Below are 72,089 nucleotides of genomic sequence, written 5' to 3' on the forward strand. Positions count from 1 at the left end.
TGATATATTTCGGTACGTCGCTTTAATAGTACATTGCGGTATGCGACGTGCGCGTTAGAATTTTCCTTTATTTTATCGTGTTTGTTTATATAAAATACTTCTAGTTTACAAGTTAATTAAAAAAATGTGTAAAGTATATAAATGATCTTTTAATTATAGGGCATTATTTTGTTAACCTCTTCAACTATTAAAAGTTACAAAATAATCTCTTGATTCATGGGGTGTTGTTTTATCAAGTCTTCGACTATTAAAAGTTACAGAATGATCATCTTACTATCAATATATCCAAATTGGTCCATTTATATTAAAAAAGTAACGGTTGTTTGAACTAAACATTAATCTACTGATTGAGATATAGTGAAATCATATTTTAATAATATCTACTAGTATCACCGTTGCTTTCAAGCACTGACTCAACATCATAATATTTTAAGTGCGAATACATATTTGAAAATTATTCTATTTTATTTTGTGAAATTATAAAAATGTGTAAAAATAAAATGCAAATGTTAGTTCAAACATTAATTCGACCATTAGAATTGATAGCTGAAAATAAATCTATAAATCTAAATGTTACACATGGGTTATCTATTAGCAAGTTAATGCAAAAATAATTATATGAATAGGGACTGATGGAGGTTGGTTTATTAATAAATTTGTTGTTTATATATAAAAATAAATTAAAAGTTTAAGGGAAAAAATGATATTTCAAAATTAATTGTTATAACGAAATTGAAACTTAGAGCGAAGCTGAAACACCCATAAATTAATCTTTAGAAACCGTTAATATAAGTACGTAGATAAAACAAAAACCAAGCTTCACTAAACACAAATTTTTAACTAGAGTTTTTATTTGAAATTTTAGATTTGTGTTGAGTCAATTTTTATAATTTTTTTTGAATTAATCATTGGTATCTGATCTATTGATCGACTAATCCAAATCGGATACTGCAGAGGCGAGGGCGACCATCCCAACCCAGTTTGCTCCATTAGCAAACGCTAGGATTCGAACCCCTGACATTTATAGTAAAATTCATATACTAAAAGAATTAGTAAATGAGGTTTTGGTTGTGTTAACAATGTTGAGTTCTTAAACCCCTAGAGTTTTATCATGGGTATGTTGTGTGGACTTTATTCAAATATATTTTGTTTTTCAGTTATTTATACTTTTTATATATATGATTTTAGTTATACATATTAATTTGGTTGCCGGTTGGGAGGTTGGAGACAGTTAAACACTTCGAGTCTTACCATTTTTAGGAGTAGATATTGCTGGGAAAATTAATTATAAATCTAAAAAATAAATCATAAAATAAACACAAAAGATAGAAAAATGTAAAAGATAAAGATGATAAAGAAGAAGTTGTGGCTTATCCTTTTTGTCAAATATAAATCAGTAACTGATAGATCTTGTTACACTTTAAATCTCTGATGAATTTGCGAATGTTACGTTCAGTTATCGGAATGATTCAATATCTTTTAAATATTACAGTTTTCGTAAAATTTTCAAATTAAAAAAATTTGTTTATACAAAAATCGAAGCTCCTTTATTTTTAAAAGAAAACAAATTTACAAATAAATTTACAAACTTGACTAAAATAAATTTCAATGTTTATATGACCACTTAAGTAATCATTTATTGAACTCTAATGATTCTATTGAGACTCTTCTATTGATATTGATATCCTATTGCGAATAAAGAAATTTATAACACACATAAATAATCTGAACACTTGACTTATAAAATTCAGTAGTATACATTTACTCTATACTAATTTATGAGGTTTATAGTCATAAATGTGCAAGTCAAATATAAACATGTAGACATTAAGTATAAACGTCTATAATCCTTAATTAATTATTAGGGATTATCATAAGTATAAAGAGTACGATATAGTAATATTTAAGATAAAATATATTTTAAGTTGTGTGTGTATATATATATATATATCAAATATTCTTAATTGATTAAAATATTTACAAAATGTTTAAAAATATTTTTAAAGCTTGATCATCATTCTTTATTCGAGCGCGAGCGCTAAAGATGCCTTCATCGAACATGTAAAAGACTTCGTTAGCCAATAATTGTTTGCGGCACCGATTACGATTATCCGTTCAAACTATAGGGGTAAAAGCTGACAACTTATTCATTCTTTACAAGAAAACACCCAACGAAATCTATAAAGCGACATTGTACTTTCTATCATAAATCTCGTGTTAAGTCATTTTATGACATTCTCTCTATCAAGGGAAACAATTCGTTATACCTTCAAAGATAACCTCAAAAAAACTTGCATCCACGTAAAACTTAACATATAGAAGCTGGTAGTTCTCCCCCTATTATAACCATCAAATAACTCGTATCTTTCGGACACGGACTTTTGAGTCAATTATAATGTACATACAAGATTTATGACAGATTCATGTGACTTATCAGAACATAATCTAAGATCTAACAATCAAACTCTCTAGTCTATTAACCTAAAAATAATCACAATAACTCTATGATTGACACATGCATTAAAAATCACTATAAATAACTTAACTAAAACTAAAAGAGGTTGAAACTTTCACCACCTTTATATCACCTACTTCATCTTTCATCCTCCATGATCAATTTTCCTCCCCATAAAAACATTAATCAACTGCTCACAAAATAAATTTGTTTTTAAATAATTATTTTAAGGGTGTATTTTTTTAATGAAAACCATATAAGGTAGATATATTAATTTAAAATTGGGTGGAGAGGGCATGGATGTAGAAGGAGAGAATGGGGTGTTGGAGTTTGAAAAGTGAAAACGTGAGGCGGAATTTTGCAGCAAATTCAGCGTAAAACCAAACCGCCCATAGCAAATCTTACCTCTGAGCTGACTCATTGTCTTCTGTTCTGCTCCAATAAATTCAGTAAATATCCATAACTTTGTTTTGTCGGATCTCCGTTTCCTCCATGTTCAATGTACCTGCTCACCCCAAACCTTCCGCCATAACATTTATGTTATTCAAATTTATCCTAAATCTACACTATAATCATATCCACTTTTAAATGTATGTTTAGAGTTTTTGAAAAGTGGTTTTTAAAAATACGGTAAAAAAAACTTTTAAAAATATAGTTTAAAATTTTTCTGTTTGAGATTGTTGTTAAAAAGTTAATTTGAAAAGATAAAATGTCGATTATAGACTTTATGATATAAATTAAAAATATGGAATTTAAATTAGTAAGGGTAAAATTATAATTTGCTTCCAAACACAACTGAAAATAAATAAAAAAAACTACAAATTCTAGTTTTTACGTAGGTTTAAAACTAACATTTCCACATCAATTTTTTTTTTACCCATTTGCATTGATTTTACGGTTGAAACGATTTTTTTTAATTAAAAATGTTTTTAGAAAGCCACATCAAACAAGGCCTAAGTACATTTGACTGGTAAGTCAAATTGTTTTCCTTTTTATATTTTCTCACATTCCTTTAGGTTATAGATTCTAAACTCACTAAAATCATACTCATTTTTTTATATAATATTCTTCTCACCTTTAGATAAGATTATATTTAAAATTTGTCATATATATATATATATATATATTAAAATTAGAATGACAAAGTGTATATTTGGTTTTTTTTTATTTTGAACTTATAATAATTATAATTAATATATATTAAAATTAGTTAATATAATATAAGCATAATATTATACTCAATATATTTATATGATTTTTATGGTAATCAATCATTATTATACACAAATATACACATTAATAATTGAATATATATATTTTTATAAAATAATTGAATATGTAATTAGAATTATACCAAAGTAAATTTATACAACATTCACTTATGAAATACAACTTAGATCTATAATTATGGATTAAGACTCACCCATCGTTTTCATGCACCAATGACTCAATTGTTTTTCATTTTATGCAAATAAATACAGATGATGACGGTTATTAATAAAACTTATTTTAATTTAAAGTAAGTATATGTGATTATCCATGTCTGGTTATGTGAACTAGAGTTCAAGGATCGTAGTAAACATTTATATTAGATATTAAATTATAAAATTTTAAAGAGATAAAATTAAATTATTAATAATATATAAAAATAATTAATTTATATAAAAATTTAAAATTTGAAATAACGATAGTCCTCCAATCCCTTCAGTTAAGAATAAAAAATTCAGATCCAACTGCATTTTAAAATTTGTATGTATTTATATTACTCGACAATGTTCCTACTTGAATAATGAACACTTTTTATATTAGTGTTTATTTATTATTTAATTAATAGGGACAAAAATAAAATACTGCCAAAAAAGACGTGGAAACGGATGGGATTTAAAAGAGAAAAGGTAAATATTGTGGACTCACTGTCCCCGCACGGTCAAAGCTATTGTTTGACCTCGACCTTATGATTTCTTTAAGAGTAAAGTACATAATTACTATCTAAATTAATTTCTTTGATATTTAAATTTTATATTTTTAAATCACATCTAATATTTAATTTAGGTTTTAATCCTACATTATGTCGCTAAAAATTAATAGAAGTGCTAACTCGATAATTTTTATTTTTTAATGAAGATATGATATTACTTTATACTGACATATTAACATCATCGTTAAACCAAAATCAAACATAAGTTATAGTTTAAAAAAAATAAAGTTTAAGTATTAAAGCAAAATAATAATAATTTAGACACTAAATATGTAATTTACCCTTTTCTTAATCACGTATTATTGATTTAGAAAAGGGAAAAAAATTAAAATATTGTTGAGTGAGAGTCCCTGCACAGTGAAAACTATTGTTTGTCTTTGACATTGATCTTTTAATTTTTTTAATTATATATATATATATATATATATATATATATTATTTTAATGATTAATTAATTTAAATTATTTATTTGTCTAAATTTATTATATAAAATATTTTTATGCATTCAATACTTTTTTGTTTTTATACATACGTCAGAATAAATACTTTAAAATTTGAATGCTAATGTAGTATTTCAACTTTTTTGCGGGCATACTATTTTTTTATTTCGATTCTTAGTAGTGTAATTTTTTTTAATGCAAAAATAAGTATCTAAATAATATTTAAAATTAATTTTTAGTATCTAAAGAATTTTCGTTAAAAATAAACGTTTAATGTTTTGTTCATTACACTTTTAGGTGTATATAGTTAAAAATCGTTAAGTGACATCAGGGGAGGAACTCAAAATTTATTAAACCCGGGTTAAAGTATTTTCTATTTTCCATAAATATATTTTTTTAATTGAGGGCCTAGTAAAATTTTTCTTTATTTTTAATAGTAATTCATATTTAAGAAAATAATTGACAGGATCAAAGGCTCCTCTTAATCCCTATGAAGGTTTGTCAATGAGTAATATGTGTCACATTTATATTTTTTTTATTTTTTAAAATAAAATATTGTTTAAAAACATTTATTTAAAAAATATGAACGTAACACATATTACTGTAGACACACAGTTTTCGTCTATGTTATTTTTATTATATTATATACTATAATTATATAAACACATACTAATTTAATTTTGTTATTTTATTTATAGGACAAGGCTGCCCAAATACCATTACAAGCCCAACAGAAACCAACAAATGGATTACGTGACCCACTTGCAGTGGACCCACGAACTGAACTAGCCCCACGGTATACTCGACCCGATTAGGGTTTATAAAACCCTAACCCCATCTCTCAGCTACGCGTCGTATCACCTTAACGATCAGTCAACCAAACGCCAAAAACCCCTTGTGCCTCACGCCAGCCGCTCGATTGTCGTTCTTCACGCATCAATGCCGGATTTCTCGGCATCCAACAAACACCCACAAAGAATTAGGACTCTAATGCAAATAGGACTCTAGAAATAGCCAAATTTGAGGCTATAAATAAGTGTAATCGGAATCCATTATACACTTAGATTCAAAGAGAGAAATATACGAGCAAATTACAAGCATATTCGGAGCAAATCAAAGCATTCTTTTTGTAATTTTTTTAAGGAAACAAAAGGTTAATGACTCACCATTGTTGATTGTCGGCTTGCATGTAGGGGTTGGGATCGTTTCCCGTCGTTTTCATTAAAAAAAACCAAGAAAAATTTTCAAAGTTTTTCTAGATCTACTTTGCCTCGGGAAGTTTTTAAGAAAACCAACTTAGTTTTCGGGACGAGGACGCTGAGATCTTTCGAAAAAAGTAAAATTTTTTAACTTTTGTCATCGATGACCGGCAGTCGGCGTCGATCGACGACGGCGACACATAACGGACGATTTTTGGGTTCACATTAACCCCACGGCGGCGCTCATCTTTGAAGATGAACAAGAAAAGATGAAGGGGGAAGGGCTGCAGCGAGAGAGAAGAGAGCAAATGAATGAAAATTAAAAAAATTTAACTTTTATAGTTGGCCCGTGCCCGACCCGCGCGTCGACCCGATGGGTCTTCTTGACCCGCGTGTTTCTACACATTAAAGGGTAAACTACACATTTGGTCCCTCGTTCTTCAAAGCCTTTAATTTGACCCCTCTCTTCGATTTAAAATCTCTATTTATTCTTAAATTGATCCTTAAATTTTGCTTTCTTTTCAATTTAGTCCTTTTATTTTTATCTTGATATTATTTCTTGTTTTATTATTTTTTTTTAATTTTTTCTTATTATTTATTACTTTTATTATTTATTTTCTATATTTTGTTTTGTTTATATGCTATTATATATACATATCTTTTATATTGTTATCTATTCTTATTATTATTACTATTATTTTACTATATATTTTACATATATATATATATATATATATATATATATATATATATATATATATATATATATATATATATATATATATATATTTCCCCTATTTCTCTTATTCTTTATTTAATATTTTTTTTACATTTACATATATATATATATATATATATATATATATATATTATATTTTATTATTTCTAGAAGGTATGTATATATATATATATATGGTATTTTTATTTATCGGTTTATTAATATTCTAGTATATGTACATGTATATATTTTGTATTCATTTATGTGTGATATATATTATTATTTTGAATAGTATTTTCTTTATTTTTTTCTATTTTACTTATCTGTGTTTTCATTTTTTTCCTGATTTTCTTTTTCTTTACCTTCATTTTTTATATTTATTTTCTTTACTTTATTTATTTTACTTACTAGTTTATCTTTACTTTATTCTTTTTGACCATTTTATTTTCTTTATTGTTCTTTATTTATGTTTTATTTAACCCGTTTTTTTTACTCTTTTAAGGATGATTTCCAAATCAATCTAAGGTAAGTAACTTGGGTCGTTATTTTTACCTTCTCATTTAAGGTTACAATTTTCTTAACTTAAGACAACTAGAAATTACGTAGTACCGAAAGGGCAGTTCAAGGGTGCTAACCCTTTCTTGACTGTAACCGACTCCCAAATCTGACACATCTTTATAAGATGCAGATCAGGTAAGAAATACGGTATCTGGTCAACTCATTTGTTTTCAAATAAATGATCGGTGGCGACTCCTAATCCATTTTCCTAAGTCGAAGTGCAATTTTGGGCCCAACCGAAAGACGGTTCCGACAGCTTGACGACTCCGCTGAGGACACAGGTAAGCGAGTCAGACTAAGGTAATTTCCAGTTGTCTTTTTAACGAAAAGGGTAAGTTTAAATTTTAAGGTAACATTTTGATCCTTATTGCTTACTTTTGATTATATTTTCAAGTAAATAGTTGTACTAACCATTTTCTAATGATTTCAACCTTCCAAATTTTTCACCTAAGGTTCTATACCTGAGCTCTAAACCCTATTTAAGTGGGGGTAAAAGCGACGCCTTTGTGTGAATTTATTCACCGCATAAACATAAGGGAATGTGTCCTCTCGAGTTTAACTTAGTCCACACAAGCCTGTGATGGGCTTAGGACTAATGGTCTGACAAACCCAAGGGGGCACCGGCAAGGAGAACTCGGGTATCGTTTTTAGAACCTAAATCGGGAGACTGTAGAGAATTAGAGCCTGCCCTGAAACCACATTCCAAAACCTAAGATATTTTTACCCTAACCGTGTTGTTTGCCTTTTTATTTTTACCTTTTTACTTTCATTACTATTTTTCTTATTTTACTAACTCTTTTGCTTTCATGTTTTTTTATCATTCACATCATTCGAAAGAGGTGTTGATCCACTAAAAACATGTTTGTTAGACATAAATAATTCGCATTAATGGACAAAGGGGTTGTAATACAAGAGATGAAGATATAGAGGACAGTCTACAAGGTGACTATGTGTCACATTCAATCCCAAAGACGTGTGGCGCCCACAATTGAAGAGTATATCACTCTGTTGTGTTATAAAGGACTCAGAATGAATCGGGTCTACATCAAGCACAATGAAAGTCTATCTTGAAAGAACTAACTGGAAGAGGTTGCAGGGGCAAGATGAAGGTTACTGATATTGGGAGTCCATTCAAAGGCAACAATGGAAAAATGATAGCTGAAATTGGAGACCATTGCTGACGAATTCAAGAAGCAGACAAATAAACTTTATATAGTTCCTATCAGTTAAGGGCTTTGATGACGTATTCGTTGGGAACATGCTCAACAAAAGATAAATGTCCGAGATGCAGTCATTCGAGACTTCTTGGGCCAGTACAAAAAGTAACTCAATATTTGCACGCTTCATTCAGAGAAGCCGGAGCGGTTTGACAGGTTATTCAATCGGTGGCAGACGAAGGCAGAAGACTAGTCAATATGTTAGAAGCTGTCAGGATATTTTTGTCTCTTAAAAGATAAAACACTTTTGTCCCCAATAAAGATTATTCATAATAACAGACACATTTTTTGGATTAATGCCTCGGATATTTCATGCATCATGCATTTAGACATATTTTGCATTTTGTTATTTTCTTTGCATTCACATTAACTAACGGAAGAATGCTTCAATAAAAGGAATAAATATTGGATACACCACCTCAAGCGTTGGACACATCCCATCCGCATAACACCCGCTTGAAAAAAAGGCGAATGGAGGCCAGAATCATTCAAATCGAAGAGAATATGGCAAAATTGCATAAAGAGCTGGAGGATAAGATGGATCAAAACAGTCAAAGTACCCTGGAGTCCATCAAAAAGAATCAGGAGTCCTTGGTCGATCAAATTATGGCCAAGTTATCGGGTCTCCAACAAGCCAGTATACCAGGGGCAGGTTCATCTGAAAGAGTCACCATACCACCAACCCCACAAGTGGTTGTCTCACCCGGGATCTTACCCGAATTACAAGGGACTCATCTGCTATCAAGAGGAAAGCTATATCTAGTGCAAATATACAAGCTTCCGAAACCAGCACTGAAAATCATCTGGAAGACTATCATATCCCGGATTTTGATGATGAGGATAAGGCAAAGAAGATGGAAAAGAAGATTAGGATGTTAGAAGATCAGATGTAGATGGTCTAAGGGGACCATGATTATTATGGAGTGGACGCAATAGAGTTGAGTCTTGTTCCATATTTGGTGCTTCCACCAAAGTTTAAGGTCCTAGAGTTTGAGAAGTTCGATGGGAACAACTTCCCCTCAGCCCACATCACTATGTTCTGTCGGAAGATGACGAAATATGAGGGAAATGACCAACTCCTGATCCACTGTTTCCAGGAGAGCATGTCCGGTTCAACTATCCGGTGGTACAATCAGCTCAGCCGAACTCATATTAAGACATGGAAAGACTTAGTCAAGTCTTTCTTGGAGCAATACAAGCATATTAACGATATGAGACCAGATCGAGTTATGCTACAAAGCCTGGAGAAAAAGCACAATGAAAGTTTCCGACAATACACACATCGATGGAGGGATTTGGCTGAGCAAGTTCATCCACATTTGAATGAAAAGGAAACCAGAAAGTTGTTTGTAAAAACCCTGAAGACACCCTACTTCGGGCACCTGGTGGCAATCACATCGGGAAGTTTCTCATATCTAGTTATGGTTGGTGAGATGATCGAGCTAGCTATAAAACAAGGAAATATTGAGGGAATAGACTCCAGTGACAAGCCTCACATGAAGAACAAAGAGCGAGAGATCAACAATGCCAATACCTACAACGCTAACAAAGGTGTTAAGATCTCAACCACTGTATTTGTACCATCCGGTACTTCTAAACGAACTTAGAGAGAACCAAGGAATGAAAGGGAATCTTACTTGACTAATCTGGGGATTATACCTCATAATGTCTTCCATAAAAAGACTCGCATCAGTCCAATCCTAATGACATATGAGGAGTTGTTCCCAACGCTAGTTGAGAAGAATCTTGTGACTCCGGTTCAATCCAAACCTAGAGAGGCCCCATATCCTGAAGGCCATGATATTAACACCATATGCAGTTATCATATTGGGAGCTCAGGGTATACCACTGAGAACCGTGGGGAATTGAAATGTAAGGTCCAAGATCTGATCGATTCAGGGGCATTGACTTTCAATGTGTAGTGGGGCATTCAGATTGAGAGTTAGATGGGGCATCCATCAGGAATTTTGTTGTATGTTTAAGCATATCATCTTATTTGAACTTTTTTTTCTTTCTTTCGTACTTCTTATGTATGAAATTTTTTAAGTCACTTGACGTTCAAACATTTTCAATAAAATGTTTTCTTCTGAGGAAATAAGCAAATTTTAATCTTTAATTCCTTGAATATCACCTTAATTAAAGGCTATTTAGTAATTGAGGTTGTAAATCTTTGACAAATGACAAGATTGAATCCTGCAAAACAAAGACCCCTAGATCCTAATTTAAAAGATACACCAGACTACATGCTCTTCTCTTACAAGAACCTAGCTAGTTTTCTCTTCACATGAAGAGTCCATCCAGGGTTTGGCATTCAGTCATGTATTAGGAGTGGATAAAATGGGGCATCTAGTACCTGAAATTGCAAAGCTAATTGGTTTCTACTTCTGTTAATGACGTTCAATGATGACCATGATCTTCTCAGATGGAATGGTCAAATAGGTGAATCTAGTTTAGGTCAGTTGCTTGGGAATTGAACTCTAACGATGAGATTTTCTGACTTTCAAAGACACCTAGACTATAACAGGTTCTTCTTAACAAACTTAAGAAATTAGACTCGTATACCCACATTATGATATTATATATATACAATAAATCTTAAGTTGTCCCTCTAAAGCAATTGGTTAAACGCCCCGGCTTTATGGATAAGATTCAGCTAGCCTGATAAAGGTGATTATAATATATAATAAAGCTTGAGTTGTCCCTCTAGAGCAATTGGTTAAACGCCCCAACTTTATGGATAATATTCAGCTAGCCTGATAAAGGCGATTATAATATATATACAATGATATTGAGTTGTCCCTATAGAGCAATTGGTTAAGTGTCTTGGCTTTATGGATTCAGCTAGCCAGACAATGGCAAATTTAAATAAGGAGTTTTGGTAAAATGGACTAAGGGAGTTAAGGAACACATGTTATAGTCAATTTCATACAAGCACTAAGGAATTTCATTTTTAGATCGATATTTCTGCACTACCTTTGTTAGAGGAGCTTACAAAACTTGAACAAATGGAAGATTTCAGAGAACTGAAACAATAGTGTTCTGAAAGGTCTAACCATTGATTATGCTAGTTGTATAATTTTTTTCGCCTCTGATCAAAATGCCAAATCAAGAAAGAGGGGCATGCCATGATCTTCACGATGACCAAATCGATGAAACAAACCCACCTCTAAACCAACTTTTCGATTTTGATATTTTTCAAAGATTTGCAGCTATCAAAGCTTAAAAGAGAATTTGATTATTATGATATCCAATGAACTCCTGTTTTATGATTTGCTTTAATTGTAAAACCTAGAAGGATGCAATATTTCTCAAAATTAATTTTGATATTTTTCAAAATTTTGAAAATTCAAAGGATGAAAAGCATTTTCAAACAAGATAAGTTCTCTGGAAGCATGTCTTGGAATTTAACAAATATCCCTCCGAAGCTCAAGATTGAAATTGGGGCAAAGGAAGCCATTTTTTGGGGCAAAATTTGATAGGGGAAGGAAAACAAATTGTCTTAGGTTGAGAGTATACCCCGGTGGAAATGAAGACAAACTGAGAGAATAAAGACTGCTCATGCAATTATTCCCTTCACAGATCAACATTCTGTACATCGGATTTAAGCATATTGAAAAATCCAAGATCAAGAATCAGAAATTCAAGATTCCAGCATCAAGAGTCATCGAGACTGACAACCAGAGATTGCGATTTCTCGAAAAACCCTAAAATAACATATATACATTTTAGGCACATATAAAAGCATTGCATCCATAGCATCGCATATGCGCATAATTTTGTAGATTCATGCTTCACATCGAAAGATATTGAACTCGAAAGAAGTGCAATTTACAAGTGTGGATCTTAACTTCACAATGAAAGACGTCCAATTAAAAGCTCAATTTCACAGAAAATGAGGCATCCACGATTTCAACTTCACGAAGAAGAATATCGTGCCCGATGAAGTGATTTAGTGTCACAACAAACATGTCATCCACATATTTGACTTCCTTAAGTCAACGATTAAAGCTTTTGAAAGGATTTCTTTAACATGCATGAACAAGCAGATTATTGATCACCTTCGAGATTGTTTCTCTCGAAACAAGGGGTCGTCTCGCTCAAGACTAATTTACTCAAAACAAAATTTTGTCTCTCTTGAAACATTTTCTCTTAAAACAAATTTTGTCTCTTTTGAGACAGTTTCCCTTGAAACAAAAACTTTGAATCTGTTTTCCTTGAAACAAATTTCGTCTCCCTTGAGATAGTTTCTTTTAGAACAAAGTTTTGGCTCTCTTTAGACAATTTCTCTTAAAACAAAATTTGTCTCTCTTGAGACAATTTCCCTTGAATTAAATTTTGTCTCTCTTGAGACAGTTTCCCTTGAAACAAAATCTATGAATCTGTTTTCATTTAAACAAATTTCGTCTCTCTCGAGACATTTTCTTTTAGAACTAAGTTTTATCTCTTTTGAGACAGTTTCCCTTGAAACAAGTTTTGTCTCTCTTGAGATAGTTTCTCTTGAAACACCAACCTTTGAATACGTTTCTCTTGAGACACAAATGACCTTCGGGATCAACTACGCTCATCTCAAAGGCATATCAGTTGCAGCATAGCTTAAAGTCGAGAAAAGCTATCTGTCAACAAAGAACTGTCGAGTTCGATCTCATTCAGCTTGAGTGCCTATCAACCACTTGGTGAAATCAAAGAATTATTTTCCAGTTGAATTTTCAAACCAAGGTGGACTCAGGCTCATATCATCTTAAGGTGGACTCGACTTCGTAACTAAGGAGCCCTTCACAACTCAACCTCACGACGAGGGAGTCATTTCAGGATTCGATTCAAATTGGAAAATCACTCTCAACATTGTATTTGAACTCTACATTGTATTTCAACTCTACAACAGAGGATATTCGATGGGGATTGACCCCTATATGGATGGTGTTTGATATATTCATGTTAGACGAAAAATGTGTCTTTTAATCTTTGCCCTACACCCGTTACACGACTATGGGCAAAGAGGGGCAGTTGTAGACATACATTTTTCGTCTATGTTATTTTTATTATATTATATACTATAATTATATAAACACATACTAATTTATCTTTTTTATTTTATTTACAGGACAAGGCTGCCCAAATACCATTACAAGCCCAACAAAAACCAACAAATAGAATATGTGACCCACTTGTAGTGGACCTGCGAATTGAACTGGTCCCATGGCCTGAATGCTCGACCCGGTTAGGGTTTTTGAAACCCTAACCCCATTTCTAAACTGCACGTCACATCACCTCAACGATTGGTCAACCAAACACCGAAGACCCCTTGTGCCTCATGTCAGCCGCTCGGTTACCGTTCTTCACGCATCAACACCAGATTTCTCGGCATCCAACAAACACCCACAAAGCATTAGGACTCTAATGTAAATAGGACTCTAGAAATAGCCAAATTTGAGGCTATAAATAAGTGTAATCGGAATCCATTGTACATTACAATTCACAGAGAGAAATATACGAGCAAATTACATGCATATTCAGAGTAAATCAAAGCATTTTTTTGTAAATTTTTTAAGGAAACAAAAGGTAAATGACCCACCATTGTTGATTATCGTCTTGCATGTAGGGGTTGGGCTCGTTTCCCGTCGTTTTTATTAAAAAAAACCAAGAAAAATTTTCAAAGTTTTTTCTAGATCTATTTTGCCTCGGGAAGTTTTTAAGAAAACCAACTTTGTTTTCAGAACGAGGACGCTAAGATCTTTCGAAAAAAGCAATTTTTTTTAACTTTTGCCACCGATGACCAGTGGTGGCGAGGCGACGCACGACGGTCGATTTTTGGGTTCACATAAACCCCTCGACGGCGCTCATCTTTGAAGATGAACAAATGAGAGGAAAAGATGAAGGGGGAGGGCCGCAGCGAGAGAGAAAAGATCAAATGAATGAAAATTAAAATAAAAATTAACTTTTATATTTGGCCCGCGCCCGATCTGCTCGACCCACGTGTTGACCCGATGGGTCTTCTTGACCCGCGTGTTTCTGCACATTAAAGGATAAACTACACATTTGGTCCTCGTTCTTTAAAGCCTTTAATCTAACCCCTCTCTTTGATTTAAAATATGAATTTATTCTTAAATTGATCTTTAAATTTTGCTTTCTTTTCAATTTAGTCCTTTTATTTTTATCTTGATAATTTCTTTTTTTATTTTTTTTATTTTTTTCTTATTATTTATTACTTTTATTATTTATTTTCTTTTTTTTTTGTTTTGTTTATATGCTATTATATATACATATCTTTTTATAAGGTTATCTATTCTTATTCTTATTACTATTATTTTACTATTATTATTTTCTTACATATACCCATATATATATATATATATATATATATATATATATATATATATCCCCTATTTTCTCTTATTCTTTATTTAATATAGTTTTTTACATTTACATATATATATTTTTTATATTTTATTATTTCTAGAAGGTATGTGTATGTATATATATATATATATATATGGTATTTTTATTTATAGGTTTATTAATATTCTAATATATGTACATGTATATATTTTGTATTCATTTATGTGTGATATATATTATTATTTTGACTAATATTTTCTTTATTTTTTCTATTTTACTTATCTTTGTTTTCATTTTTTTTCCTGATTTTCTTTTTCTTTATTTTATTTTATTTTCTTTACTTTATTTATTTTACTTACTAGTTTATCTTTACTTTATTCTTTTTGACCTTTTTGTTTATTTTTTTAATTTTTTTTATCTAACCCGTTTTTTTTACTCTTTTAAGGATGATTTTCAATCTAAGGTAAGTAATTTGGATCGTTATTTTTACTTTCTCATTTAAAGTTACAATTTTCTTAACTTAAAAATTAGATGACTCTATTCCCATATGTAATGGGGTGAGGGGGAGATAAAGTAGTAGGTTGCTCCTAACGGGACGAGGGGGAGGTAAGGTAGTAGGTTGCCCACAACGGGTTGAGAGCAGCTTCCGTGGATGAGCTCCGACAATTTTCTTAACTTAAGACATTTGAAAATTACGTAGTACTGAAAGGGCAGTTCAAGGGTACTAACCCTTCCTTGACTGTAACCGACTCTCGAATCCGACACATCTTTGTAAGATGCAGATCAGGTAAGAAATAAGGTATCCGGTTAGCCCATTTGTTTTCAAATAAATGATCGGTGACGACTTCTACTCCATTTTCCTAAGTCGAAGCCCAATCCAACCGAAAGACGGTTCTGACAATTATCTAACAATTTTTTTTAACAGTAGACACATAAAATATAACAAAAAATAATAATAAAACTTACTTTTTAACGAAAATTTTATAAACACAAATAAAAATAACTTTAAGCCTAGATTAGATATTTATTTTTATATTAAAAATAATTTTTTTAAAAGATAAAGGAACCGGGGTTTGTGTTAATTGTTGCCAACGCAGGGACAACATACCGTCCTGCACGATCAACAATTTGGTGAATTATATTCATTTAGATGATGATGTATTTAGATAAATTATATTATTTAATTCAAAAATAAAATCAATATTTAATCCCTTGTCATCAGGACCCTATATTATTTTATAAACAAATATCTTTACATGAACTATTCAAAAAAATAATAGTACAGGATACCAATAAGTTTTAAAAAATTCATTAGATTTTTAAATTATGCTTTCATTTTTGTCATATTCGACCTAATAAGTATTCTCGGTTAGAATAAACTGTATATTTTATTTGATCATCGCCGACAGTTACCATCAATCCTTTTTAAAAGGGTACCTTATTCAAACTCCTAACTACCCATTTGTTGAATTTTTTCTTCTTCTTTTTAACAGAAAACAAGGCAGGCTTGTCTAAAGATGTAATCAGAAATAAATATTAATGTTATTATTTTATAACATGTTTGTTATTTAATTGATATTTTCTAAATAAATTAATTTTAGAAATTTTATTGTAGCATATTTACTTTTAAATTATATTAATTTGATTATATACCGGAATAAACAAGAGTTGCATTCTATTTTATTTCTTATTTGGATAATTAATTATTTATTATTCTAATTAAAATAAAAAGCTTATAGAGTAATTAGATAATGGCGAGTAGAAGTATTCAAGGATTGTGTTATCTGTCTATTTGAATGCTAAAGTGAAAAAAAATATTATTCTTTAAATGATCAGAATTTAGACTGTCATGTTTATAGAATACATTATTTGGAAAAGATGTTATATTATAGTTTAAAAAAAAAACTATTTGATCATCTAAGCAAGACTAATTTCGTTGAGTCAAGCACAACTTTCACTTAACACATAAATATTATTTAAACATTAAATTATAATTTATTCGAGTCGCGTGAATAAGACATTTTAGAATTAATTCCATATCATTAATATTGATAAATTATTTTTATATAAAATTAATACCGATATAAAAAATTATTTTATATTTCCCGAAAGGTTAAAAAAATTAACTGACCATATTTCCACATGTAATAGGGTGAGGGGAGGTATGATAGTAGGCTGCCCCCAATGCCAGGTTGAGAGCAGCTTCCGTGAAAAACCTCCGACAGTCATAATTATGAATTGCCTACCATGAGACTCGATCCCACGACCACAAAATTAAAAACATTGCACTCTACCAACTAATTTAAAATTTCCCAAAGGTTAAACTACTACTTAAAATATACTATAGAATTGACCCCAAAAAATCTGCAAAACCCATACAAATAAAACAAGATCGATTAGCGATACTTTCAAGATTGAGTTGATTACTTGATTAGGACTAATTTAAATGAAATGGAAATAGAAATAAAAACAACATAAAATTTAGACATGATTGCCCCACAACAGATAAAAAGGGCACTTATGTCCCATTTTCAGCAGTCCAAGGTAATGAAACTATCCTTGTTATGTCAACCTCTGGACCGTATAATGGTCAATCAAAACAACAAATCCAGGAAAACATCCTTTCATTATAGAAAGGGTAAATTATTTGTTTAGTATCTAAACTATTAATTTTAATTTATTTTTGTATCTAAATTATTATTTTTTTCAAAATCGTATTTAATGTTTTTTAAAATTATTCTATTCAAAACATCGTATTAAAAAAAGTTAACAAACAATAATATTTATATTTCTTTTTTACTCTTATATATCTCAATCTCATACATCTAATAGAGCAAATTAGACAAATCTATCGATCATGTTTGATTAAATAAGTCTTTTATTGTAGATGGGAAAGTTTGCTTTAGACCTTTAAATCTTTAAAGATGATATGTTGGGACATAATTTAGACTTAAGAATTGATCTATGAGGGAGTGCCATTTGGGCTTGGTTTGTTGTCTATCAGGTTATCATTTGTTTGTTGTTTTCTTATGTTTAATGAATAGTTTGTTTGATAAAAAAAAGTAAAAAACCGGATTGGGTATTTCCGTGATTTTATCAACAAACGAGGGTCACTTTAGATATACCCAATCAAACGGGAAAATAATAAAAAAAGAAAGTAAAAAACCGGCCATTTGCTTACATTGCCTGGAAAGACCTTGACTCCTGCCACGTCATCATCCAATCCATTATCTCCACGTCACCATCACAAATAAATACTCAAAAATTAAAAAAAACATAACATAACACATCCAACGGTTCAACCCCTCGTCATCCTACATCCAACGCTCAGGATTTCACGTTCTAGATCCTTCCGCCCGCTCTTGCATCAAATGAGAAAAATGAGGAAAAAAATGTAGAGTAATATAACTAGGGTTAGTTAATTAACTCCGGTAAGGGCAAAAACCGAGTTAAAGAGCGACTCTTCGAACGGTAGACCGAGCTGAAAGAGAAAGAGAAAGAAAAAGAAAAAAAACAGAGAGAGAGAGAGTGAAGGAAGCTTTAGACAACCGAGTCAACTCGGACGATTCCTTCCCTCCTTTTACACTTCCCCCTGGTTCGTTCCCTTTGTCCAACTCAGTTTTTTTCTTTTTCATCGAATTCAAATTGACATTTCATTTTTACTTCAGATTTCGGAAATCGGTAAGTTATTTTTCTTAAATTTGTAGGTTTTAAACCGGCCTTAGTTTAAGATTTACTAGTGGGGAAGTTATTTTTCTTAAATTTGTAGGTTTTAAACCGGCCTTAGTTTAAGATTTACTAGTGGGTATTAAGTAAAATGAAACATTGAAGATCAATGCCTAGGGATTTATCCATATTATGTTTTGTCTCTTGAATTAATTGAAAATCTTAAAGTTTCTTTAGACGTTTCTTCTTTAATTTACCGTGGAAGTTTCTTGGATCAGTTGTTGATATGGATGTGTTTTAAGCTAGTATTCATAGCTTGTTACTTGTATTTAGGGGATTCCTTTATATCGAAGGAATGCATTTATTTTACTCTGTTTTTGGATTTGTGATTCTGTTTACTTTTGATTTATGAGTGCATTAATTACGGTAACGGCTACTTTACTTAGCTAAATCTACCCATTTAGAGAATATTTGAGCATATATAGTGAGAGTAATTCTTTGATTTGTTTAATCAAAATCAGGGTTTTGATTCATATCTTGTTTTATAGGTTGGTTTGGGTTTTCCAATGCTAAAGATGGCGCATTCAGTGTAGTGTAGGGATTAGATCTTCATTTCGGTCTGCCCATTCTGTTGACTGGGTGTTCTTTTTTAGTTGTTCGGGTTGGGATTTTCGGTTTTGGTTTTATTTATTGATTGTTGTGGGTACATTGAAGTTGTTTTTGGTCCATTTCTGATTGGCTTTGGAGTTTGGGTCTTCTCGAAGGGGAAGAAGCTCCCATCTATTGTCAACTCTGCCTCCAGCTACCCGGAAAGCTGTGATCAATTTCTCTTGAACTTTCATGTCTTGTAAGTTGGACAGTCCTGTTCAAACTCAAATGGCAGTGGCAGTTTTCAACAGTCCTCTTAGAGGGGAATATCCTAGGGACAATATGATGGAAGGGAAACAACCTACTAGGAGGAGACGGGTTTTCGTTCAAACTGAGACTGGTTGTGTCTTGGGCATGGAGTTAGATCGCAGTGACAATGCTCATACAGTTAAGAGAAGGTTGCAGGTTGCCCTCAATTTTCCCACAGAGCAAAGCTCGCTGACTTTCGGGGATATGGAGTTGAAGAACGATCTTAGTTCTGTTAGAAATGATTCTCCACTTCTCCTGACACGAAGCTCTTTCCATAGAAGCTCCTCAACTCCTTGTCTTTCACCTACGGGAAAGGATCTTCAGCAGAGAGATAGAAGTGGTCCTATTGAAATACTGGGACATTCCGATAGTTTTAATGTTTTGAAAGTTGTGGTTAAGGACATTATTAAGGCAATTAAGATGGGTGTTGATCCACTTCCTGTTCATAGTGGTCTGGGAGGTGCCTACTACTTTAGGAATCCTAGAGGTGAGAGTGTCGCAATTGTGAAGCCAACAGATGAAGAACCTTTTGCACCAAACAATCCGAAAGGCTTTGTTGGGAAAGCCCTTGGACAACCAGGTTTAAAACGGTCGGTTCGGGTAGGTGAGACAGGTTTCAGAGAAGTTGTGGCTTACCTGTTGGACTATGATCATTTTGCGAATGTGCCACCGACAGCACTGGTAAAGATTACTCACTCAGTCTTCAATGTCAATGATGGCATGAATGGAAATAAGCTTCTCAAGAAGAATCTGGTTAGCAAGATTGCATCTTTCCAACAGTTTATTTCACATGATTTTGATGCTAGTGATCATGGAACCTCAAGCTTTCCCGTTTCTGCTGTGCATCGCATAGGGATTCTTGACATACGAATATTCAACACAGACAGACATGCAGGAAACCTTTTAGTACGGAAGCTTGATGGAATTGGTAGGTTTGGTCAGGTAGAACTCATTCCTATTGATCACGGCCTTTGCTTGCCGGAAACTTTGGAGGATCCATACTTTGAGTGGATTCATTGGCCTCAGGCTTCAAAGCCTTTCTCTGAGGATGAACTTGAGTATATAGAGAAGCTTGATCCTATTAAAGATTGTGAGATGCTGAGAACAGAACTTCCCATGATACGGGAAGCTTGCCTACGTGTTCTTGTACTCTGCACAATTTTCCTCAAGGAAGCTGCGGCATTTGGTCTCTGTCTTGCTGAGATTGGTGAGATGATGAGTAGAGAATTTCGGGCTGGAGAGGAGGAACCTAGTGAGGTAGAGGTTGTTTGTCTCGAGGCAAGAAGGCTGATAGTAGAGAGGGAGCTGTCATCTCCCAAGTCCGATGCAGGTGATGCAGAGTTCCAGTTTGATATCGACTCTGAGGAACCAGAAACTGACTTCACCCCTAATAAGGCTAATGATGATTTTATGACCAGAACATCAATCCAATTTGGAAATGGATTTGTAAGTAACCATCGTTTTCCACTTTCAAAGCTGGAGGAATGCTTTGAGGAAGATGATGAAAGTGAAGAAGTTGAGCAGGATGGTTATTCTCCTTTCATAGCTCTTGAAAGGATCACATCTGTTTCAAAAATTTCAATGTCACTCAAAGATACATGCTTAGGCGACAAGAGCCAGAAATATTCCAAATTTTCTGGAACAAAACAAGAAAACGGCTATATTACTAGCTCATCTGGGCATAGGAGTGCAAATGAGCAACTTCCTGCAAGTGTGAGCTTTGTGAAGCTAGCTGACATGGATGAAGAGGAATGGACCTTCTTCCTGGAGAAGTTCCAGGAGTTGCTCCACCCAGCATTCAGCAAACGAAGATCCGTTACCATGGGTCAGAAGCAGATACAGAGGCTTGGTACATCGTGCCAGTTTTGAGATTGAGTTGGTAGTATATCGTTCCACGTTAAGTTGACCAAAGAAGTAATAAGGCATTGTAGGTTTGTTGGGATTTGAGATGAGAGTATTATTAGGATAGTTTGAGTACCCTTGGAATATTGTAGGATGAATCCCCCTCCCTGTAAATATTCTTTGGCTTCAGCGAAGTGGAGAGCTGAGGTTAGTAGAATTTGTTGTATTTCTTCCTTAAGCTTTTAGCTTTTATTCGTTCTTCCCCCCCCCCCCCCTTTACTTTTCACATGAACTTTGTTAGATGAATAATTTGTATATTGAAAGCTAAAAAAGAAAAAAAGAAAGAATATTTATAAGAGAATATTTATGTAAATTTGGGATATTTAAGAATATTTATGTAAATTTGGGATATTTAATCTTGGTGTTATGAAATCTTGCTCTTGTTTGTTTATGAAGTAAAAGCAGTATATCGGCCTTGCCTTCATGGAAAACATAAGTAGTTCAGTGTAGTTGGTGGGGAAAAAATTCAGGCGAGTGGGGGTTTTACATGCAGGTCAACATCACCAAATAAGTGACGATCATCATGCCTACAAACCAGAGTTTATCTGATATACTGACATTCAGGTTTTGATGAAGTAATCTTAGCTACCTACCAGGTACGCCTTTACAACTAAGATTATAATGCAGCAGCAGCTTAATTTGACCATAAAGTTATCCATCAAGTTACCATATATATATATATATATATATATATAATGATAAAGGGTATATTAAAACCCCGCAGTGGAGGGTTTATCTGGTTTTGCGATTTAACATTGATCGTAGGTGAAGATAAAATGATGAATCTGGTGCTGAGGGGTAGGAAAAAAGTGGGGCCTTTGTCGTCCTTGAACCAAATGATGGTTACAGACAATTGATGAAAGATCAAGTTTAGGGACATGTGTAAAGGAGGAAAAAGGGGGGGGGGGGTTTCCCCAATTATCCCTGTTCGAGTTGGTTCCATATCACTTTTCTCACCATCTTTTTGAATTTCTGTTTCCCCCACCAGGCAAACCAACTCAAATCATTCTTTAAAATCTTATTTGTCCCAATGGGACATGTATCCCATTTGATAGATCTTCCGGTTCAAGTCTCTTATCAAAATGTGTTTTGAGTTGGGGTGTCAGTTTTAAAACAAAACAATATTTATGAACTGGGGTTTCAATAGGTGAAGTAATTCAATCATGAAGATGAATCGAAGGACCAAATTGAGTCTAAATGGTTGTTTAAGATGGCATGAGTAAGAATGGAGGAGGAAGATGGGGGGGGGGGGTTAATGATGAGTTAAAATCAAGAAGTTGACGCACTAACAAATTTTTTGGAGATGAAGAGAAGAAAGCAACATCATATCAGCATGCAATGCAACTCCCACTTACATAAGTTTCTTCATCCCATCGTTTTTTCAAACATTCCACAAATTCCAAATTCTATTCTACCTACTCTTCTTTTCTTACTCTTATTACGGATACTACTTTAGATATTTGTAAATATTTATTTCATTTTTATCTATTTAAATTCAGTGTTAAAAATTATTATTCGTTATAAATTCGAAGAGCACGTAAATAATTTATCAAAAAAAAAAAAGGACGTGAATAGACATCTCTGAATATCAATTATCTGAATTTTATGTTATGTATAAAATGAATTTTTCGAACTCATATATGAATTCAATTTTGAATTACAAAATAAAAAATGAGTTTTTTAGGAGATCCAAACCTAGATCATTTCAAATTTTAGTGATTTCGTGTATTTGTCTTATGATTTAAAATTTATAACTTAATTTATTTTGTGAATTTATGAATTTAACCTAATAATGTTTAATTAGAATCTTGATAAAAATAATAAAATAGTTTTCAGATAAATAAAAGAAATTATATTTTTACATAAATTTATTGATTGAAAGTAGAATAATTTTAAAATTACTGATCTACTGTCATTCCCATATAACGTATATGATTTGATGTTGTAAAGCACAAGGTTCTTAATCTTGAGGTCGTGGGATCGAGTCCCACGGAGGACATTTCATAATTCGAAGATCTTCTACGGAAGCTGCTCTCAACCTGGTGTTGAGGACAGCCTACTATCTTACGTCTCCTTTACCCCATTACATATGAGAACAAGGGACAACCAAATTTGATGTTGTAAAGAGCTTCGAACGCAAGACTAGCACCGTGAACAATTAACTCATTGATCCATCTTGGCAATTGTGGCCCAAACAAATGTCAATAATGATATATATGCTCCATGTATATATGCTTTTAGTGACGAGGGTAAGTGATTTTTCTTTTGAATTTTAAAATTTTGATTAGTGCCTACGTAGTATAAATATTATTAAAAAAAAATCATGCCATAGCATAATATTAATAAAAACAAGCCATACCGTCATAACATTTATTTAATAGTCGAGTGATTCGAAAGTTTAGTAATTAAATTGAAAAAAATTAAATTTTAATGACCAAAATAAAAGTAAAAATAAAGTTGAGTGATAAAATTTATAAATTACTCGTATCATCTAATCACCAAGACAATGAAAGTGCATCATTTCTTAAGAATAGTCTACATGTGAATTAAGTGAGTTAAACTGCATCATTTTGTATTGGTGTTTTTGCTGTTATGGTGTGGGTTTGTATTTAGAGTAAATGATTGTTGATGCCTTGAACTTCTTTGTCCACTGCTGTCTGATTTCAATATTGATTGCGAAGCATTGAATGAGTTCAACTATAGTCGGTTATGTAGATCGGGAGATGCGTTGGATGTGACTGCTACGAATGTGGTTTTTGCTTGACTATGGTAAGGCTTAGTTGTTTGTTTTTCGTTTTTGAGTTTGTTGTATTGTATTAGGCAATGTGACTATGTCGTGTGTTTATGGTGTTTTGGGACATAATTTGGTGTTTGTTATTATCTTTTTTCTTCTTTAATGCATCGATAGGCATATTTAACTTTTGGTCAATATCATTTCTTAAATAAAATGAAAATTTGAAGTAATATATAAGATGCAGAGTGCAGGATCTTTATATTCCATGGAGGAAATCTCAATCCCCCATTAGTCTACCAGGCATTATTATAACAATCCAAGGCTTCTATTTCTCTTTATATACAAAACAAATGCTTATACACCAAGAGTTTAGCTTGTGTTTCAGTAAACAGCAAAAAGAAACATATATATATATATGTATAAAACGAGAACCAATTAGGGTTAGTAGGGAAATCATACAAGTTAAATGTGCCTCCAAGGTCTTTCAGCAAGGGCTACACATTCATTATATCTGAAACAATCGACCAGATGATCGATCGTCAATCCGGCTGCTTGCATGAACGAATACACGATCACCGGCCCCACAAGCCTGAATCCATGCTTCAGCAAGTCCTTGCTTATGGCTTCGGCTTTCGGAGTTCTTAGGGGAACATTTCTGGGGTACTTGTATCTGTTGATGGTTGGCTTGTAACTCACGTAACCCCACATGAAACTGCTGAATGATCCATATTCCCTCACAATCTGTATATATTTTCATGCTTAAATTCATCAACTTTTTTACGGAGAAAACGATGCAGTTTGACGGTAAGGAAGGAGTCGCGGATGCCAGAAAACCGGGATAAATTCAATAAGGAAGGACTTACCTTGAGTATGCATTTGGCATTGTCGATTATGCACCTTACTCTATTCTCTGCTAACATGATTGCTTTGTTGGATGATATCTCGTTGATTTCTTTATCCCCCATTTTAGCAACAATTTCAGGATCAAAACCCAAGAAGGCTTCTCTGTATGATTAACAAAAAATTCCCAGAATCAGATTATATATATATACACACATATATATATATATATATATATATATATATATATATATATATATGTATGTATGTATTTGTAGATTGAAGAACATGCTGCACCTGTAAAGATCCCTTCTTTTTAAAATCTCTGTCCAATTATAATCCATCAGCATACCAGACAAAGCAAGCAGTTCGAACAATTGGCTGTTTGATTGATTAATTCGGATGAAACAACATTAGTAGAATAGAATTAGATGTCCGAATTTAAGGAATTAGAATCAAGGATGGACTGAGGGTTGAGAGAGGTCATCTGTCTTAAAATTTTTAATATCATATATATATATATATATATATATATATATATATATATATATATATATATATATATATATATAATATGTTTTCGTCCTTAAAATTATATAAATTTATCTTATAACATAAAATATTAAGTTCCCTCCTTAAAAACTTACTTGTCATCGTAGATAGGAACTCCCCATTGCCCATCGTGAAATGATATGTAAACCTTATCTGTATGAAAAAGCATTTGTTAATAATTTATGTTTTTTTGTTCATATTTACACAATAAATAAGAATAAAAGAAGATGGCAAACGACAGGCCATCCAACACATTAATTATGAAACGTAAATAGAATATAAATGGTTGGTTCGTTGTCTAAAGGAAGACAATGATTCAAGATCTGCCATCAAACTTTCATAATCAATCACCATTGTTAGAATATTATTTCATTCTCTTAACCCGAAAAATGATATATAGTTACAAATATTAAGATTCAAACTCCACGAGTTGAGTAATGTAAACCCGAGTTCGAGATAACATACCACTGTTCTTTGTGACCCAATGGCACCTTCTCAATTCACCGTTACCAGAATCCTGATACTGTTTTTGTTGTTGCTGCTGCTGATGATGAACACTTTTGACAACCATGGGGAACTCTCTTCTCTCACGATGAGGAGAAATCAAGCTAAGTGCCAATGAAATCTTTTGTTCCAAGGGAGTGCTGGACTGATCTGTGAGAGACGAATCGTTCGAGTTCTGCGACAAAGATAATGATAACGACGACAATGATAGAGATGAAGAACTTCTTTGTAACCCAATCGGGTAGATTTTCTTCAGATGTTTGGATAAACCACTTTGAGTCGATGATTTCTCCTTCTCTTTGCAACATCTGTTCTCTAAAACATGTCTCCTCACATTTGTTTTGGACATGTTTGAGAAAATCATGGAATTCTATGTTGTTTCACTTTGATGTCGGTAGATGGATAGTTTGGGGTTTTAAGAGTTTGATAAAGCATTAGGGTTTTATATATTGTGTTGAGAGGGAATGTAATGGCTGCCTTCCATACCTAAGTTGGTGAAATGTAAATTTCATATGCATTAAGTTTTCTTTGCTTCTTTGTTTGTAAGCAAAACAAATGACCACATATATTTTTATTTATTTTATAATAATGATCTAGAAACGGAATCCATCAAACAATCTCATTGATTAAAGGGTTATTGTTTTTTTTTATAAATTTTAAATTCGAACAACTGTATTTTCAGAGTATATGTGAGTTGAGAATAACTAAGAAAAAATTCGAATAAATATTTCATTATAATTACCTTAAACTATTAAAAAAGATAAATTATAAATATTAAAATGTAAATTTAAAATACAAAATACAAAATACAAAATACAAAATATTAAATATTGAATATATTTTATGTTTTGGTAATAAAACTGTTTATGAATAATGTTGAAAGTTGTTGATTACTTGATTAGACCTCTAAGCTAAACAGATTATTAAGTTAATGATATTGCATGCCTAATTCTTGTCCCTATGGAAGTCAAACAGCTGTTTTAAATGTCCGTATGTGTCTGGTAACCCCTACTCTTGTGGTCCAAAATTTTAGTATTTGGATTTTTCATTGATTTGTTAGATTGCTCGTTACTATTGCGGAATATAATGACGAATGATGTTTTAATATTTATATGTTCTTATATTATTCCTTCATTTGTTTTTGAGAGATTAACTACTAAAAATAATTCAGTTTTTTTCGTACAAATGATATCATATTCTATATGACGAATAATTGTTTTCATATAAAATATTGAAAGTGGAAGTGGTATTAGGTGAGATGACAATAACATGGTGATCTGAAAACAACGGGTGAATTTCGAATGAATTAATTAGGGTTGCAGTGTTTTTTTCGCAGTAGCGGATGAATTCTTAACATGCACTCCTTCAGGGGTTTTGAGGCAAACCTCTGGTCTGTATAGACAAAGATCTCTCATCCATATGTCATTCTCCTTTATACTATGCCCACCAAAATTCTAAAGTTCTATTGATTTAATATGTCAATTATAACACGAACCAATCAATATCAAAAATTAAAGATTATTTCTTAAGATCTCGGGTTTAAGCATCATTTATGTCAAAATGTCTGAGCGTTCAATATCAAATGATTGAATCTATTTGAACATATACTATCTTATATTTAATTCATATTAAAAATATACATCTCAACTAAAAAACAAGTTTCATGGAATATGTTTCAGTTACAATATTCAGTTAGAGAAATATATTACCATATCATTCTTCTAGTTTTCTCTTCGCCTTGAACTTCAGAAGCTGGCAGAGCCCCAAGAACTGTCGCATAGTATCGAACATTGAGGGAAGAATATGTTTGGTGAGAATATCAGCAACCTACTCAATAGCTGGAACATAATTGACAACAATTTGACCTGCCAAGACTTTCTCTCCCACAAAGTGTTAGTCAATCTCCACATGCTTAATCTTAGCATGGTGAGTGGGATTAACTGCCATCGAGACAGTGGAGGCGTTATCACATCATACAACAGAAACTCCAGGAAGTTGAACCCTAATTTCTTTCAACAAGTGTTTAACCCAAGTAAGTTCTGACACAACATTGACATGGTTGTGATACTTGGCCTCTGAAGTGGATCTGCACACAACTTGTTTCTTTGAACTCCAAGCTACCAGATTCAAGCCCACAGATATGCAATATCCCGTCGTAGAGCTACGATTTTCCACAGAAGATGCCCAATCAACATTAGTATAACACACCAAGTCAAAGACTCCAATATTTCTCAGAACTAATCCATGAGACAAGAGTACCGCTGAGACACCTTAGAACGCTCTTAATTGTCTTCCAGTGAACATAATGAGGTTGATTCATATACTGAATAGCCTTGTTAACAGCGTATGCAATATCTAGCCTTGTAAGACAAACATATTGAAGTCCTCCAATTATGCTTCGATAAAGATAAACATCAACCATTTCCTGTCCATCATCAGCTCGAAGTTTTGGAGAAACAGTCATGGGCGTAGGAGTAGAAGTTGCTTGTCCTACACCAGCTTTTAGAAGATCAACATTGTACTTCTTATGACATAAGTGTAAACCAGATGTACTCTGATGAACTTCCCTGCCAAGAAAGAGACCATGCTCCTCCAAATCTTTGAGAGAGAGCTCAACGCTAATCTAATGCACCACCTCATCTACAACTGTTGATATGTTTCCAGTGATTATGATATTGTCAACATTAACCATTAGCAAAACACTACTATCATTGTAGTGTCTAATTAACGACAAAGAATATGCTTTGGCTGTCACAAATTTCATTTAATTAACCAAAAAGCTTTGAAATTCTTAAACCAGACTCTTGATGTCTGACGTAGCCCATAAAGAGCTTTCTTAAGCTTGCAGACTAACTTCTCTCCCATAAGACTTGAGCATTCAAACCCATGTGGTTGTCTCATATAGACTTCTTCACTAAGATCCCTACAATCTGACGAATGCACCAGTTTTTAAGCACAACAACAACAAACACAATTCGAATTGTTACAGCACGACCAATCGGACAAAAGGTCTCATAGAAGTCACTACCAACTTGCTGAGAGAAACCATTAGAAACTAGGCGAGCCTCAAGTCTTTTAACAGTACCATCAGGCTTACGTTTAACCTTGAAAAGCCACTTGCACTCCACAAGTCTTCGATTAGATGGAAAGGGATGTAATTCCCAGGTTTGATTCATTTGAAGAGTTTAATACTCTTCATGCAAAGCTCGACTCCAACCAGGGTACTTTAAAGCTTTGAAAACATCAACAAGTTCATCATAGTTCTCGACTTCGGCGATAAACCCCTTTGGCTTAAACACCCCAACTAGACTTCTTGTAACAATTGGATGAGCAGTATGAGCACCAGGCGGAGAGGGGGAATGAGTGACATGAGTGGAAGAGGGTGGAGAGGATGATGTAGTATGTAATGATGGAGATGGAGGAATAGAGTGAGATGGTAATAGTGAAGGTGAATGTAATGAAGATGTGAGAAGTGGTGATACAATGGATTGAGAAAGAGAGTGAGGAGAGTGTAATGGTGAAGCTGATGGTAGTGGAGATGAAGTGGATGACTGTTGTAAAGGTGAACTGACACGAGATGGATGATTGACCTAATTTAAAGAATTGACAATATTTAAAGGACAGACGCGAATTGAGGGTTTTTTACCCCACTGACACCGTTTATTTTTATTTTTACTTTTCTAACACCGTTCGACCAATATTTCCAAAACTAGCACCCTTTCTGCTGAGTTGGCAAAGGCGCGTCCCGGGGCGCGCTTACCCGTGTTTTCGCTGAGTTGGATGCCACGTGTGAAAGGCGCGTCCCGGGGACGCGCCTTTGCCATATCAGCAGACACGTGTGGAAGGCGCATCCCCGGGGACGCGCCTTCCATTAAATGTCATTAATGCCCCCATCCGTTTTTCCTAACTACCCCTCCTCCCCTATATAAACCCCCTCAAACCTCACTCATTCTTCACACCAAAATCATATTCTCCTCTCTATATAACTCAAATTCTCCAACTATTTGAGTTTTAAATTTGTTATTAGTGGTAAGAAATTTATTTTTATGTTAGTATTTTTTTAAATAGTTATTATTTTTTTATATTAATATTTTATGTAAATATTATTTTATTAAAATAATATTTATATAATTATATTATTAGAATATTAATTTTTTTGCTAATTATATTGTTTGTCTACAGTTATAATGGAAAACGAAATGCTGTTGCGATTGGATAATGATCATATCTCCAGACATTTTAGCGATATGGTAATATTTTTATAATTAATGTTAATATTTAAATTTATTTTATTTTAAAGTTATTATGAATTTATTATTAATTTTTACTTTTTATAATATATTATTATTTAGGATGCTGATCGTATTTTAGAAACTTTTATTAAAAATCCACGTATATACCGACACCGGAACGTATTTTGCCATATTTGGCTTCTGCTGGGTTCGGGTATATTGCAACAATTATAGGCGGTTGCAAACTCGAACCTGTCCTAATTTCTGCACTGATTGAGAGGTGGAGGCCAGACACACACTTTTCACCTTCCATGTGGAGAGGCAACAATTACGTTGGAGGATGTCTCTATGCATCTGGGCTTCCCGTCGACGGAAATAGATGTGTGGTATGGCGGATGGTGATTGGCAATCAATGTGCATTGATTATCTTGGAGCTGCTCCGCCAGAGTTTAATGGAGGTAGAATAGCTTTATCTTGGTTGAAAGCTAATTTTGAGGTTTTAATGAAAATGCTTCAGAGGATCAAGCAAAGGCATGTGCTCGGGCATATATTCTACGAATAATTGGAGGAATATTGATGCCGACAAATCTCGCAACCAGGTGCATTGTATGTGGTTGCGGCATCTGATCGATTTTGATGAAGCTGGAAGATATAGTTGGGTGCTGCAGTTTTGGCATTTCTCTTTAGAGAAATGTGTCGGGCGACGAATTATAAGAAAAACTGCTATCGGTGGATGTCTTCTGCTTCTACAATCATGGGCGTGGTTCCGCATGCCTTTCTTATGCCCGATCGTGAATGAACCATACGTATTCCCCTTATTGTTGAGGTAATTTTCGAACTAAATTTTGATTTAAATTTTTCAATTAAATAGGTGATATTTAGTTTATATTATATTTCATAGGTGGTCGATGAAAAGAAAGGACCATAAAAGTATACCTACTGGGTTAGAGGAAATTCGTTTACTTATTGATACGAAAGCTGGGTCTGAGGTATGTTTTTAATTTGTTTAATTATTAATATTTTAATTTAAAATGTTAGATATAATTAGAATATTTATTTATTTGAATTGTATATTTATATTTCAGTTTCAGTGGATACCTTATGCGAGCGATGAAGTGAAAGCTTGCACCCACCCCACCTTAGAGGGTCATTAGAGGTATGGATATCGGTTATACCTCTTATATGTTATGCTATTATTGAGTGGCATCCAGTTGATCGCGTGCTCCGTCAGTATGGTTGTACGCAATATATTCCTGGAGCTCCTAGAAATTTAGACGACGTGCATAACATAGATAGACGGGGAAAGAAAGATGTTAACTGGGTGGTGAGACACAGAGATTGGATTGCGCTTTGGGAGAACCGATATACACTGTTGGCCCTCGACAATATTACGCTGAAACTGGTCATATGGTTACGGATAACTATATGGACTGGTTTAATGAAAATGGGAAGCCGTTTCTACTTTCGGCGGAAGCACGAGGGGTTAACATTCCTAGGCGCCGAGAAAGACGTCAACCGTCTCAATATCATCGTCCCCGACGCGTGGACGGAGAGAAGGCGCTACCGGTTCTGCATCAGTCCCACCACAACATCCTTATTCGTCGATGCCGCAGGGGTACATGCCCAACCCTCCACTTCATATGCCAAGCCCACCAGTTTATATGCCATCTCCGCAGGGTTACATTCCGAGCCCGCAGGGTTACATTCCTAGCCCGCCAGGTTACATGCCTAGCCCGCCAGGTTACTAGCCCGCAGGGTTTTATACCATATGGAGGTGCATATACGACTATGTTTAATGATCCAGCATATGCTTCATATGCATCTTATTTGGCTGGTGGTGCTTCTCCGCAGACACCTCAATCTTCATCTGGATCACATACATCGATGCCAATGTTTCCACAGTTTCCACAGTTCCCGGGGAGCGTGGGATTGTTACTAGCACTCCTCCAGGGTCGTTATTTTATACAGGCCCTTCAGCCCCTTCAGCGTCATCTGCACCAAATGAAGAAAATGCTGCTGATGATGATAGTGAAGATGAGGAGACTGAAGAACAAGTTCCACGAAGAAATCCTCCACGAAATAGGCAACCACCGCCATGTGGAACTCATTCGAGACGACGACATCGGTGATCCAGTTATTTAATGTTATTTAAATAATTAAATTTCAGAATTTATGTAATTTGGTTATGTTATTTAAATGTTTCATGGTTGTTACATACATATTTTTTATGTTATTTTTTATTCACATTTAACATTAAATGTTTGATAAATGTTTTTAAAATACAAATATATTATTCGAAATTTAAAATAAAAATAAAAATAATATTATTCAAATTTAAATTTAAAATATAAATTATAGTATTCGAAATTTAACATTAAATTTCAACTTAATATTCCAATTGTATTCGAAATTAAAAGTTATATTCCAATTATAGTTCACAATACTTAAATTGAAATTAAAGGACTCCATACATATGATTTTATCATTAACATATATATTAAAAGTATACATTAAAATCAACTTATGTTGAGTTCATCGATCGACGTAATCAACCAAGAGGGGGGTGAATTGGCAATTTATTCAATGTCACATTTCAATGCTCATTCCATACAATTTCAATGTCACAATCAACTTATCACTTCACATTTATTCAATTTATCAATAACATTTTATCTAATTTATTCAAACTTCACATAACGTTTTAATTTAAGTTATTCTTAACTTGTTGAACATTCAAAAGAAGTTAAATTTAAGTTATTCCCCGAGGGACATGAGTGACATAATAGGGCAATGATAATATTCTCTGACGAAATAATGGAAGGCGCGTCCCGGAAACGCGCCTTCACGTGAATAGTGAATAATAGGTACTGATATATCTAGTGTCCCCGAGGGACATGAATGACATAATAGGGCAATGATATTCTCTGACGAAATAATGGAAGGCGCGCCCCCGGGAACGCGCCTTCACGTGAATAGTGAAATAGTAGGTACTGATATATCTAGTGTCCCCGAGGGACATGAATGACATAATAGGGCAATGATAATATTCTCTGACGAAATAATGGAAGGCGCGCCCCGGGAACGCGCCTTCACGTGAATAGTGAAATAGTAGGTACTGATATATCTAGTGTCCCCGAGGGACATGAATGACATAATAGGGCAATGATAATATTCTCTGACGAAATAATGGAAGGCGCGCCCCGGGAACGCGCCTTCACGTGAATAGTGAAATAATAGGTACTGATATATCTAGTGTCCCCGAGGGACATGAATGACATAATAGGGCAATGATAATATTCTCTGACGAAATAATGGAAGGCGCGCCCCCGGGAACGCGCCTTCACGTGAATAGTGAAATAATGTACTGATATCTAGTGTCCCCGAGGGACATGAATGACATAATAGGGCAATGATAATATTCTCTGACGAAATAATGGAAGGCGCGCCCCGTGAACGCGCCTTCACGTGAATAGTGAACCGATTATAGAAACTATTATATGCAACGTATTATAAACTTTCAAAACAAACTTCAGTTCACAATCTTTCAAATTCTCAAATTCCCAAACTCTAAATTCTCAAATTCTGAAAATGAGTCGTCTTTCTGCTGTTGTTTTGTATGATGGAGAAATTAAGGAAGCTGAAGAGGGGGTTGTTTTTGAGTCAGATCATATCCCCTTAACCTTGAAGAGAAACATCACAATTGAGGAGTTAATCACAAAAATTTCGTTAAAGATTCGTGTAGCAGGCCAGAGAAGACTATCTTCACTTCAATACAGATTTCCTACTGAACTTTTTCCGCTCACGTATACATCATTTCAGCTTTCAAACGATGATGATGTTTCTATGATGGTTGATGCTCATATGGGGAGTTCACAATCTCTTATTGAAATGTATGCCACTTTTATTGAGGTTCGTGTAATCGTGGTCTCTCATATTCCTCTCACTTTGGCATTGCATATCAAACTGATCAAGTTGATAGCCCGACACAACTTATCTGTAATGATTTCACATCATTGGCGGATCCAACGCCATATACCATGCCATCAAGTTCAATAGGAAGGCATTCATCTGCAACTGCTTATGATCTCAACCCAGTGGCTTCACCAATAATCCATATGGCAACATCTCTTCTACTTCAAGGGGCAGACATTCATCTGCCAATGTTTTCGACTTACATATGGAAATGCCAACGAGACGACAGTCTATTCACATCCCACATGATACAATGGCCTCAAGTTCAAGGGGAGGACACGCAAGCGGGAACTTATTTGACCTCAACATTGGATTATCGGAGGAACCCTCATCTCCACCAGAAGAACCTCTTCGGGAGCCAGGTGCAGATGGTGCTGAAACGGGATTATTCGTTGAACCTGACTCACCACAGTTTAACGTACATTCTGATGATGACGAGGATGACGTTCCGATAAATACAACACCAGCCGAACTTCCTGCACTATGTATGAGGCTGATTATGATGCAATGTATGAGCCTGAATTTCCAGATCTTCCTGATGTTGGAAACTATGGACTTCAATCATCAGTCAATGACGGTAATTTACATATTGGAATGGAGTTCGCATCGAAGGAGGAAGCAATGATGGCAATAAAGAGTTACAATATTCGTAACTCAGTTCAGTCCCGAGTTGATCGATCTAACACGGAGAAATATGTCTGCTACTGCGTCCAACGTCACAACGGATGTCAATGGATGGTCCGTGTATCAAAGAGGAAGAGGAAGAACAACTTATGGGAACTAACCAGATACAACGGTCCTCATACATGTTGTGCAACAGGTATAAACCAGGATCATCCCAACTTGGACTCCAACATTATTTGTCAAGCAATCATGCCCATTGTGAAGCAAAGCTCTCATATAGCTGTTGCAGTGTTGATTTCTGCTATACAGTCCCAATATGGGTACACTGTCTCATATAAAAAAGGGTTGGCAAAACAGAATGCCATTTGCAAACTTCATGGCGAATGGGATTCCTCTTACAACGAGCTGCCCAGTTGGTTTCATGTTGTGCAAAGACTTAATCCCGGGACAATTGTTGAGTTCGAAACTCAACTCATTACGTGAATGATCGAATGGTTCGCGATCGCTGCCAATTTTACCGAGTCTTTTGGACTTACCCTCAGTGTATTAATGCAGTCAAGTACTGTAAACCAATTGTCCAAATTGATGGTACTTTCTTGTATGGGAAATACAAGCAAGTTTTATTATTGGCTGTGGTCCAAGATGGAAACCGCAATATTCTTCCTGTTGCGTTTGCCCTCGTTCAAGGAGAAGACACTGAGTCTTGGGCTTTTTTCCTTAAAAATTTACGTTTACATGTTGTCACCAGGGAACGAGTATGCATTATTTCAGACCGAGGAGCCGGGATAAAAGCAGCAATGGACTCTTTGGGTACAATGTATAGACCTCCACATGTTCAACATCGTTATTGTGTCCGTCATATTGCTGCAAACTATTACGGAAAATACAAGAAGAACGATGAACGTCAGTTAGTCGTGCGGATGGGTATGATACTTTTTCCCAATTTTTCTATCAATTTCTTATTACTTATTTATACTTCATATTAACTATTACATATTCCTAATGACTTAGGTTACGAACTCTTACCTCAAAGGTTTGAGTCGATGCTACAAGAGCTGTTTGGCAAAAATAAGAAGGGGTGCGAGTACATTATGGACATCAGCAAAGAAATGTGGACAAATGCATATGACGGGGGGTATCGCTATGGTCATATGACAACAAACTTGGCTGAAGCAATAAATTCAACCTTAAAGGGGGCGCGTCATTTACCAGTCACGGCGTTGGTCAAAACGACTTATTTTCGTTTGGGTCAACTCTTTGCAAAACTCGGTGGACAAGCTCTTACTTGGATGCAAAACGGACATATTTACCACCCAAGACTAGTAGCCGATTTACAGAAAAAAATGGCTACATCAAATGGGATGTTAGTTACAAATTTTTCCCGCACCCGTGAATTATTTCGTGTAACCGAAATGCCACGTCCGCTGCAAGGGATTGAAGCTAACTCTTTCAGAGTTAATCTGCAAGAGAGGTGGTGCGATTGTGGTTTCTTTCAAGCACTCAAATATCCATGCTCTCATGTCATTGCTGCTTGCTCACATTCGCATTTGGACTACAAAAATTATGTTGATCCCGTATACCAACTTTCACAAGTTTTCAAGGTATATGAATTTGAGTTTCCGCCCATAGGAACGAAAGAGACCCAAATGAGATTCAAACTTGGCTTACAATTGTCCCAGATCCATTGCTATTGAGGGACTCAGGTCGTCCAAAATCTACTAGAATACATTGTGATATGGATATTCGGGAGTCAACAGAACAAAAACGATGTGGGCATTGTAGAAACATCGGGCACAATAGAAAAAAATGTCCAGCTCTGTTATCATCATATAACCGTTAACTCTTATGTAATTAAAGTTTTTAAATGAATGTTTTATTTCTAATAATTTAATGTTATGCATTTATATAATTTGTCAATGTATGTACACCTAAATAATTTTTTTAACTTTTAAATACATAAATATATTTAATATATTTATTTAATAATATTAATATTATTAGTTATAATTTTTACATTATAATCGAAACATTTTACATAATATAATCGAAACATTTTACATAATATATTATTAATTTATAATAATAATAAAAATAAACTATTTATTATAAACAAAATACGTGTCTGCTGAGTTGGCAAAGGCGCGTCCCCGGGGACGCGCCTTTCACACGTGGCATCAAACTCAGCGAAAAACCGGGTAAAGCGCGCCCCCGGGGACGCGCCTTTGCCGACTCAGCAGAAAGGGTGCTAGTTTTGGAAATATTGATCGAACGGTGTTAGAAAAATAAAAATAAAAACAAACGGTATCGTGGGGGTAAAAAAGCCCGAATTGAGGGTGAATCAACATTTGGTAAAACAGTGAAGATGCTCGCATTTTGACGAATAAATAAAACTGGAATAGACTGTTGTGGATTATTATGTAAAGCACACTTAGAGACCCTCTGTAAGAGGTTGATTTTTATTTAGAACAGGAGTTTACAAAGACACCATATTTGACTTGACATAACTAGCTGGTAACAGATAAGACCAAGACTTATCAAGATAAGGAAACACTACTCATCAAACTTGACATGCCTAGATATATACACACTGCCCGAGAGATAAAGACACTTATACCCTTTGTGAACTGAGGAATAACCAAGAAAAACACAGGGCATAGACCTAAACTGTAATTTGTGCTTATTATAAGGTCGAAACAAGGGATAACATACGCAAACAAATACTTTAAAAAAATTATAATCTGGAGATTGTTTATCTATCTTTTTGATAAGGCGCATTATAAGAAAATTTTATTATTGTGTTATTAATAGTTTTTTTAATGATAAAATAAATAATCGTCATATTAAATTTAAAAAAGATATATAATTATGATAGAAGTTAAAATTATTATAATAATTTTTCACAATTAGCGAATATGTGTAACATATGATGACAAAATAAATTTTTATTACGAATTTTTGTCACAAATGTTTTCCTCTAATTTTTCAATGCCAAATTAAAGGCATATAGTGACAATTTTTGTAACTAAAAGTTTTAGTAACTATGACAGAAAAAATTATCACAACAAATAATGAGATTTAGATTTATTGTGACAAATTTTGTTTGTAATTATATATTTTAATTATAGTTAAAAAATGTAGAGTCACACATGATTATCTCCTATTTTTTGTACAAAAACAAAATCATATAGATATGTTTTGTAACTATAAACTATAATTATTATAAAAAGTTGTCACTATAAATAATGAGAATCAAGTTTTTAGTAAAAAACAGTGTTTGTCGTTATATATTTTAATTATGCTGATAAAATATATTGTCACAAAGATTTTCTTCCGTCTTTATTGCGCCAAAAAAGTTATATGGCGATAAATTTTGTAACTAAAAGTGTTAATAATTAATACAAAAAATATCGTCACAAAAATAATGATATTCACATTTTTGTGACAAATTATATTTGTAGTTATAAATTTTAACTATAGTGATAATATATATTGTCATAACTATTTTTCTTCACTTTTTTGTTTCAAAAATTATATTGACAATTTTTATAATTATAATTTATAGTTATTTTTATAAAATAATTATCACATCAAATAATAAAATTCAAATTTTTTTGTAATAAATTATTTTTGTACTTATATATTTTAATCATTATGAAAAATTATACTATAAGAACCATTTCTTCATATTTTTTACTGTAAAAAATGTTATATAGTAACAAAATATATTGTCATAAAGATTTTCCTCCATATTTTTTTGCATCAAAAAAAATCATATAGTAACAATTTTTGTAACTATAAATATTTATAATTATTACAAAAAACAATGTCACAAAAAATAATGATATTCACATTTTTGTGGCAAATTATACTTGTAGTTATAAATTTTAATTATAGTAATGACATATATTGTGATAAATATTTTTCTTCACTTTTTTTTGTTTCAAAAAGTGATATTAATAAGTTTTGTAATTATAATTTATAGTTATTGTTATAGAAAAAAAATTATCACATCATATAATAAAATTAAAGGTTTTAGTAATCAATTATTTTGTAGTTATATATTTTAATTATTATGAAATATTATACTATCAAAATCATTTCTCCTATTTTTTTGTCAAAATTTATTATTTAGTTATTATTAATAGAAATTACAACAAAAAATCTATTTTTTAATTAATGATTTTTAGTTTTTTATGAAAAAATATGCTTGTAGTTATACATTTTGATTATATTGAGAAAATATAATTATTATTACTATAAAAATAAAATGTTCAAAAAATCAATTTTCTATGATATATATAATTCAATGGAATTTTCAAATAAAATATAATAACAAAATATATTATCAAAATGTTTTCATTTATTTTTTTACGAAGGTAGTTTGATTTTTTTCTTCATTATAATTATGTAAATAATTTAATCAAGTAAAAATTTTGAATAAATCAATATGCATAATGAAACAAATTAAAGTGATTTCATTTAGAAGCATACAAACAATCGTAATTAATTAAACTAAATAATATATTTTAATAAAATAATTGTCTCACGTAAAATTATAAGTAATCATCCTCCTCCTGTCGTCTTCATATTGGTCGTCTATATCTTCATTTTCACCACCACCACCACCGTTATTATCACTATCATCATCTAACTCAATGATCATCAATTTTTTAATAAAAATAATTTTAAAACATACGAATATTAAAATAATTATTTCGTAATTTTTAATAATCGAAAAAACTCAATAAAATAATATCTTACCATTGTAAATATATTTTATAAATTTTAACAATAGGAAGAATTGAAGCATACTATATAATTGAGTATTTTTCTCTTATCGTATATGTAGACACTCGTTTTGTCTGGGATTTTTTTATCGTTATTATTATTATTATTATAATATTAAATATTAATTTAATTTTATTATTTTGTAGGTTAATTTCAAGACCCAAATACTAGCCCATACGAACCCCAAGCCCATCTAGCCATCATAAACACTTTCGTGAGATAGGGCAACGAAGAAAGGAGGGCGAACTCCCATTCTCAACCGATCCAGGAAGAGCAATAAAAAAAATGCTCACATTCTCTCTTTTCCGCTGATCGGAAGAGAAAATTGGAAGCTTTACGATTAAGGGTCAGATGCAAAACCACATTTTTTCAACCGTCTATGGCGACCTCGGAGGCAATCAACCGAAAGATCACCAGAGCGATGGAGTTTACTCTTCCTTCACCACGACCTCATCCTCCACTTCCGCCGCCTCCGTGTTCTTGTTCTACAATTCTCGCATCCTCATGCAGCAGCATCAAGATATGGGCGAGACCTGAGATCACCAAAAGAACTGAACAAAATCCCTTCGAGTTCTGAAATATGTGGAGAAGGCTACTCACTTCACAGTTCAAAATCTCTATCCGCACTTCTTTGCCGATCCGATTCTAAAACGGCACCACTTCCCTTCAAATCTCGCATTTCTCATTCCTCTTCTGCTTCTTCCCTCGTTCGCCATTTCTCTGTCGAGTCAGCGGATACTTATGTGAAAAAAACAGTTGAGGGTGTAATGCCTATTGCTACTAGTCATGAGCGCGAGGAACTTGAGTCCGAGCTCCAGAAAATCCTTGAAGATGTGAATAATCATGTAGGTCCCTTTGGCACAAAGGTTAGTATGCTAATGCTTCTCACGGTCTATTGCAATTGAGGAACACTGATTGATTTGATCATGTTCATGTCTGTATCATGTTATATGGAACCTATGGCTGAAATCTGAAGGTGTTGAGACATTGATGATCATTCCCTCTTTTTTGCTATGAATTACTACTATATTTTACTTCCATTTGCATTTATTCCTTTGTTTGGTTTCTGATGGCTTCAAGTACTTGGAACCTGTTGTTGATTTGTACTGAAACATTTTTTTATCCTTGGATTTTTTATTAGATGTTTCACACCTTCATGGTGTGAGTGCATGTTTGCAAAAATGATGTTAGCAGTTGCATTATTTTGGTACTTTAGCAACATACTTCGTCAATGTTATTAAATAATAGGAATTTCCTATGATTCATTCCAGTATCTGTTAATTGTTTGCTAGAGTGTTATCTTTTGGTTTTTAATTCAATCTTGGGAGTAATGAATAATCTTCTATGTAAATTATCATTTTTAGTTTGAAATTAAAGTGGAGGTTTTGTGGCGGGTAAGTGTGAAAGCGGAGGGTTTTCTGAAACCCTAAAAAGTATATTATACCATTATGGAAGCGATGTCATTTGGTACTCTCCCAACCTGCGTGTTTTTGGAAGAGGGGATATTCCTCTCCGTAGTCCTTTATATCTTAGGTTTATTTACTTAAATATCTAAGTTCTTATTTAATATCTGTTTTTTTGTCTAGTTAATATGATGTGTTACTTTTGGTTATGTTGTTTTGGAAACGTATAGCCTGTATTGCCTTTGATTGGTGCCTTAAATGTTTAATTAAGATGACACGCAAGAATTCGCTGTCATACTGACATAGATGTTAATAGTGACTTCTGCTTATGTTAATGCTGAAACAAGCGGTTTTCAGGTTTCGAATTTTGGCCTCTAAATTTTTGCATGTTTTCATTTTAATTCATCTTGTCTGTTTGTTTGTATTTCATACTATTTATAAATTTTGCACGTCATTATGAAGCTTTTCATTTTAATCCTATGTGTGTCCGAGATTTATTCTATTTCTAGTGCTTGTAATTCTACCAACTTGCATTTTAACCTTTAGCATGTATATTTATTTGTTGTACTACATCCTGCCATCTTATTTTTAATATTTATGTTTTTAGTCCTTCATGACATTACTGTAAATACATAGGTATACATTTACATGGATATTTTATGAATATTAAATCTTCTTAGGAGTAAAGTTATTTTATATTTGTTTTTCATTTTATTGAAAATTTTCTAAGAAGTAAGATCTTATTTTCTAAAAGATGAACCAATGTATGGATTCTAGTGCTTATTTATGCACTAATTTTACGTGTGAAAGTAGTTTTGTACATTTTGGTGTTCATTAAGGTGAAAACTTTTAACTTTCCAAATATATGTTTTCGTTTTTGTATCTAGACACCTCTTTTGTCTTTTTGTTTATATAAGCAAGAAGTTGTAAAACCAACAATCAAATGGAAATTTATTGTCATCTTACCTTTTGATCTGGTCTGTTGTTTAGCTTTTGTGCTGGTGCTTTACATTTTGGGTGGTTTGATCCTCAAGATTGGTTCAGTTTGTAAATCTTTGAAAAATTTTATAATTAACAAGAAACATTTGGCTGATAATAATGGAGGGTCAGAGGAATAACTATGGGAAGCGAGCTCATTCTCAGTCTGATTTTTCTGAGAATAGATCGAATAAGAGGAGAAATATATAGGTGATGACAGGGAGCAATTTGCTACTGTTTCAGATGATACCCTATATCGATATTTGTGCCATGCAAGAAAGATAATTAATGATAATTTATTTAGACAAAATAACAAATTATGATAATTTATATAGACAAAATAACAAATTAAATTTAGTTAAAATAAAAAAATTTATGTCAAATTTATTTAGTTAAAATATTTTATCAAAACAACAAATTATGACAAATTTAAATAGTTATAATAACAAATTATAATAAATATTAATTTCTCAATATAAAAAGTTATGACAAATAATATTTTTTCACAATAATCAATTATAACAAATTTATTTAGTCACAATAACATTAAATTTAGTCAAAATAAAAAATTATGTTAAATTTATTTTGTCATTATTTTCTCAAAATAACAACTTTTGACCAATTTATTTAATAAAAAAAACAATTTATAACAAATATTAATTTTTCATTATAAAAAATTGTGACAAATAATATTTTTTTCACAATAAACAATTGTAACAAAATTATTTAGTCACAGTAAAAAAGTTATAAAAATATTTAGTAACGAAATAAAAGTAGTGAGAAAATAAATTTTGTTGTAGTCTTTTTGTCACGAAAATATTTTTTGTTTGATGTTATAATTTAATTTAACCGTGACAAAAATTTGCTTTTGTGATAAAATAATTATTTTATTTTAACAAATATTTTATCTCTGTAAGTTACATTTAGTGACGAAATAACAACTACGACAAAATAATTTTCGTTGTCTTATGTATTTTCGTCACAAAAACCTTTTATATTTGATATTTAAATATAAGTTAGTTATGATAAAATGTACTTCTCATGACGAAATTGGTAATTGATTGTGACATATTTTATTATGATAAGTTAGTAATGAAATTTCATCGTTACAATAAATACTATACAAAGTTAACGAACACAAATTTGTCACAATATACTTTACATGACAAGGTTGTTCTAACAAACATGGTAACAAATAAAATTGGCCAGAATAAATATATTGTGACAAATTTAGTACTTTTAGTGATAAATAATTTTATTGAAACAATCGAAATTTCTTGTAGTGGCGCCATACCTATGAAGGTTGATGTTGAAAGTTTATTGATCAGAAACATAACATTGGAGAATGCGTCCAACCAAAAAACTCAAGTGTAAAGAAGCATGTGCTAGCAGGGTTACCCCAACCTTAACAAATTGTCTGTGCTTTCTCTCCACAATCCCATTTTGAGCAGAAATGTGAGGATAAGACAATCTTTGCAAAATACCTTGGTCTTTGAAATACCCTTGCAAATGAGCAAACTCTCCTCCTCCATATATCTGTAACACCTTAAGTTTGGCACCCAATTGCTTCTCAGCTTGCTTAACAAATTGAATAACCACATTGCAGACTTCAGATTCTACTTCAAACAATAACGTCAAGTATATCTTGTACAAGCATCAGTAAAAACAATATTATATCTAAACCCTTTCGAATAAACAGGGGGACGAGACCCACACATCTGCAACTACCATTTCTAAAGGATTATCATAAACATCATATGAGGCAGGAAAAGGTAACTTGTGCATTTTGCCATATTGACATGTGTTATGAACCGAGAGTAATAGAGAAGGAAATATCGAAGAAATGAAGGTTTTAGAAGAAGAAAAGAAGAGAGATTACAGAAAAAGGATTCTCATTCATTCATCAGGTGATTTCTTTCTTCCCCAGTACACGGTTTAATGTACTATGGCAATTGTGAAAGTAACACCTGTATAATTAACTTCTAACAGATTCCCTGCAGATAAGAACTAAATATTTTCCTCCTTTGGGCTGTTGGCTGGATTGCACGCTGGTTCTTGCTGCATAGGTAATGGACTTCCCTTTTTATATCTATTGTTTTAATAATCACTTGCTTCCCACGTGCACTCTCCTCTGTCTTCCAATCCCTAACCTTCCTTAGTAATTCCCAAATTCCTTTCTTCGACTCTAGCTTCTTCTCTGCCTTCTCTCTCGTGCATGACATTACGCCCTCCATGAGTAGATCCTTGTCCCCAAGGATCGAAACTTGGAAACCGAGGCATGAGAATGGTATGAGCTTCCCAAGTATCGTGATTTGAGTTCAAGTTCATCCATCGTACAAGTAAATTCTACCAGTAAGATTGCAATCTTATGTATACCTCTTTTCCAATTTGAAACTGTCGTTCACTTCGATTTTTATCAGCATTTTGTTTAATTCTATTCTGCAACATATCTGGGACCTTATGCACTGTGAATTTTGAACACCATAGCGAGTAGGTGGTTTATCGGAATTCACATTCACTTCATACAACAGCTCATCATTATTTTGTGAAACTTTGCTCTTCCCTATCTCTTTTGGCTTCTCATTTCCCCGTTTCAAAGTAACAAGTTGCCAAACTCGAAGACCATCAGAATGAAGAGGTAGAAACCCAATAGCTAGGTATGGTTCGTGGATTGGCAGCTCAATAGACCCAAACTTATACGCCACATCTTTCTTATATTTGCCCCAAACCCATTGTTGGGTTTCAACAGTTAGAATGACTTCAACAACATTTAGCACATCACATTCTATTTTCTTTTCGATAAGAGCAAGCATCTCTACCATTTGAAATTTAAGGAAAAATTTTTCAATTGGTTCAGACAATCTAAGTTCTCCAGCAACTAAATCTGATCGAACCGATGTGTACCCAAATAACAAACGACTGTTATAATCTGCATCTATCCTCATTTCAATAGGTGTGAACATGTTACGAAGGACAACAATCACCAGAACTGTCACCTTTGCATCATCACGGCCACCCCAACTAAGCATCATCTCCTCAACTTTCTTCAGCTTTTTTTTCTTCCTGCTGTCCAATTGCTTGGTTATGAATTTATCCCCTTTCTGATCGAATTTAGATTGGCTGACTGACATAGGAATCTTTTCATCAGGACTAAAAGGAGTTCTATCCAAAATTTGAACTGCTAAAGCAACAGAGGGCTCCTTTAGATATGTAACAAGTGCATCCCCATTTTTCCTTCCTATCTCCTTGTCAACATAGATCTTTACACGAGGTCTTTTTGATTCAGGGTCCTCTTTGATTATTCCACACTTGGAGAACACCTCAACCAATTCTTCTGCAGTAACATCATCGGGCAGTCCAGTCACATAGGCATGTGTATTTACTTTCAATTCAAACCACGAATCGGGAGGTTTATTAACTTCCTTCTTATCAACTGGTTTTTCAAACAATTTTCTCTTGGGACTAGAGCTTACTTCCATTTTCTCACCATTTCCATTAACATCTTCTCTAACAGAGGCATCATCAGCAGCAGCAGCAGCATCAGTAGCACTTATAGTTGGAAAAACTTCATCTTCTTTCAAGAATGTCATCTCTTCTACTCCATAGTTCTCATTTTTTGTTGATATGTCATCCTGAGGAACCCATGCTCTCAGACTTTTATCCCACTTGTACCTGGTTCCATCATCATCAGTAAATTTTTCTTCATCTTCTGGTGGTGTTAGAGGCCTATCCTGGTCATCAAAACTGAAGCCATCACCAGTACTTATAGAAACAAATCCATTTTTCAAACGCTCAGCCTCAGTAATCTTTATCTGCCACTTCTCAAATTCATCACTGCCGCCAATATCATTGGATGTCACCTCCATTCTGTTCAAGAGAGCAACACCATCGCCTGAGGGCACTGTAGCAGAAATATTGTTGGTCTGATGAGAAATTATAGAAATAAACTCAGGAATTGAGGATAATGGTTGCCATTGAATTCTCCCTTCAAACCATGCAAGTGTACTTTTGGAGAGGTATCCATTTAAAAAATGCTCTGTTGTTTGACACCGTAGAAAATGAACCACATTTTCCTTTGAAAGAGAATCAACTAATTGTTTTTGTGAGCTTATAACCATTTGAATCTCGTCCTCCAAGAGTTCGGATAAATCCATGGCAAATGGTTAAAAGGTAGCAACTTGAACCAACATTGGCAATTCTTGATTTTCTCGCAAAATCAATTTGTTATATCCAACCAGACTGACGTTCTGCTGCAGTCGTGAATTAGCTTTCATGGTACTGGTGCAACAATCTACCACAACTGCATTCATATTCTTCTCAATCAGAAAGTCAACCAAATTCATCGAAGCATATTTCCACGTCAAAAGACCTTCATGAGTGCAAGGTACCAGATGGAACATCAGATTTTTCAATCTTTGCATCATGATTTACTCCTTTATTGTCCATGAAAGCAAGTTTGTCTTTAGCCCTCCATCCTGTGTCATAATAAGTGGCAGTGTTCTTTCCCAATTTTTCCAGAATCTTCATTCCATCAGTCTTAAGGAGGTTAAGAGTACTTACTTGAGCATTCTCTGAAATGGTTTGCTCTTGTTCCTCGATGTCCACTAGATTTTCCCACGAAATCAATTTGCTAAGCCCACTTAGAATATCATTTTGTTGTAGTCGTGAACCAACTTTTATGGTTCCAGTAATGGATGGAATTGCATCAAATGCTCTTGTTGGCAGTTTTGTATCTTCTATTGCCACGTATAACATCTGCTTAATTTCAGGGTTGTTTTGGTCTTGCTCCTCCGTCATCCCTGTCAAAATCCCCAATGTCTGCTCCATGTAGCTTTGAGTCATTGTCATCTTAACTTCCAGTTTACTGATCCGATTATCCTGTTCTTCCCACCATTTAGGAGGTTTTGTGCCATCCGTTGCTTGCGTCACCAGAGTTGTAAGTTATGCAATCTGCTGCTGGATTGAAGAAAGATTAGGAGTTTCGACCATGGTTTGGTATTTTTGTGGGTATAACAATGAACAAGGTTCCAGGAAGAGTGGCTCTGAATACCAATTTGTTATGAACCGAGAGTAATAGAGAAGGGAATATCGAAGAAAGGAAGGTTTTAGAAGAAGAAAAGAAGAGAGATTACAGAAAAAGGATTCTCATTCATTCATCAGGTGATTTCTTTATTCCCCAGTACACGGTTTTATTTGCATTACAATGTACTATGGCAATTGTGAAAGTGTCAGCTGTATAACTAACTTCTAAGAGATTCCTTGCAGATAATAACTAAATATTTTCCTCCTTTGGTTTGTTGGCTGGATTGTAGGCCGGTTCTTGCTGCATAGGTAATGGACTTCCCTTTTTACATAACTTGCTTCCCACGTGCACTCTCCTTTGTCTTCCAATCCCCAAATTTCCCAATTGATTTACTCTCAATCCCTAACCCTTCCTTAGTAATTCCCAAATTCCTTTCTTCGAGTCTAACTTCTTCTCTGCCTTCTCTCTCGTGCATGACAACATGCTCGACAAAGACTACAACTTTTATTATGTGAAAAAGAAATATTACGTTTTTTCAAAGCATCAATAAGGACACCTTGAGATGGGTGACCAAGTCTGTTATGCCAAACTTCTAGAAAAGTAAAAACAACACTAGAATCAGTAACAGTAAAACACCAAGATTGAAAGGTAACACTATTTTTATTTGTCTTATTATGCTTAACAGTTCTAATAGAATCATAAGAAAATTTGTATAAACTAGCTGATTCAACCCTTGTCAATACCACTTTCTTGGTTCTTAAGTCTCTTTCTTGACAGTAGTTGGGGAAGAATTTAAGAGAAACTTGATTGTCCTGTGTAAACTTAGACACATATAGAAGATTTTTAGTGATTCCTAGCACAAATAACAAGTTTCTTAACTTAAATTCTTTAGAAGAACTAATTAAACTAGATTGCCCATTATAAAAAATAGGTAAAGTGTTACTATTGCCCACTTGGACATTTCCAGAAAAGGAAGCAACTGTGTCAACTTGCAAATTGGACAGATTATTAGTGAGGTGATGTGTTGCTCCAAAATCTGGGTACCAGGAATTGTCATTAACCACCTATGGAGTAGTAATATGAACTTGAGCATTGACCTGAAAGGATGCTGGAACAGAATAATGAGGCAACACAGGAACGTAAGTGAATTGAGAAGCAAGATGTGCAGGTCTGGCAGTATAGAAAGTAGTATGAACAAGAGGCATCATAGGTGAAAACCCTTGAGGAATTGTCATGACAGAAATATTATAATACATGACAGTAAAAGGATTTGTAACAGCAGAGTGCCCAGTGGAAAAAAAAGATTGGAAACAGTGTAGGTATTAGCCTGAATGGTGGACTGTTTTCTATCAGTATTATAAGAAGCATTCCTAGATGACTTGTTTTTGAAACTCATATCAAAACGAAAATAACAACGTTCAACAAAATGCCCCATTCTAGCACAAAGCTTATATTGAGGTCGAGAAGATCTGCCTCTACCTCTACCACGATTATTATCTCTTTGATGATGATTGTAATCAACACGATCACTGCCCGGATTGTTAACAATATTATAATTAGTAGATACAACATGTGAGGAAGAACTAACATCTTGATGAGAGGCAAGATGAGCTGAGGGAAAAACATGACTATTAAAAGTGGATTGTCTAGCATCAACATCAAGAAGAACAATACTAACTTCCCTAACAGTAGGAGTTGGCCCAGTAGTCAAAACAGTAATCACAGAGTCAAACTCAGGAGGTAGGCCATTTAAAATAGCTGTAATGTGTTCATGTTCAGATATAATCTCCCCATAACTAGCTAAATTACTACACACGGATTTAACTTTCAACAAATACTCTCTCATACCAAGTTCATCATTCTCCTGAGAATGCATCAACCTCTTAAAAAAAGTAATCTTGAAGTAGTGTTACCATTATAAATCTTATGTAAAGTGTTCCATATTTCAGAAGCAGTATTAAGACCAATGAGATGTGGCAGAACATTTTCACTTACAGTAGATAGAAACCATGACGCAAGAGCTCCATCTTGTTCCTCAAAGGATTCAAACTCAAGATTAATGCTAAATTGATTCCCTGAGGCTATATATTGAGGAAAATGTGTAATATTACTGTCAATGTACTTTTGAAGATGATGAGTCTTAATGGTTAAGAAAATTTGTTGGTGCCACAATAAATAGTTATTATCATCCAAAACTACATTTATTTTCTTAGTAGAAAACAGTCTAGACGAACTACTCACAAAACTATGGTTCACTTCAGAAGTATCTTCAGTAACAGCCATGGAGATTAACAAGAAAACACAAGAAAAGCACACAGCAAAAACCAAGCAATTGAACAAGATCAGATGCAACTGCTAAGAACAATCCACATTCAAATGACAGAGAAAAGCACCACACAGAAGAAAAACCTTAAATCAATGAGAACTACTCATAAAGGAAAAATCTCACCAAAAATGAAGCAACCGATACCAACAACGAAACAATATACGAACAATCTCGACTGAAACTCACAGATTAAGCACCAATCAACACTGATCGAAGAGAAATTTACAACTGCAACATAGCAACTAATGAGCGTAAACAACCGATGGTGAACACAGAAGCTTTCATTTAAACTTTCAGGGACCGTCTTGTCGGAAATCTCACCGAAAAAGGCTTTGACACCATGTTCGGATTTATAGATCTCATCATCACAAACTAAGAAGAGATAATTGCAAAGTCATAGCTAAAAGCATAACAAGAATGTGAAAGGGAAAACAATTTCTGAAAACTACAAGAAAATTTTATTCTGGAATTATTATTATCAAAAGACGTAATCAGTCTAAGACATTAGACTCTATTATATACAGAGTGGTCCAAGCAACTGGGCCCAACTTAATTATAACTGACTTTCAATTACAATATTCAGTTGAAGAAATGTACTACTACTCTAATATTTAAATATGTTGATATCGAATCTGATTTTCTAATTGCATAGAAAAAGAAAGAAAGAAAAAATAAACACATTTGGTTGAACTTATAAATTCGATTATTCGAACCTTCTTTCCTTAGGTTGGTAACTAAATTCATATTTATTTTAAACTTTAAAGTCGTTTAAAATGCAAGATCAATGAGGAGAAGAAAATTTTAATTTTGGGTAAACTACACAAATGATCACTAATGTTTATGTAAATTTTTATTTTTCTCATTGAACTTTCAAAAGTTATAAATTGATCACTAACAATATCGACTTGTAACGAAATAGTCACTCATCATTAACAACCATCAATGTGAGTGATAGAAAGCTAAGTTGGACCATTGACCGCTTATCTAGCCCGTCGACCGGTCACCCCACTATCATCACCATCCACCATCTTTCTATTCTCTCCTCCTCTCCTCTCACTCTGCCTGTTTGCCATATCTTCCTGCCTCTCCAACCTCCACTTCTGTCCCACAACCTTATCGCTCGGTACAAGTTTATTGGAGAAGATATAAACAAGCTTACACTCTGAACTTGACTCATTACCTCGATCCAAGGTCTTGTCAATTCGTTTTTTGTTCAAGAATTCATTTGGGGATGGTGCCTAGCCAGTGACCTCGACCTTCCAATGCTCCTTGATTCAAAGATAAAAGGATCAATGTCTTGGGATTTGGTAAGCGACCCATCTTCGGATGCTTCCTCCAGAGCTTCCGTGAGCCTGTTTTCTTGCATTGTCGGAGCATTGAAGGCTTTATCTCCGAGTCCTCGACTAATAAAACCAAAGAAACAAACTTTCTTGTCATGTAATTTAAAGAAGCCTTGAATAAAAGTAGAACAAGTTTCAAGCGAAGCCAGTAGTAATGTTGTCTTTCAAAAATTAAAGCTTTAGCTTTTTGTAAATAGCAAGCCACTTTATTTTCCTAAAACATTCAAAATAGCGGAAATGAATATTGCTGAACCAAGAGTCTACTTTTATAAGATCAAAGATGAAATTGTCATATAGAAGGGGAAAGGGAAAACAAAGTATCTATCTGATTAATGGTCATGTACTATTTCGATCATATACAACAATGTCAGGGATGACAATCTCGAGAGAGTCATAAAAAAAGCTCAACGAAGAAGGAGATTGCAACACCGAAATAATTTTCTAGGTTTGGCTAAAAACCTAAAAAGTTGAATTCTCTCACAGTGCAGTTTATTTCAAAGATTCATGCGCATGGATGATGAATGTCGATGTCGACGAGTTCATATTCTCATCATCATGACTTAAGAATTCATCTCGATCATCGAAAATAATGCTTAAATCTCTGTTACCAACACCGATAAATCGGTTAAGTTTCGATCAAGTGCAATGATTTTGGACCGTCAGATTAAAAGATTCACCCCGGAAAAGGGTACTACAGTTGTCATAACCATTTTTTTAATAATTATAAATTTTAAAATAATTATGATTTTACTTTGAAAATTTTAAATTTTGGTTTAATATGAGTTGTTATTGATATTTGGGTTAAGTAGGTTAATACCTAAAAATATATTTTTAGAAAAAAATAATTTTTAAAAAAAATTTAAATACAGAAATTAACCTGCGTGTTACCAGAAATTCAATTTTAAGTATACGAGAGTCGATTACACGTGGAGAAGGATTAACACCCTTATAACGTCCAAAATTTTACCTCTCGATTATACGTTGTCTAAGTAGTGTAACATTATATATTCGAATCCAAAATTTAAATTACGATCATTTTTTTGATAAATTTTAAAATGAGTGAATTTCTTTAAAAAATACGACTCAATGAAAAGTATTTAATTCACTCGGTTTTATTTTAAAAAAAAGATGTCCCCTTTACTACGTGAATTGATGAAAATTAAAATCTAGTCATGTTGGACACAATTCTATTAACTTAAGAAGCAAAACAACATTGCTTTTAATTATTTTAGAGAACAAGAAAACAAATGCATGATTAATGAATGCAACAATAATAAATGATATGTACAAGATGGATGAAATATCAAATATAATATTAAAAATAAGATAAATAAATAAATGACACACACAATATTTATATTTATTAAGAAAAATAATTAACTGAATGTTTTCTCACTCGTAGGTCTAGAGGAATCGAACTCCAGATATTTTAAATGTTTTTTCATGGATCGTTCTTCGTTCGAAATATTTTTCAATAATAGATATAACTTGCTTTTTATGAAAATAATTTGTCATTATAAAAAAATACAAAGTGTATATAAAAATGGAGAATTTTTATTTGAAATTAAATAAAATACTCTTATATGTTTTACAATACTATAAAGTATCAAAAGATAATTTTTTTTTCGGATAACCCTCGAATGGATATTTCAAGTTTTTGGAAGTCTTCTATATGTTAGTCGAACAATCAAAGATTTTATAAATACTAAAAAATTAAAATGATATTTTTATTAAAAGTACAACACATATATATATTAAAATATTAAAAAAGTCACCTTTAATAAAACATATGTACATATATTCCTACATCAATCATTTATATTAAAATGTAAAATGAATGCATACATATATAATAATAATAATAATAATAATAATAATAATAATAATAATAATAATAATAATAATAATAATAATAATACAGAGACTGAAATAAAATAATAGAAGGAATAAAGACTGGATATATAAAATAAAAAATAAAAATGGTTAATAATAAAACCAAATTAAAGCATAAAAAAATAACAGGGGCTAACAAAATATTGTCCATAATATTTCGAAGTATAAATAAACTGACACAGTGACTGAAATAATTATAAAAATAAGTTAAGGGGACATAAAGCAGAAATAAGACAACTTTGTACATGTAATAAACAAATAGGACTAAAATGAAATGAACTATAAATTAACAGTCAAGATCAGGAATTTAACCAAACAATTTTAATAAGCAAACAATGACTAAAACATAAGAGAATAAAATTTAAAAGCTTAAAACAAAATAAAAATTTCGATTGACTAAAACAAGCAACTCTCATGGTATCCAAAACGGAATCACATGGAGCCTTGTATAAAGACCACTAAGGGTTTTGAAACCCCAATGGTCATTTGCTTCAGCCGCCCCAAATTAGAAAAGGGAGAGTTCTAGAGAACTCTTTCCCAAAATTCCAAACAGCCATCCTGCGTCGCCGTTTTCATCGACCGTTTACGGTGGTTGACACTCGAAATAAGCGGCCTAAGACGACCCCCTCATTCCTCTAAATCCAAAAATAAGCCCTTCAACTCCCGAAAATCCACCTAATCGTCTAGATTTAAAGAGTTACCTTCGGATAACTTTGTCTTCGTCAACCTTCAAGCTCTCCGATAAACCACGAACGACAAGGCCATGAGGAAAGTCAGGTGATTTCTTAGCTCTCCTTTTTTCTATTTCTTTTCCGTTTTCCTCCACCTTCCTCCTATCTGGCGTGAATCTTCTCCTCCTTTTTATGATGGTGTCCTTTTGACTGATATTGTTTTCTTTTCACCGTTGATGCTGAAATGATGATGGAAAACATTGACGGAGGTGGTTGAATGTACTGTAGTCGGCAACAGTGGCGGATTCAGAAATAGAAAAAAGGAGAATAAACATTCAATATATAAACTACAGTTTTAATCTAAAGTTGAGCCCAGTTCATGTTATAGAGAATAAACTTGAGATGGATGTATATAATAAACCAATATATAAACGAAAAGCCCACTAGAGAGACAAAGGGGCTAGGATTAATTAAGTTCACATTGCTACAAATTAATCCTGATATAAAATTCTACTTTTTTAATTGTTATATAATTAACCTGAAACCATTTTATTATGTCTTTTGGATCAAACATCATCCATGGCAACTAAATATTTTTATTTTTTATAATTAACTATTTATTTTTAAATTTAATTAATTTAAAAATTGGATTACAAGTATTTAAGAATTATATAAAAATAATTTTTTTATTATATATATATATATATATTAACTAAAATTCCACTATGAAGTTCGATAGATAAAGAAAACCATCAATGATAAGAGTTGTTCTTCCAATAATGTCTTGCATTAAATTAATTTTTTTACAGCTTTTAAATTGAACTAAAAAAATTAAATTATGTTATGAATATTTATTTATGTGGATGTTTATCTTTATTTATTAGAGAGTATTTTGATATATATTATTATTAGATCTCTAATATTCGTTAGTATTAGAATTGTATATTACATCTATACTTATGACTATAAATATAGAGATTAGATGAGATATTGTACACAATTCAAGTTAAGATAATAATACAATTATTCTTCTTATTCTTATGTATATTCTTCTTCTTGTTCTTCTTATTGCCCGGTACCATGTGTTTGGCTGTTAGTTGAGCAACATCTGGATACTATGATTTGAATATGATATTAAGTTTTAGATTAAAATTTCAAACTTAATTAAGTTTGATATCAATAAAAACTTGTATAAGAAATTTTATCTGTAACTTCTTTGTATTCCACTGGTATTGGATTTACAAAAGCTGTCACATTTTACTTTGACATTATAAATCATGCTCATATTTATGCTTACACAATTTTGTTACTTCGGTGATCAAGTGTTAAATATGATTGTTCAATTGACATTCGCACCTATAATATTCTGTGGTACAAAGAATGGTTATTTCTTGTGATATGATAAGATGGACATGCCTATGTGATATTCCTAAATTCCATCTACTTTTGTTTCTACTAAGACTGACACATGTTGAATTATTAATAAGAGAATATGATATTAATTATGGTAAAAAATTTATATAGATCAAGAGTCTTGATTGTATTTATTTCATTAGCATATTTGAATTACAATGGTTGAATATTATTTTAGAGATAAAGACAAATAATAAGGTTGATTATCCAGTACTATTTTTTATTATTACTTATGAGACTTGATGATTTTATAAATTTTATTTGTGGTTATGATTTTACCGTGAAAGTAATGTTATTTAGTGTTTATAATTGTTAATGTAAGTAGGGGTGAGTAAAACTCGACTCGAAATAACAATTTTTTCGATTTGATTCGATTCGAAAAAATTGTCGACTCAATTAGAAATGATTTCGAGTTATAATTTCATAAACTCGACTCATCTAAAAAAATTCAAGTTCAAATCGAGTTGGAAAATACAACTCGAATAACTTAAAATTTTTAGTAATTAGAGGATGAATTTTTAAGTTTGAGTCGAGTCTCTCAATTCTGTATGATATATGTATATCACATATGAAAGAAATATATATGTGTAGACAATCGTTTTCGTCCCAATATATTATTATTATTATTATTATTATTATTATTATATAATTAACAATTAAAATTTTTGTTACAACCCAAATACAACAAATCCAGGGCCTAAATTACAAACAAACCTGGTGGACCTAAATCAAGCCCAACAAAACCCGATCCAGGCCCAGAATCACCCCAGCAAGCCCAAAACCCATTTAGGGTTTCTATTGAAAGATCTCTGCGCCGCCAACCTCCTCAGCTGTTGGATCCGTGAGAGATCCAACGATCTAGATTATCCCAGATCATGGTTTTTTTTACCCTAATATTCATTAGTCGTCGCCTCTAGTGCCACCTCACCACCGTCGCTGTCATTATCGCCGCACCAACCAGATCCAAAAAAAATCTGAGTGCATTAAATGCATCCAACTTTAAATCGACGCCGCCCCTATTGGTTCACCGCCATAGCCCGGTGACTCACCGGGCTTCACTTTTTTGATTGGTCCAAGAGATGTACCACGAGTTCCTAAATAAGGAACCCCTTCATCTGCAAGAAAGAAGACAACAGGAGAGAGAGATAAAGATCAATTTGAAAGAGGAGAAAAGGAAAAAAAATCGAACGAGAAAGGAAACGGAGAGATAGAGGGCAACAAAATCACGAAGAACCAAGAAGAACCACCAGCAACCATTCAAAAAGAAAAAAAAACAGTAGAGAATAGAAGTCTTACCCTAAGCCTCATCGGAGTCCTCAAACCATCATTGGAGATTCGTCTGTTCGAAGGTAAAAAAACCTATATCTATTACGTTTGGAAGGATTTTAGGACAAAAGGGGTTTAGATTTGGGTACAAGAGAAAAAAGGGTCGTTTTAGGTGTTTTGGTCGAACTCCGACCGTCGTGGGCGACGGCAAAGAACGTCGGTGTACGACAGTCGGCCTGGTGGCTGGTTCCCTCCAGTGAGGGTTTTTAGAGAGAGGCGAGAAAAAAAAAGAATTCTCTCTGTTAGAGAGAGAAAGAAAATGAAAAATGAAGAAATGAAGGCCTTTTAGGCCGGGTATTGGGGTATAAATACCCCTCCCCATGGGACGTCGTTTTGGGGTATTTCCTTATTTTGAGCGTGGGAAAATCATTCCCGCAGTCCCTCTGATTTTGTAACTTTATGATTTAGTCACTGAAATTAATTTATGTGTATTTTAATTTGGTTTTCAAATTTTATTTTGTTTTTATTTTATTCACCAACCATGTTTATATATGTTTTGGGTAAATATCAAATTTAGTCCCTAAGTTTTAATGTTTATTTATTTTGGTCCTGAAATTTAATTATGGTTAAATTACACTGCCAATACTTAGCTTGTATAACTTTTCTGTTATGGCCATCAATTTTAATTTTTTTATGATTTAATCATAGAATTTATTTTTTTAATTTTGAATATTTCTATTGGTTTATTTACAATTAAAGTGCCTAGAATACGAATTATTTATAATTGTTGCCTTGGTCTTTTATTAGTTTTATAATTTAATCACTAAAATTATTATATGTATTATTTTAATTCTTTATTTACATATTTGTTAATTATAATATTTTAAATGTTATTTTACTCTAGTAATTTATAGAAGCGCGCCTTAACTGATAAGGTGTGTGTGTTTCTAAGGATTATTCGTATAAAATAATATCCAATTTTTATTTTTTAAGTATCATAATTTAAATATTATTCGAATTTGCCAATTTTAATAATTAGAAGACGTATAATCGCTTAAGTACCAATTTTGGGTGTTGTAGGGGTGCTAATCCTTCCCCACACGTAACCGACTCTCGAACTCTTTTCAAAGTGAATTTCTGGTCAAACGCAGATCAAATTTTTATCTTTTAAAATTATTTTTCTTAACATTATTTTAAAAGATATTTTTAGGTATTCGACTTACCTAACCCAAATGTCGATGGCGACTCCAAATTTGTCTATTTGTGTATTTATTTAAAACCCGACATGTCCCAATATTAAGTTGGACCGATCCCTAAAAAAGTTCTAAAAAATACGGGGACCGTTTCGGCAGCTTGGCGACTCCGATGGGGACTTTTTTTAGAGCGTCAAGTTGTAATCGATTATACATCATCTTTTTAGTTGAAAATGGAAAATATGAATGATATTTAAATTTTGATAATTAATTCTTAGTTATACTAATGTGATTCATTTTTGTGATTCATTTTTGTGATTCATTTTTGTGTTTCGGATTTCTAACTTCTTTGGTTTGGTTGTTCTGGAATCGAGGCAAAGGATTGTGAGTTTTCCCTCACACACTATGACCATTTGAGATAGTTAGAGCCTTCTAACTGTTCTTTGTCCCAATAGGTAGGGGTGAACGCTACGCTTACGTGAGAAAAATTATTTTTTTCTGCATGAGCTTTAGCAAGTAACCTCTAGGATACTGTTGAATTATGTTTCAATATAACAAATTTAAAGGCAAAATGTTTATTGGACTTGAATTGAATTTATTCAAAGTTTTTAAAAGGTTTCAAAAATAATTCAAAGTCCATTAAATTCGAATTTGAGCAAAAATATTAAGAGGTACCGATACCCCCAGGGGTATCTATACCCTCATGAATCCTCAAATTCCATAATGCTACAGGGGTACTGATATCCCTCAGGGGTATCAATACCCGGGTACCGATACCCCCTGCAGGGGTAACCATACCCACTAGCTGCAACGGCTAGTAACGGCTAGTTAATTTGAATTTAATGAAGGAGTACCGATACCCTATGTAGGGGTACCGATACCCCCTATATGGGCATCCTTTTTGAGTAGAAAAATCATCCCCAAACAGTTCCAAAACATCCCCAACGGCTGTATACGACTTCAAACACATTCCAAGCTATAAATACAAGCTAAGGACACTTGAAGAAGCAAGAGAACAACTATCAATTGAATCAAACACAAGAGAAGAGTTTTTCATTCTTATTTTATCTTTCTCTTGTAAATATTTTGTTCTTGTGAGCTCAATCTTGTAAACACCTACCTTATAGAGGTTTTCTTGTTTATTTTTCTTATCCTTTGTAAATGGGAAAGGTTCTAGCTAAGCCCGTGTAAAAGCTAGGGAAAGGTTCTAGTTTAGCCATTGAAAAACTAGGGAGTTGTAAAGGTTATCTCTTTGTCCTTGAAAAAGAAAGAACAAATTAGTAAATTTATTGGAAAATATTTGGTGAGGAGCTAAGGTAGTGGATGTAGACTTGGTTGAGAAGTCGAACCATTATAAATCGCTGTGTAAATTTCTATCTTTCAATCTCCTTACTCCCTAAACAAAAAAACCGTTCCGACTCCTCTTTGCAAACCTATTCGGTTGTCGATTTGAGCTTCCAAAAATCCCAACAATTGGTATCAGAGCCTAACTCGTTAGAAGGCTTAACATCCTTGTGACGATCCTCGAAGAAGCTCTACCAATTTTCGACGCAACCGACAAAGAAATGGCATCAATCTCTGGTGTTTATTACCTTGACGATATACCTATTATGGAATCGCAAACGCTCAACAAACCACCCTTCTTCTATGGAGAAAATTATGCTCATTGGAAGAATAAGATGATGCACTTTATTCAAGCCTATGATATAGGAGCTTGGAACTCAATCATGAACGGTTACTCCTCTCCACCGGGCAAGTACAACGATTGGAGCAAAGAAGAGCAGAAAAATTTCCAACTTAATTCTAAGGCTACACATATTCTCTTATGTGCTTTAGGCCCAAATGAATATGGAAGAATATCATATTCTTCTAGTGCCAAAGAGATTTGGGATAAGCTCCAAGTCACTAATGAAGAAACCGACAAAGTGAGGGAATCAAAGAAAAGTCTTCTCAATCATAGCTACGAGAACTTCAAGATGAAACCCGATGAAGATATCAAAGCTATGACATATGGATTTTACGTGATTGTCAACGGTCTCAAGGGATATGGAGAAGTAATCCCTAATGAGAAGCTTGTAAGGAAGATGATCTACTATCTTCCAAATGAGTGGCAATCGAAGAAGACATCCATTATCGAAGCAAGAAACCTAAAGTCTCTCACTCTCGACGAGCTAGTTGGTTCCCTTCTCACTCATGAGATGATGGTGAAGGAAGATGAAGAAAAGAAAGAGAAGAAAAACAAGAAGAAGAAGAAAAATGAGGTAGGCATTACCTTCAAATCCACCAATGAAAGCTATCAAGATTCAAGTGATGAGGTGGATGGAGACGATGATGAACAAGAAGAAGAGATGGTCAAGCTCTTGAAGGAACTCAAGAGATTCATGATTTCCAAGGAAGTGAAACATGAATCAACCAAGAAGAAGAGTCTCCTGGTGTGCTTCAATTGACAAAGAAAGGGGCATGTCAAGTATGAATGTCCTCTTTTAAAGAAAAAGGGGAAGGAGGCATTTGTTGCATCTTAGAGCAATAAAGATGATTCCAATGATGAAGATGAAGTAGTCAACCTATGCCTCATGACAACTCAAGAAGAATTTGAGGTATCTTCTAACTCAAATGAATTTAATTTATTTACTTTTGATAAGTTACAAGATGCTTATAATAGGTTGTATTTGGGATTTGAGACCATGAATTCCAAATATACAAAATTAATTTCAAAACTCAAAATTAAAGATAATTTTATTTTGAAAGCAAATGTTGATTTTGAAAATCAAAATAAAATTTTGAAACATAATTTAGAATTTTCAAAAATCAAAATAAATGATTTAGAAAAAGAAAATTTTGAGTTAGTAATTAAGCTTGAAAGCTTAATAAAAGAAAAATAATTAATTTCTAAAAACAACCTATTATGTTTAAATATGGCAAAATGCTCACATTTCCATTATCATGGTCATTTGGAACATACTTGTCCTTTGAAGAAAGGAAAACGTTTTAAAATTAGGTAAGTATGGGTTCCAAAAGGAACAAGGGGCATTGAAACTAACGTTCAAGGATCCAAAGAAATTTGGATACCAAAATCGAAATAAATGTCTCTTGTAGGTGTGTGGGAGCAATGGTGATGAAAATGATGATATTCAAGATGCTCTAGCCATACTTGAAAAGGAATGGGTAACCTCTAAGCTTAATGCTTTTAATTTTGGTTATTTGGTTGCTCATTTGATTTTAAGCATGCATGAGTTTTGGTTTTAAATGATTATGCATCATTGTTTTAATCTCATGTATGTTGAAAAGATGATTATGATGAACATTTTAAAGTTATATTAATATTTAAGAATTTTTAGTTCATCATAATAAAATTTTGGTCAAAATTGGTTTTAATGCAAATGATATCTCTCTAACAATTGATATCAACTTTTCAAATACTTTAATTTTATAAATCTTTAAAATTTTTGACATAAATTTGAATGTTTATGCATGTGGTTTAAATGAAAATGATGTTTATGCATGTGGTTTAAATGAAAATGATATCTCTCTAACAATTGATATCAATTTTTGTTTTTAAATGCATAACATTTTTAGAAAACTTTATGCATATGCACTTAATTTTAACAATCGATATCAAATTTCAACAATTGGTATTGCATAAAGTATTTTAGTCTTGAATATATTGAATTTCATATGCTACTAACATGTTTGTTATTCTTTGTTGAAATTCAATTTTGTTTAAGTGTCAAGTTCTTAAAAGCTAAATTTTGTTTGGAATGCATCTATTAAGGGGGAGCTTTGATTTTTCAAATGATTTTTAAATGTCAAATTTATCACTTACTCTCCAATGTTATTTTAGAACTTTAAAGATTGAATTATTTTTGATATAACAAAAATTGGGAGAAGTTTGGTTTGAAAAATTCAATTTCTTAATGAAAAAGGGGGAACTTAACATTTTCATATATTTTCCAACAGTTGGTAACAATATGTATCTTTTTAACAATTGATAAATAATTGGTAACAATAGGTATCTTTTTAACAATTGATATCCATTTGTTAACAATTGATATCTTTTTCATTAAACATTTTATTAAGGGGGAGTTTTGCCAAAAACAATATTTCAAATGTTTTGTTATATCAAAAAGGGAGAGATTGTTGAATATAACAAATTTAAAGGCAAAATGTTTTTTGGACTTGAATTGAATTTATTCAAAGTTTTCAAAATGTTTCAAAAATAATTCAAAGTCCATTAAATTTGGATTTGAGCAAAAATATTAAGAGGTACCGATACCCCCCAGGGGTATCCATACCCCCATGAAGCCTCAAATTCCAGAATGCTACAGGGGTACCGATACTCCCCAGGGGTATCTATACTCGGGTACCGATACCCCCTGTAGGGGTATCCATACCCCCTGGTTGCAACAGCTAGTTAATTTGAATTTAATGAAGGAGTACCAATACCCTATGTAGGGGTACCAATACCCCCTATTATGGACAACCTTTTTGAGTAGAAAAATTGTAACACCCCAACCCGTACCTGACCCGAATACGAGTCCGAGATATTACATTGACTTTTAAAAATAAAATTCTTAACAAAATACAGAACCTTTGGACTTATATTAAGAAAATACTATTAAATTATGCTTCATTATAAAAATTTAAGGCAAAAACGTATTTATGAACAATATTATACGGTATGAACAGTATCGTGAAAAATAATGAACAATATCATGGACAGTACCATGAACAGTGTTACAGTGCATCGATTCATTGCTACAGTGCATCGATTCATTGCTACAGTGCATCGATGCACAAAAGTTTTGAATACAAATTGTGCATCGATGCACTGCTACAGTGCATCGATGCGCTGCTACAGTACTGCTACAGTGAGTTTTGTAAAATGTACATAAAACTCGTAAAAATTTAACCGTTCATTACTATACATTTAAATTTACATAAATACGTTTAAAACATTACAAAACTTGATCAGAGCCTAAATACTTAATTTACCAATTTTGTTTACATGCTAACCTATTTTCACATAATAAGACATACTATTTAATCTACTTCTGATCTGAACTTCAAGTGGAGTTATGTTGTTTTGCTGAGCTTATAATGGATCTCTCCGCTTTTCGGTACCTAGTGTAAAACACTTACATGCTAAGTCATAGACTTAGTGAGTCATAACATATATTAATAATAATAATAATAATAATAATAATAATAATAATAATAATAATAATAATAATAATAATAATAATAATAAATAATAATAATAATAATAATAATAATAATGCATTTCATATACATATGAAAATATCATCTACTTATTCAATCATGTCATATATAATTCCATGTAAATAATAATAATAACATGATAACATGTAATAATGCAAACACTTTTTATACCTTATGTAAGCCCATATACATTATTGAGAACTTAAGGCATTTGAGTACATTGAGGTTTTGCACCACTATGCTGTCCCCACAGCTCGTATAAATGTCCCGAAAGACCTATCCAGAGGTCATAAATAACCTCGGCAATTGTCCATAGGTCCCGAAGAGCCTAGGTAAACTGTCCATATATTCCTTAGAACATAGGTAATCCTGTCCATATGTCCCGAAAGACAGGTAAACCCTCGACTCTTTGCATGCCAACTATACATATAACTCTCGTATCATATACCATGGGCATTATCATTTATAACATTTTATATCACTTGTTCTTTCTTTTCTGTCACATACCACATTTATGTGTAACCATATATTTCATATCATATCACATGTATCATGTATTGCCTATTCATATGTCACATATCACTTATCACATGATTTATATCTTATGATCAAGTAAGCATACTAAAATTATTCACCCATACATGTATTCACATAAATCACATGTAGAAATGCACTTACTCTATAGACATGTGCATGTATTCATTTTATTGCTCTTATGATCACATATAATAACATATACCTATTTTCATGTACTCATCCACATATAAGAATTCCATCAATTATATAACATTTTAGGAGTCACTTCTTACCATAGTAACTCTGTCAATGGCTCATTGCAAGCCAATGTATGTTCAATAACATACGTACAATTAAATTGCACTCACCTTAGCCTTGCTTGCTTTGAATAAATCCTAATCCTTCTATTGTTCCAGAATTCGTTTAGGCTTTGTATCTACATAAATATAATTTTCAAGATGATTATTAGAAGCCTAAACCTTATACTTTGATGCTATTAACTTAAATGAATTTAATAAACTCATATTCCTAATTTCCTTTAGGAGTGTACCGATGCACTATGGGTGCAACGGTACCCAAATTAGGTTCGAAATTCCTATGCATTGATGCACCCCTTAATGCATCAAAGCACCTTCAAATTTTTTCTTAGTGCATCGATGCCCATTCATAGTGCATCGATGCACATGTCAATAATAAACTGGTTTCACCCGAAAATTCCACAACTTTTCATTAAATTTCCTCATATAAAACTCTTTTCATACCACTAAACTCAACTATAAACATTTTAACTAACTTTTATCATTCCAACACCTTATTATCTCCCATATCTCATTCAAATTCTTAAAACTAAGAATCATACCAAAATTTCCATGTAATCCAAACTTATTTCTAACACTTATAACTTATTATTCACATCCATGACAAGTCAAATTCAACTTCTAAATCCATTTATACATCCTTATTCAAAATTTCACTAATCCACTTCCTATCTTTAATCATTCATAACTTACAAATCTTTGAGTTTCTATGCTCTTTTTCATATCCATCATCTTTCTTAAAGCTCCATGAATCAAAACCATACTTTAATTTGAAGGATTAACCAAAAGAAATCAAACTCACCTTATCTTAGCTTTGGTTTCACGTTGGAGAAGATAAGAAGATTAAGATGGGAGAAATGTCTTGTAACACCCTCAACTCATTCCCGACCCGGATACGAGTCCAGGAAGTCACATTGACTAAACAAAACAATACTCTTAAAAAAACCGATAAAACATTTGAACTTATATTATTAAAATACAATAATATACATATGTTAATACAAGTTTATCAAAATACTCAGAGCATATACAACTTAACATTATATTACATGCCACCATTGATTTACATAACAAAATGACATACTATTAAGTTGCTTCTGATATGATAGTTACAGGAGTAATGTTGTCCAGCTGCTTAACCTTGATCGTCTACTTTCTCGGATCCTACGTGTGAAACACTCACACGCTAAGTCATTGACTTAGTGAGGTAATATAATAATAATGATAACAAAGAAATGTAATGGAAATGTCATAATTAAATGGAATGAGATGAAATCAAATGCTTAACCATGCCATTTATATCACCATGTTCTTTACCGGTAAGCATAATAAATTAACGTTCATGAATTCATATTAATAAGATTATAGGCCCATGATACCATACTGAGAACCTAAGTTATGTGAGTACTGTGAGGTTGTGAACTATGCTGTCACCACAGCTCGTATAAATGCACCGAAGTGCCACGTAGAATTGTACCGAAGTGCTGCGTAGAATTGCACCGTAGTGCCATATAAACTTGTCCCTAAGGACCACGTAGAAAATTTCCTTAAGAATCATATATATAAGTCAAGGATCAAGTATATGTCTTAAAAGACCTCACACATGTTCCAAAGAATACATATATGTCCCGAAGGACCGCGTAGACCCTCTACTCTTGGCATGCCAACTATACCTATAGTTCTCATCTACATAGCATGTTCTTTCACCATTCCCATAATTTATATTGTATAGACATATAATTTCCATACCTTTATCACATAAACATATCATGTTCCATCATTGTATCACATAGCTTATATAACCTTTCCTGCATATTCATGTCACTTAATGCATATAATATGAATTCATGTCATGTATCATAATATGAAATGCGATCATGTATCAAAATATTGAATCTAGACTTATCACAAGTCTAGAACTGAATAGAATACTATATTCATGCTATTCATATGCACTCACCTATATTTCCTTGCTTTTTCCTCGATCGATCTTACGAGGCAATTGTTCTTGAGCTTGTTTAGGCTCGGTATCTACAGAGTAATTCATTGATGCTAATCAATATACTAATTAATGTATTCTAAACTATCATTTCTTGGGCTAAAAGAAAAGCCATTTTCATCTTTTAATGAAGGTATGCATCGATGCACCACACCATGCATCGATGCATAAATCTTATTCGATGTTTATATTTAAGGAGGTGCATCGATGCACTCCTTATGCATCGATGCACTGATGGCATTCGATGTTTGTATTTTAAAAGAGTGCATCGATGCACTTCATGTGCATCGATACACCTTGAATAATTTCTAGGATTTATCCTTGATGCATCGGTGCACATTAAATTTGCAACGATGCACATAGCCCAGAAATGTCATTTTAAGCACGAAAATCTCTTTATAATCTTCTCTACACTTTATATTTCACCTTCTTTTATATCCCTAACTTGCATACACTTACTTAAACTAATTATTATCTATTCGATACCTTTAAAACTTAGAAATCCAATTCTCTATATAAAAGTTAAGAATTTCACTCAATTTCAAACATGTTTTAAATCGAATTCTGACACTTCATATCCTTTAATTAGCTTGATGACAAGTCAAATCCCACTTCTAATTCTTATTATGAACTCTAATCCAAGATTTTACTTTTCTACTTCTTTTCTTTAATCCTTCCTAACCCCATCATCTTATGGTTTTAAGATAACCTAAGCTTTCCTTAAGCTTAGTTATCATCTAATGATCAATAAGCAACCTTAAATTCATCAAGAATTTGATTAAAAAGAAAACTCACCTTTAGCTTTGTCTTCACGGTGAAGAAGAAGAAAGAAGAAGAAGAGAAATCTGAAAACTTTTGCCTTCTCTACTAACTTCCACGTGGTTTATTAAATAACCTTAAGTAATATTTAATTATTTTTCTTGCTAAAAGACTCATTTTCCCTCTTACTTTCCCTTATTTGTTTATCCATCCTACTTGAAACATTCCCATTAAATCTTTCAACTATTCAATTTATCTACTTTGGTCACTATATTTTAAAATTCCACAATTTGATCACTAACCCGGTATGGAGGATGTTACAAATCTCCCTCCCTTAAGAAAATTCGTCCTCAAATTTTCATTGCACGAACAGATGAGGATATTGAAATCGCATATTTTCTTCACGTTCCTACGTGACTTCCTCTACTTTGTGATTCCTCCAAAGAACTTTGACCAACGGAACCGATTTATTTCTCAATTGTTTAACTTCGTGAGCCAAAATTTGTATTGGTTCCTCTTCATAGGTCAAATCAGGTTGAACTTCTACTTGTTCTGGTGCAACAACATGAGAAGGATCAGACCTGTATCTTCGTAACATGGATACATGGAAAACATTATGGATTTTCTCCATTTCTGTTGGAAAAGATAACTGATATGCTACTGGTCCTATTCTTTTAACAACTTCATATGGCCCGATGAATCTAGGACTTAACTTTCATTTCCGACCAAATCGTAATACTTTTTTCCATGGAGATACCTTTAGAAATACTTTATCCCTAACTTCAAATTCAATCTCCTTTCTTTTAAGGTCCGAATAGGACTTTTGCCGATCAAATGCCACTTTTAGGTTATGCTGAATTTCCCGAACTTTCTTTTCCATATTTTAAATCAAATCTGGACCAAGTACACTTCGATCTTTGAGCTCATACCAGTTTAATGGCGTAAGACACTTCCTCCCATATAACGCCTCATAGGGTGCCATTTTAATACTGGACTGATAACTATTGTTGTAAGCGAACTCCGTCAGTGGTAAGTATTTCTCCCACGACCCTTTAAACTCAATGACACATGCTCACAACATATCTTCTAATATTTGAATTGTCCTTTCTGATTGTCCATCTGTCTGAGGGTGAAAAGCTGTGCTAAAATTTAAATGAGTCCCCAACGCTCCATGTAAGGATTTCCAGAATCTCGAGGTGAATCGAGGATCTCGATCAGAAACTACAGAAACAGGTACTCCATGCAATCTAATAATTTCTCTAATATACAGCTCCGAATACTTTTCCATAGAGAAATCTGTTCTGACAGGAAGAAAATGTGCTGACTTGGTTAATCGGTCAACAATTACCCAAATTGAATCTCTTTTGTTTGGAGTCAGGGGTAACCCCAAAAAAATCCATTATGACATTTTCCCATTTCCATTGTGGAATGGAAAGTGGTTGTAACAATCCAGACGGAACTTGATATTCAGCTTTGACTTGTTGACATGTTAAGCACTTGGACACAAATTCAGTAATGCTTCGTTTCATCCCTATCCACCAATAACGATCTTTTAAATCCATATAAATCTTAGTTCCACCCGGGTGCATCGCCAATGGACTGTAATGAGCCTCTGTCAATAAATCTTTCTTCAACTCATCATAATCCGGTATCACAATTATTCCTTTATAATACAAATTTCCATCCGACTTAACCACAAAGTCTTTACTCTCTTTGCTCTTTACTTGATCAATTCTTTTCAAACACCTTTCATCTTTACTTTGCAATTCTCTTATTCGTTCCAACCATGTTGGTTTAAGTTTTAACTCTGCAGATAGACCACCGTCTCCAGTTAAAGATAACCTTGCATCCATAGCTCGTAAAGCTGCAAACGTCTTTCTACTCAAAGCATCTGTTACCACGTTAGCCTTTCCGGGATGATAGTCAATTATTATATCATAATCTCTAAAAAACTCAACCCACCTCCTTTGTCTCAAATTAAGCTCTTTTTGAGTCATAAGGTATTTCAAGCTCTTATGATTTGTATACAAATAACATCGTTCTCCATACAGATAATGATGCCAAATCTTGAGGGCGAAGACCACTGCAGCCATTTCTAAATCATGGGTGGGTAATTCTTTTCATGTGGTTTCAACTGCCTCGATGCATACGCTACCACCTTCCCTTCTTGCATTAATACACACCCCAACCCGTTATGGGACGCGTCACTATATACGACAAAATTCTTGCCAGATTCTGGTTGAACCAATACAAGAGTTTCTGTCAGAATTCTCTTTAAAGCTTCAAAACTTTCTTGACATTCAGAAGTCCAAACAAACGGTATATTCTTTCTCATCAGCTTCGTTAAAGGCAACACTATCATCGAAAAATTCTTAACAAATCTTCGATAATAACCAGAAAGTCCCAAGAAACTCCAAACTTTGGATATATTCTTGGGAACTTCCTAGTCTATTATAGCTTTAACCTTTTGAGAGTCCACTCTAATCCCATCTGCCGAGATCACATGCCCCAAGAAAATTACTTCATTTGGACAATTTTGCATAAAACTTCTTATCCCTGAGAATTTGTAAAACTATCCTCAGATGTGTGCTGTGCTCTTCAATTCATTTCGAATACACCAATATGTCATCAATAAAGACAATAACAAACTAGTCCAAATAGGGCTGAAAAATCCTGTTCATGAGATCCATGAAAGCAGCAGGTGCATTCGTTACTCCGAATGGCATTACAATGAATTCATAATGACCATATCTCGTTCTGAAAGCCGTCTTCGGAATATCTTTCTCCTGAAACTTCAATTGGTGATAACCCGAACGTAGATCAATCTTCAAAAATATCGAAGCTCCTTTTAGCTGATCAAACAAGTCATCAATGTGCGGAAGGGGATACTTATTCTTGATGGTCAACTTATTAAGCTGTTGATAATCAATACAGAGACGCATTGATCCATCATTCTTCTTAACAAATAACACCGGAGCTCCCCAAGGTGACACACTTGGTCGAATAAATCCCTTTTCTAACAACTCTTGCAATTGATTCTTTAACTCTTGCAATTCTTTCGGAGCTATCCGATAAGGTGCCATTGCAATCGGAGCTGTTCCCGGCATTACTTCAATTTGAAATTCTACCTCTCTATCTGTAGGTAATCCTGGCAACTTAGTAGGGAAAACATCAGGGAATTCCCGAACTATTAGAATCTCATCCAATCCTTTTTCTTTAGCTCTTGTATCTATCACATTTGCAAGAAAACCCTGACATCCTTGTAACAATAGTTTCTTAGCAGACATTACTGATATTACATTTGCTAAAGGATTAAACCTTTCACTACTCACACTTATTTATATTCCTCTTGAACTTTTCAGGGTTACCTTTTTTGATCTGCAATTAACATCTCCATAGTAACGGAACAACCAATCCATTCCCAGAATCACTTCAAACTCGTTAAAGGGTAATTCCATCAGATTAGTAGGAATTCAATTCCCTGAATCTTTATGGGACACCCCTTACAGACTTTGTTCACCCGAGCACTATGGCCTAAAGGATTAGTTACTATAATCTCATTACTCGTAGCTTCTAAGGGAATCCTTAATTCCTTTACTAACTTACTCGTAATGTAAGAATAATTAGATCCTGGATCAATTAGTACCAATACCAATTTATCATACAACTGAAAAGTACCTGCTATAATATCAGGGTCATCATGATCTTCACTTGTCTTTAAATTGTACACCCGTGCGGTTTACCAAACTTCAGGTTGAGCAGAGGATTCAGACTGGTTCATTCCTCTGCCTCTTCCTCGTCCTCTCTATGAGGTAGAACCAAATTTTTCAGATTGTGCAGGCTCACCAACCATCAACAGACAATCCCGAATAAAATGTCCGATATCTCTGCATCAGAAACAAGTCCCAACAGCCATCCGGAAAGCCCCAAAATGGTTTTTCCCACAATACTGACACTGTCTTGCTTGACCCTTATTAGATATCCCAGCACCAGATCCCACTGACTGTGTCTATCTAGGTCTTGCTTGACTTGTTCCCCTAGCAGATGATGCAACTGATTCTGATCTAGCTTGTGATCAAAATCTTGAGTCTCTTTCTCTTTTTGGTGGTGCTGAACTAGAAGAAACACCCGTCCTCTTTGATGTTTGAACTCTTGAGTCGCAAAATCTCTCATTCTGAGCTCTTTCAAGAGCTTTGGCATGATTGATCACCTCTTGGAATGAGGACAAATTCAATACTATCAACATCTCTTTCAATCTAGGGCGTAAGCCCTCCACAAACCATTCACAAGCCTCTTTTTCAGTAGGCACAAGCTCAGATGCAAACCTACTCAGCTTGTTGAACTCGCATTCATACTCATATACAGAGCGGTTCATCTGTTTCAAGTTCATAAACTCCTGCTTCATCTGTCGAAAAAATTGATCTCCAATGTACTTGTTTTTAAATTCATCTAAGAACAAAGACCAAGTCAATTAGTTACTTGACATCCTCATGGTGACGTTCGTCCACCATATCCTCAACTGACCCCTCAGTAAAGAGACAACTCCATCTAGCTTCTCCACTTCAGAGTAGTGGAGACCATCCAACATGATTTTCAAATCATTTAGCCAAAGATCCACCGTAACCAGACCTTTCTCGGCTTCTCCATTAAATTCGGGAGCTCCTAAACCTCTCAACTCTTTCGCTACATTCATTCCTTGAGTTGGTGGGGTAGGAGGTTGGAGACGCATCAGAATAGCGTCCAACGTCCTGAAGAAAGTGTCTTGATCTTGTACAGGCACTCCCTGAGATGCCTGTCCTTCATCTTACCTGGACAGGGTAGGTGAATTACTGCTTTCAGCAGGCCTATCTTCTCCCGCTTCACTTCGGGAGCTATTATGTCTGGACATCTAATAAAATAAACACATTGTTCTATTAGCAAAACAACATACTCATACTATACCAGATCAGAAGTTCTCACTATTTGTTGGCATGTATTCCATTTAAAGACTCTATAGACTCTGGCTTATGCCTAGAATCAACTAAACCATAGCTTTGATACCATTAAATGTAACACCCTCAACTCATACCTGACCCGGATACGAGTCCAGGATGTCACATTGACTAAACAAAACAATACTCTTAAAAAAAACTGATAAAACATTTGAACTTATATTATTAAAATACAATAATATACATATGTTAATACAAGTTTACCAAAATACTTAGAGCATACACAACTTAACATTCTATTACATTCCAACATTGATTTACATAACAAAATGACATACTATTAAGTTACTTCTGATATGATAGTTGCAGGAGTAATGTTGTCTAGTTGCTTAACCTTGATCGTCTACTTTCTCGGATCCTACATGTGAAACACTCACACACTAAGTTATCGACTTAGTGATGCAATATAATAATAATAATAAGAAAGAAAAGTAATGGAAATGCCATAATTAAATGGAATGAGAAGAAATCAAATGCTTAACCATGCCGTTTATATCACCATGTTCTTTATCGGTAAGTATAATATATTAACATTCATGAATTCATATTAATAAGATTATTGTCCCATGATACCATACTGAGAACCTAAGGTATGTGAGTACTGTGAGGTTGTGCACTATGTTGTCACCATAGCTCGTATAAATGCACCGAAGTGCCATGTAGAATTGCACTGAAGTGCCGCGTAGAATTGTACCATAGTGCCATATAAGCTTGCCCCTAAGGACCACGTAGAAAATTTCCTTAAGAATCATATACATATGCCAAGGATCAAGTATGTGTCTTAAAAGACCTCACACATGTTCCAAAGAATACATATATGTCCCGAAGGACCGCGTAGACCCTCTACTCTTGGCATGCCAACTATACCTATAGTTCTCATCTACATAACATGGGCTTTCACCATTCCCATATTTTATATTGTATAGACATATAATTTCCATACCTTTATCACATAAACATATCATGTTCCATCATTGTATCACATAGCTTATATAACCTTTCCTGTATATTCATGTCACTTAATGCATATAATATGAATTCATGTCATGTATCATAATATGAAATGCGATCATGTATCAAAATATTAAATCTAGACTTATCACAAGTCTAGAACTGAATAGACTACTATATTCATGCTATGCATATGCACTCACCTATATTTCCTTGCT

At 33.3% G+C, this 72,089-nt stretch overlaps 2 protein-coding genes across 3 annotated transcripts; one reads left to right on the forward strand and one right to left on the reverse strand.

Moving 5' to 3' along the window:
• Positions 1-18,405: 18,405 nt before the first annotated feature.
• LOC120187585 (phosphatidylinositol 4-kinase gamma 5-like) lies at positions 18,406-37,077 on the forward strand. Of its 2 annotated transcripts, XM_039191275.1 has the most exons (4): positions 18,406-18,582; positions 19,116-19,247; positions 19,282-21,339; positions 37,066-37,077. In XM_039191275.1, the coding sequence occupies exon 3, from the start codon at positions 19,408-19,410 to the stop codon at positions 21,331-21,333; it is 1,926 nt and encodes a 641-aa protein (XP_039047206.1). In that variant the 5' UTR covers positions 18,406-18,582; positions 19,116-19,247; positions 19,282-19,407; the 3' UTR covers positions 21,334-21,339; positions 37,066-37,077. The 2 variants fall into 2 exon arrangements, with proteins under 2 accessions (XP_039047206.1, XP_039047205.1); XM_039191274.1 differs by lacking the exon at positions 37,066-37,077 and having other exon boundaries at positions 18,407-18,582; positions 19,282-21,565.
• LOC120187586 (DNA-3-methyladenine glycosylase-like) lies at positions 24,378-26,396 on the reverse strand. Its single transcript, XM_039191276.1, has 5 exons — positions 25,958-26,396; positions 25,588-25,645; positions 25,238-25,321; positions 24,964-25,105; positions 24,378-24,841 (listed from the first exon to the last, which is right to left on the reverse strand). The coding sequence occupies exons 1-5, from the start codon at positions 26,358-26,360 to the stop codon at positions 24,563-24,565; spliced, it is 966 nt and encodes a 321-aa protein (XP_039047207.1). The 5' UTR covers positions 26,361-26,396; the 3' UTR covers positions 24,378-24,562.
• Positions 37,078-72,089: the final 35,012 nt, after the last annotated feature.

This window comes from Hibiscus syriacus, unplaced genomic scaffold, assembly GCF_006381635.1.
Source record: "Hibiscus syriacus cultivar Baekdansim isolate YM2019G1 unplaced genomic scaffold, ASM638163v2 tig00113725_pilon, whole genome shotgun sequence".
NCBI lineage: Eukaryota > Viridiplantae > Streptophyta > Magnoliopsida > Malvales > Malvaceae > Hibiscus > Hibiscus syriacus.

Bases quoted from the DNA above. Each gene is read 5' to 3' on its own strand.
- LOC120187585 (XM_039191275.1), top strand. From the start codon at position 19,408: ATGTCTTGTAAGTTGGACAGTCCTGTTCAAACTCAAATGGCAGTGGCA.
- LOC120187586 (XM_039191276.1), bottom strand. From the start codon at position 26,360: ATGATTTTCTCAAACATGTCCAAAACAAATGTGAGGAGACATGTTTTA. The intron at 25,322-25,587 runs GTAAGTTTTTAA...TCAATCAAACAG, and splicing joins GTTCCTATCTACGATGACAA to CCAATTGTTCGAACTGCTTG. The intron at 25,106-25,237 runs GTGCAGCATGTT...TTAATCATACAG, and splicing joins AAAAGAAGGGATCTTTACAG to AGAAGCCTTCTTGGGTTTTG.